This window comes from Lathyrus oleraceus, chromosome 1 (assembly GCF_024323335.1).
Source record: "Lathyrus oleraceus cultivar Zhongwan6 chromosome 1, CAAS_Psat_ZW6_1.0, whole genome shotgun sequence".
NCBI classification, from domain to species: domain Eukaryota; kingdom Viridiplantae; phylum Streptophyta; class Magnoliopsida; order Fabales; family Fabaceae; genus Lathyrus; species Lathyrus oleraceus.
The window spans coordinates 136,358,361-136,430,449 of NC_066579.1; the positions used below are offsets into that span (position 1 = coordinate 136,358,361).

The following is a 72,089-nucleotide window of genomic DNA, read 5'->3' on the forward strand; positions in this document are numbered from 1 at the left end:
AAGCTCCATTTCAAGGTGACTCAAATTTCATCCTCTCCTTTTGCTGTTTTTAGGTTATAGAACTGTAGAGATTGATGAGTAGATCACGAATATATGATTAGATTTGAGTTTGAGTGAGAATTGAGGATGTTACGTTGACTAGAAGTTTGGATCAAGAAACTTATTGTCTTCGATTTGCCAAAACTAGGAGGAATTAGGAAAATCTAATGTGAGATTTGGAACCTACGTGAAAAACCGAGTGGAACGGTGGTGGTTTGAGGAATTTCTGGAATTTTTTGTGGTGGGAGCCACCGGGAGTTCATCGAAGAAGACGACCGGAGCTATAGCTCCGGCGTCTGCGTGTGCTAGGGTTTTGGCTGATGTGTATGCCATGTGGTTCATGCGTGGATGATTGATTGGATGCGATTCCTTTGACCGAAGCCACGCGTGCATGGACCGCTAAGTGGGATGCTGAGTCATTTAATGAAACGGTGCATTTCATGTTTTGAATGTGGAGCGTTGATCTCCAGCGCGCGCCAGATCTGAGGGCTGATGATTTTTCTGAGTTTATTCAAACATTTTATTTCCCTCCATTTCCATTTGATTTCTCCATTATTTTGGTCATTTTGTAAAATTCATAAAAAATACAAAAATTGTCCAATTGAGTCCCAATTTTTTTTCATAGTTTTGTATTGATGTCTACTTTTTAATGGTGTTAAATTCATGAATTTTTGATGTCTGTATTTTTATGTGGATATTTTTGAATGAATGTGGTGCTAAATTGACCTATTGCCTACAATGCATTGTGAAATCATCAATGTTGAGCTTTTTGATCCAATTTTTTGCATAAATTACATTCATACATGACATGAATTTTTGATCACTGGTTTGGAATTTTTCTCACATGTTATCATCATTTTTGACACATAGAGAAAAATGTGACAATTTGTGTCACATTTTTGGCATTGAATTGGTGCATTTTTGTTCACATAGCATTTGCATCATTCTGGATTTGATCTTTTGCATATTAAGCATTCATGGTATAAGGAACTTATACAAAAAATCTCAAAGTCATTGCATGTATTTCTGATTTGATATGAATTTTCTAAGTTGGAAGTTCATTTTGTGCATATTTTTTGGTCATTACAGTACATAAACCAATTGAGGCACTTGATCATTGATTTGATGCTGGTCCTTTTGAGGACACTGGAGGGAGTGTTTGAATGTGTGATGTACAAAAGGATGGGTCCTGTATTGGTCATTTGGTTAGGTTTTGAGTCTTGTACATAAACTAACTTTGTTTTGTTGTTTCAGGTGGATACTCATCATTGATGATTGGGTTGTTCTCACCTTGTGAGATACAAATACTTTGAGTTCTGACCTATTTTTGTTTTGTAGGGTTTTGATTGATGTAGTAAGCTCATGAGCTTGTTTGAGTGCCAGAGCACTTATGCATTGGATTGTGTAACTGTTAGAGGGTTTCATTGCTTGTCTTCTAGTTGTATGACTGAAGTACTGACTGTTTAGTATTTGTACAGGTACCTTAGTTGATTTCTTGCTTTAGCTCTTGCTTGAGCATTGGATTGTGGTTGACACACCACTCAGGTAGTTAGCTTCTTACTCCATGTAGTCTGAAGTCCTGTTACCTTTTTGGCAGGCATTTTGCTGGCAAGTCCTCCTTCAGAGGCTCTGTTTTTGTTTGTTTAAGATTGTGCCCAAAGACCTCCAAGAAGAGGCATGTTATATTTGATAAGACCTCCAAGAGAAGAGGCATGTTATATTTGATAAGACCTCCAAGAGAAGAGGTAATTGACGGATAAAAGGGATTAGCAGCCAATCCCCCGTTATTCAGTGTGTTGTTCTTTATGCTCGCACTACGTGCTGATGCTTCTGAACATGTGCCCCGGATCTTTTATCCAGAGTCTGTCAAGTGGAAAAGGATCTCACTTTCTGGATCCCTATGCTTTATGTGTCATGAGCTCACCCTGGCCAGGGTTAAGAGCTATGAGGTCTCATCCTCATTACCATTTTGATCTGCTCACCCTGAAGTTCAATGTTAGTGGTTAAGAGCTACAGATTACCTCTTACAGTTTGGCTTGTTTGTCGAGGTTGATATGATCCCTCTTGACTAAAGCCCACCCATTGTTTGAGACTCTTGTATGGATATAGTGTGTGATGCTTGTTCACTTGTGTTGGTGTTTATTTGCTTTCCTCTTCTCATCTCCTTTTCTGTAGGAGTCGTACGATTGACTTCTGAGGAAGTTGAACGTATGGAGAGTTTGGACTTTAGTTGACTCGCTTCCAGAGTGAGTCAAGTTCTTGTTAGAGACCTCAACTTAGGGATGTTGATTGCATGACAACTATTAGGCTCAAGTCTCAGTCTCCCTATTAGTTTGTTGTTTCCCTGGTCTCTGGTTAGGAGAGAGTTTTACCCCTGGTAAGGGGAACTACGTCGCCCTGATTCTCATACCAGATGAGATACGTAGGCAGGAGGTTGTGAGCAATCTCTCCGGGCACCTTTTTTCTTTTTTTGCTGTGTTGTTTTCGTGTGTTTGTTCACCCTTTTTTTGTTGAGTCTCTGTTTGTTCACCTTTTTTGTTGTTTTTCTTTGGTGTGAGTACCCGTCTGTTCAGCGCGTGTGTGGTATGTTCATACCTTGGGATTTCTTCTGATATATTTGGGGTTCACTTGAGATGTTCGTCACTCATTCGGGGTTCACCTGTATTGACTTAGGGTTCATCTTTGGGGTCCATTCGTGACGATTGTTATTCATATTGGGGTTCATATTGGGGTTCATTTGTGACGATTGTCACTCACTTGGGGTTCATCTCGGGGTTCATTTGTGACGGTTGTCATTCATATTTGGGGATCATTTGTAATGATTGTTATCATTTGGGGTTCATCTTTGGGGGTTCATTTGTGACGATTGTTATTCGCTTGGGGTTCATATTGGGGTTCATCTCGGGGTTCATTTGTGACGATTGTTATTCACTTGGGGTTCATTTCGGGGTTCATTTATGACGGTTGTCATTCATATTGGGGTTCATCTTTGGGGTTCATTTATGACGGTTGTCATTCATATTGGGGTTTATCTCGGGGTTCATTTGTGATGATTGTTATTCATTTTGGGGTTCATCTTTGGGGTTCATTTGTGATGGTTGTCACCTCTTGGGGTTCACTTTGGGGTTCGTTTATGGTGATTGGTTATACATATTGGGGGTTTATTCTGGATATTTGGTTACTTTGTTGGGGTTCGTTCTGATAACCTTTTTCTTTGGTGTTCGCTGGTTAGCGTTTGTTATTGTTGGGAGTCGGATATAAGTCCATGTATTGGCATTCTGTTTCCTTTTGTTGGCTATTGTTGGGAGTCAGGTATAAGTCCATGTATTGGCATTTTGTTTCCTATTTGTTATTGTTAGGAGTCGGGTGTAAGTCCATGTATTGGTATTCTGTTTCCTTTTTGTTGTTGGGAGTCGGGTGTAGGTCCATGTATTGGCAGTCCGTTTCCTTTTGAGTGTTTCTTTTGACGTCTCAGCGTCTCTTTTTAGTGTCTTGTTTTGGTGTGCGTTAGCCGAGCTACGAGTGCTCTGATTCTCCTTTGGATAGAGAAGATACGTAGGCATATGACGCGATGTCTTAGCGAGCATGTCTCCCTTTCCCGAACTACGTTGACTCTGATGTTTGTTTCTGACAAACTACGTAGGCCCAGGATGCGACATCCTGCCGAGTCCACTTCCTCCATCTTCTTTCTCTCCCTCACCTGTTTATTGTTCCAGTTTGTGCAATTTCTTTGAGCAGTTTAGCAGCAACCCTTTCATTCCCTTTGAGCTATATTTGGAGCGTGGATCCCGTCAAGTACGGCGGACGTGAGGGGTGCTAACACCTTCCCCTTGCGTAACTGACTCCCGTACCTTGTAATCTATGGTCGTAATACCGTTCCTTTCCCTTTCTTAGGTTAGTCTTGCGCTCCCTTTCCGTCATAGGATGAATAGCGTCGGTGGCGGCTCTGTATTTTCTCCGCCGATTGTTTTTCGCGTTGCGACAGCTGGCGACTCTGCTGGGGAAAGAAGTTGACCTCTGGCTGGTCCATCTTCCCTAAGCGAGTCAATCCTAGCGCTCTCTAGCGTAGTTTTTAGGGTAGTTTAGGTTGCTTTTACTGCTTTATTTATTGCATTTGTGATTATTATATTGTGATTGTATATATATTTGCATATATGTTTGCATGCATCATATTATTACTGTGCTGGATTCTGGACAGGTGTGGTTCCTCTGATTTTTGGGGGTGGGTGTTCTGAGTGGGGCTAAAACCCAAAGCCCGAGTATACACCTAGGACTAACGTGGTCTCATGTTTCCTCACATGTTGGATTAACATGTTGCGACATGACATACCACACCCGGACGAGGTTCTTTTGAGAGAGCTCTTCTTAGTGGAGTTTCCACTATGGTTGGGTTATCTCTTTTGAGCTGTTGACTTCGGTGACCGTTCTTTCCCGGATCTTTGGTTTAGATGATCTTATGAGAGCTGCACAGCACACCCGAAAGGGCAAACCCGTTGAGTAACTCGTCCGATTGTCGAGACCAATTATCCACCTTAGGATGACCTTATTAGAATTCACCTGTGAGGGGAGGGGTTTGATTCCTACAAGTACAGGTTCTGTTGGTGACTCTTGGATGGTGACTTCGGTTCTATTTATAAGTTGGATTTATAGATATTTATTTCTGACACGCCGGAGTTCTGTCCGAGGTATTTATAAGCGGGTTCCGTTTATTTCGGATTCCCGGGTTAGATTTGGGTTACTTGTTCAGATGATCTTGTCGCTATCCGTTTAGTGACTTTCCGGTGATGATGGTGATGTATTCTCCGGTTCCGTTTATTTCGGATTCCCCGAGTTGGATTTATGGTTACTTAGTCCCTTGGATGGTTGTGATCAGTTCTAAGACCGGAGTCCAGTACAGTTGATGTTCAGATGTCTTGGAGGATGATATTCATGTATTGCATTCATGCATCTACATCATTCCCATTTTGCATTCACCCGCATCTAACTCATGTTTATCCATACTCAGAGTACATTCTTGATTGAGATTCTGGTTGAGAGACACCCTTGATGTCAGAATGTTATTGTCGAATTATTATCCGTCTTAATGAAACCAGGATCGAAGGACAGAATGTTCCTCATACGGATAGACATTGCATTCATGCATGAATCATAATAACTTGGCTTCTATTTTCCAGGTGTCGGTTTCTAACGTGTCTGATTATTCCAGGAATCATTGCTCACGCACGCAGAATCATCCCTCGGCATGTAGCTCGTCCGCACAGATACTTTACCAGACGCAACAAACCCAGAATGATGGACTCATCCAATGTTGACATTCTCGAGCTGAAAGAGAAGATGAGTGAGTTGATCAACGCCATGCAAGGGTTCGCCATGGAGCAGAAAGCGATCGCTGAGAAGGTGGAGAAGCTTGAGCTGGCTTGGATTGCCAATAATGGCAATAGTCAAGAGGGTAACTCCAACCATGGTCCTGGTGGTTCTAGGGGTGGTGGCGATCCCAGAAGGGAGGCAACTAATAGGGGTGTAGTCATCAACAATGTTGGTGCTCTTGGTTTTGCTGCAGGCAATGGCCCGGGACATGTTGGCAACATTTTGAAGGAAACTCAGTTTTCTCCTTTATTTGGGGTTGTGGAGGATAAAGAAGAGGATCAGTTCTCTATGCTGAATGAGCAGTTCGGTCAGTATGGTGTTCAACCGTCGAACAAAGAGATTCAGGTACTAGCAGAAAAGATCAGGGCTCTGGAAAGCCATGCCACTCCTGGGGCTATTAATATGACAAATATGGGACTGGTTGAGGGGATTGTGATCCCACAGAAGTTCAAGGTGCCCACGTTTGATAAGTACAATGGAAGTTCTTGCCCGGAAACTCATCTTCAGGCCTTTGTTCGAAAGATATTTGCCTACACTATGGATCAGAAGCTCTGGATGTACTTTTTCCAGGATAGCTTATCTGGCGGGTCTCTCGAGTGGTATACCAAGCTGAGATCGTCAAAGATAAAGAGCTGGCAGGATTTGGGGAATGCTTTCTTCAAACAATACCAATTTAATGCTGACATGGCACCAAGCCGCACCCAGTTGTAAGGTATGTCTCAAAAGCCAAACGAGGGATTTAAAGAGTATGCACAAAGGTGGAGAGAGTTGGCTGCCAGGGTTCAACCCCCATTAGTGGATCGGGAGATGTCAGATTTGTTCATGGGTACTCTTCAGTAGACTTTTGCTGAGAGGATGGTGGGATGTCCAGTTACTGGTTTTGCGGATATAGTAGTGGCTGGTGAGAGGATTGAAAGCTGGTTGAAAATGGGAAAAATACAAGGAAATGCTCAGTCGTCTGGAGTGAAGAAGTCCTTCGGAAATGGTCAGCGTAAGAAAGAGGGTGACTCGAGTGTTGTGTATGCCCAAAGAGGACATGGTAGGGATCATTACTACCAGCACACTACTGCAGTAACGATTCCTGCTGATAATCAACTCGCACAACAACAACAACAACAGCCACTTCAGCAGAGAACACAGAGGGCTGGGTACCAAGTTAGGGGAAGGATGGCAGATCGCCAGTTTGATAGGCCACCCACGACATATGCCCTTCTGTTGAAGAAGTTGAAGGATCTTGGGTTGGTACAGTTGAGGACGTTAGCTCCATTAAGACCAGATCAGAGGCCTGCAAGTTATGATGAGAACGCCAAGTGTGAGTTCCATTCTGGTGCTCCCGGGCATAATATTGAGGGTTGTAAAGCCTTTAAACATGTTGTCCAAGACTTGGTGGATTCCAAGGCCATCAATTTTGCACCATCGCCAAATGTTAATGCTAATCCCATGCCGACGCATGGTCAGATGGGGGTGAATGTAATTTCTGAGGATAAAAGTAAAATCTGGGTAACGGATGTGGATCAGTTGAGGACCCCAATGTCTGTGGGTGAAGAGACTGACAGTGACTGCAAGCTCGACTCGTGGATAAAACTGTGCGTACCAGGAATGGAGATCCAGAACTGGAAGGCCGAAAAGATCATCATTGTCACTCTGCGTGAAGAGTAATATTTCTGTTTGTCAATTCTGTTTGCATGAAAGCCATACGTTTTGCCCGAAACGTAATGGTCCATTGAAAGGGCCACCTGATGTGTTTCATTTTGCATTATTTGCATCATTAATAAACGGATGTTTTTCGCATTAAAAGCGGTGTTCTCTGTTTTTCATTTATTTTTGCAGTTTTAAAAATAATACAATAAAAACGGCAATGTTTTTTCAATTTCTTTCCTTTTAATTTGTCTCGTTCCGGCTCTAAAAGAAATGCATGAATCAACATTCATGCAGATGCGATTATTCTCCGGATCTCATTGATGACAACTCTGTTACACCCCTATATGACCTCGACAACCCGATCTATCATGCCGAAGAAGAAGGCGAAGAAGATTGTGAATTGCCAGAAGAGTTAGCCAGGTTGTTGAAACAAGAGGAGAAGGTGATTCAACCGCACGAGGAGCAAGTTGAGATTGTTAATCTGGGTTCCGAGGAGGTCAGAAAGGAAGTGAAAATTGGGGCCGCTTTGGAGACGAATGTCAAGAGCAGAATGGTAGCATTGTTGAAAGAGTATGTTGATATCTTCGCCTGGTCGTATCAAGATATGCCAGGGTTGGATACCAATATTGTTGTACACAAGTTGCCATTGAGAGAAGATTGTCCTCCAGTGAAGCAGAAGTTGCGCAGAACTCGACCCGAGATGGCCATGAAAATCAAAGAGGAGGTACAAAAGCAGTTGGATGTTGGTTTCCTAACTGTCACTAATTATCCGCCTTGGGTCGCGAACATTGTGCCAGTACCGAAGAAGGATGGAAAGGTGAGGATGTGTGTGGACTACCGGGATTTGAACAGAGCTATCCCGAAAGATGATTTCCCATTACCTCACATCGATGTGTTGGTAGATAATACAGCTCAATTCTCGGTGTTTTCCTTCATGGATGGCTTTTCTGGCTATAATCAAATTAAAATGTCGCCAGATGATATGGAGAAAACGACGTTCATCACACCATGGGGTACTTTTTGTTATAAGGTGATGCCATTCGGTCTCAAGAACGCCGGTGCCACGTATCAAAGAGCTATGGTGACCTTGTTTCATGATATGATTCATCATGAGATCGAATGTTATGTTGATGACATGATAGCAAAGTCACAAACAGAAGAGGGGCATCTGGTAGACTTGGCCAAGTTGTTTGACCGGTTGAGACAATTCAAATTGAGGTTGAATCCGAACAAGTGCACTTTTGGAGTGCGGTCTGGCAAGTTGCTGGGGTTTATTGTAAGTGAGAGGGGAATCGAGGTTGATCCTGCTAAAGTAAAAGCGATACAAGAAATTCCTGAACCGAGAACAGAAAAAGAGGTTCGTGGTTTCTTAGGTAGATTAAACTACATTTCACGATTCATATCTCATCTAACAGCCACGTGTGAACCTATATTCAAGTTGTTGAGAAAAGATCAAACGGTCAGGTGGAATGATGATTTCCAAGCGGCATTTGAAAAAATAAAAGGATATTTGCAGGAGCCTCCGATTCTAATGCCTCCTGTGGAGGGACGACCGTTAATCTTGTACTTGATAGTCCTTGAGGGGTCTATGGGGTGTGTACTGGGGGCAGCATGACGAGTCTGGTCGAAAAGAGCATGCAATTTACTACCTTAGCAAAAAGTTTACCGACTGTGAAACAAGATACTCACTGCTCTAGAAAACTTGATGTGCTTTGGCATGGGCTGCTCGCCGACTGAGACAGTATATGCTGGTTCATACCACTTTGTTGATTTCCAAGATGGATCCGATCAAGTATATATTTGAGAAACCAGCATTGACCGGACGGGTTGCGAGATGGCAAATGATTTTGACTGAATACGATATCCAGTACACTTCTCAAAAGGTAATAAAGGGGAGTGTATTGTCTGATTACCTCGCCCAACAACCCATTGAGGATTATCAACCGATGAAATTTGAGTTCCATGATGAGGACATCATGTTTCTCAAATCGAAAGATTGTGAGGAACCTATCCCGGAGGAGGGGCCTGACCCTGAGTCCGAATGGATTCTGATGTTTGATGGGGCCGTTAACATGAATGGTAGCGGAGTTGGTGCTGTTTTGGTTACGCCGAAGGGATCCCACATTCCTTTTGCTGCCCGGCCAACATTTGAATGCACCAACAATGTGGCTTAATACGAAGCTTGTATCTTGGGTGTCGAAGAGGCGATTGATTTGCGAATCAAGAACCTCATTATTTATGGAGATTCAGCTTTGGTTGTGAACCAGGTTAACGGGAAATGGTATACGCATCAATCCCACTTAATTCCATACCGGGATTATACGACGAGATTGTTGACGTTCTTCACCAAGGTGGAATTACACCATGTGCCGAGGGAAGAAAATCCTTTAGCAGATGCCTTGGCTACTCTGGCCGCTTTGATTAAAGTGCAGTGGTGGAATCAAGTTCCTAGTGTTGAGGTGGGACGGATGGATAGACCGGCTTATGTGTTTGCTGTCAAAACCGTGCCTGATGATGAAAAGCCGTGGTATTATGACATCAAGCGTTATCTGGAGACCCAAGAGTATCCTGAGGGAGCGTCTAAGAAGGACCGAAAGACTCTGAGGAGGTTGGCCATGGCGTTCTATCTTAATAAAGATGGGGTTTTGTACAAGAGGAATTTTGATTGGGTTTTGCTCAGGTGTGTCGATGACGAAGAAGCAAGCCAATTGATGAAAGAGGTGCACGAGGGATCGTTTGGTACCCACGCCAGCGGGAATGCGATGGTGAAAAAGTTGCTAAGGGCTGGATATTACTGGATGACAATGGAGGCTCAGTGTTTCAACTTCGTGCGAAAATGTCATAAATGCCAGATTTATGCTGACAAGGTGCACGTGCCTCCAAATCCGTTGAGTTTGATGTCGTCTCCGTGGCCGTTTGCTATGTGGGGCATTGATATGATCGGAAAGATCGAGCCTACGGCTTCGAATAGGCACCGGTTCATATTGGTGGCTATTGATTACTTCACCAAGTGGGTGGAAGCGGCGTCTTATGCAAACGTGACGAAACAGGTCGTGGCCAGGTTCCTGAAAAGAGACATCATTTGCAGATATGGGGTTCCCGAAAGAATCATCACTGATAATGGTTCTAATATCAACAATAAGATGATGGCAGAACTGTGCCGGGAGTTCAAAATCGAGCATCACAATTCTTCTCCTTATCGTCCAAAGATGAATGGGGCGGTTGAGGTGGCTAATAAGAATATTAAGAAGATTGTGCAAAAAATGGTCGTGACCTATAAGGATTGGCACGAGATGTTGTAGTTTGCATTGCATATGTATCGAACCTCAGTGCGTACATCTACTAGGGCAACGCCTTTCTCGCTTGTGTATGGGATGGAAGCTATGCTACCAGTTGAGGTCCAGATTCCGTCATTGAGAGTCTTGATGGATGTGAAATTGGAAGAGGTTGAATGGGTAAAGACTCGGTATGAAGAGTTAAGCCTGATTGAGGAAAAGAGGTTGGCGGCCATTTGTCATGGGCAGTTGTACCAGCAGCGAATGAAGCGTGCTTTTGACCGAAAGGTGCGACCTCGTGTGTACCATGTGGGAGATATGGTGTTGAAAAGGATCCTTCCTCCTCAGAACGATCGTCGGGGCAAGTGGACACCCAATTATGAAGGTCCATTCGTGGTCAAGAAGGTTTTCTCTGGCGGAGCCTTGTTGTTGACGACCATGGATGGTGAGGATTTTCCATCCCCTGTGAATGCGGACGCAGTTAAAAAATACTTCGTATAAGAGACCCGCTGGATGGAAAGAATAAAATAGTCCAGGCAAAAATGGGCATCCCGGCAAAAAAAAATGAAAAAGAAAAAGGTTCGGGCAAAAATTAGGGATAAAAGGAAAAAACTGTACACCCGGCAAGTCGAAAACCCCACAAGGGCGGCTTGGGCAAAAAAGGGTATCCTAGTGGACTGAAAACCCGAAAGGGCAGTCCAGGAAAAAGAGGGAGTGAAACGAACAACTGCGTCTAGCATGATCGTTTGAACTTTGGATATGACACATGGATAATCTAAAAGCAGAGATCGGTCGGAAGCGTCTTGTTTCGGAAGGCAGAAAGCACGGAGAGTCTTGAGGACATATGGGTTGTAACCGGGTTGGAACTTGATGAGATCACGGGTTCACATTGCCATTAGGATAGATTTTCCTTTTGTGTGCAATTACCTCTTTTCAGGGATTGCTTCCTGTGTACTGCTCAGTTTCGGGCCATCTTTTTCAATCAATAAAATGCATATTCAGTCAAATAATTTTGTTTTTGTTTTCATTACCGCTTTGATTGCAAAAAACATCAGTTTATTTTGATAAGAATCTTTGCATTTTGAGATGTGGGGGGTCTCTTCCAATGCATGTTTAGAGGATTGGAACCTGAAATCTTATTCGGAAGGTAGAGTGACCTGGGTGTTGAAATTTTGGCGCGCCTGGGGCACGTTTTATCTGACGATCTCTTTTGCAGGTGCTGTTGGTTATTTTCACTCACTTGCAGATAGTGGGGCGAAGCATTTCTGTTTGACAAAAGATTCCTTTGAGGTCTAAGCAGGGACGAGGAATTGAAGAATGGTGTAGAGACGGTGAAAGAATTATGACGATCCTAGGGGGTTAATCAAGAAGACTCTTCAAAGTCTGAGGACTGGAGAGTTGGCACGAATCTAAGGAGGTCGATTTTCTTGAAGTAGGGAGAAGTCGAGAATACAGGGTGATGAATCGGAAAAGACCGGATGAGTCTGGGAGCTCTCAAAAGTGGAAAGTTGACACTGTGGTTAGATGGTGAATACCAGTGTTCGACGAGTCGACGGGTGTTCCATGTCGAAAGATTCCGTACTTCCCCAGCAGGTTCGAGGTCGGTGTTTCCTCAGCAGCCAGGCCTGAAGGTTGCTGTTCCCCCGGCAGGGGTGTGCGTTGGTAGTATTTTCCCCAATTTTCTTCCCCAGCGGATCGAGTTCAGTGGAGGTCATCCCCAGTAAGGGTTACTCTTTCCTCGACATCAGTGTTATCCCAAGCAGGGTTGGAGATTGGAGCGATATCGAGTTCCTCAACATAGTTGCTCGTGCCGTCCCCTGAGGGGGATACTTTTTATGCATTCATCATTTAGAAAAGCATAGCATATTGCATAATTAATTGCATAGCATTTCCAGGGTTATGGAGCATTACGCTATAAAACTCATGCATCAGCATTGCAAGCATAAGCTAGTCTCAAGCCGTGGTTACCGTTTGAGAGTTGGTTTAGCTGGTTGGTGAAGATGTTACTCTGAGGAGTTGGGCATCATGATTTTGAATCAACAGTATCCCCCAGTAGTACGATATTGGAGGAAGAGATTTCGTCGTGCAGAGATGGAAATGAAGATTGGAGAATGTTACGCGATCAGCGCAGAAATTGGGGTCCACCAGGAGAGAAGGAAGTGCTAGGCATTTTTTGGAGAACGGGGTTCAACTGGAGATAGGGATTGGAGTTAAAGATTGTATCCGGGATGAGGTCCTCAGGATTGTCTTCTGATCATGTGTCACCTTAGACTTTGGCGAGGCCAACAGAAGTCGTTATGGGTGTCTTCAAGGGAAGAAATGCACATGTTACCTTCCTTTTGTGAAGGTGTACCCTCTGGTATGTCGCCATCAGAGTGGTGGTTGGTGTTATTTCCGGCGTTGCCGACGGAATTATCACAGGAGAATGGAGAACGGGGTTCAAATGGAGAAAAGGAGATACAGGGTGTCTTTTGGAGAATGGGGTTCACAACGACGATCGAGAGTTATCGTCAGGCGACTGGGGTTCAAATGGAGAACGGGGTTCATTGTTTGGTAGCAAGAGTGACATGAAGTTGTCGGGGTTCAAATGCGGTGATCAGGGATCATCCGTGCGCAGAAAAAATATTTGTGTAGGGGTCCAAGAAAAAAATCAGAGAAGTTTTTGGGTTCAAGAAAAGCAAAAAATAATAATTCCCAGCGGAGCGTAAATTGTTTGTTTGTTCTTGGTATTCAACCACTCTTCACCCTGATCATCTGAAAGTCGAGGTTGTCCATATCGACAGGTTCACGGTGGATTGAATAGGGGAAGCGTGTTCGTGGCTTATCTTTATTATTCCCAGCAGGTGTCGTTGGCCTGCGCGCCGCCTCAATTATCATTTTCCCTATTTCTGCCGATGCTGACAGGCATGCAGATTCCCGGTATTCGGACCGAAGTGGCGTTCAGGCCAGGTTTCCGGTATTCAGACCGAAATGGCATTCAGGACAATTTTCCGATGTTCAGATTGAAGAAGTCCCCGATATTCAGGTCGATGTAACTTGTGGCATTCATGCCAGTATTCCGGCATTCAGACCGAAGTAGCATTCAGGCCAGTTTTCCGGTATTCAAACCGAAATGGCATTCAGGCCAGGTTTCCGGTATTCAGACCGAAGTGGCATTCAGGCCAATTTTCCGATGTTCAGATCGAAGAAGTTTCCGACATTCAGGTCGAAGCAATTTGTAGCATTCAGGCCAATTTTCCGGTATCCAGACCGAAGTGGCATTTAGGCCAATTTTTCCGATGATCAGATCGAAGAAGTTCCCGACATTCAGGTCGACGCAACTTGTGGCATTCAGGCCAGGTTTCCGGTATTCAGATCGAAGTGGCATTCAGGCCAGTCTCTCGGTGTTCAGACCGATATTAATAATCTCATATCGTCTGATGCTCAGATCGGAGTCATTTCCAGTATTCAGACTGACGAGCGGCATTCAGGCCATGGTTATTTCTGTGTACCATTTATTTTGGTATCCCGGTTAACATTCTTTTTCGGTATTCATACCGACTCTCACCGTATCAGATAGATTCTTATTTCAAGACCATCGCTTTGCCGATTCTGACAGGCATTGTTACTTCACTTCACTCCAGTGCAAATTTTCAGGTTTTTATTGTATTCAATCCCTTGATACCTCGAAAGTGCGAAAGCCGCTGCTATCTTCTTTTCGGGTCTCTAGTGGATTGAATAGGGGCAGCTATAACACCTCAAAATTTGCCCTCCTCTTCTTGAGACTAGTTTGGGTCATTGCATTTCATGTTTTAGGGCTTTAGGCATTGCATTTTGCATCTCATATGAAAATGAGAAGGTCATCCTCCAAAGTCTTTTCAAAAGATGGAGAAGTTGGGTGATTCAAGCCTGAGGGTCTCTGTGAATTGATCATCAACCATCTGAGGGTATGGGTTTCAATTAGGGTTTCTTGATTCTTCAAAGGTCTTGAGCATCATCTTATCTGCAAGGATATATCACCATCACCATGGTTTTATCATCATCAAGGGTTTCAGAGTTCATCCTCAAGTTCATCTGGATTAGGGTTGTGACCTCTGGTCAACCCTAATCAATGCAATTCTTCCAACTAGGGTTTCTCAAGATGAGGTATTTTCTTGGGATGAGGATAAAATGATTATTATAAGGAGCTTACATGAGCTAGGGTTTCATTTTAAAGCAATTTCACCGAGTGGTAGAGGTTCAAGTTAATCAAGGCATTTCAAGGTCATCTGAGGACCAAAAGTCAATTGTGCAGTCAACTGAGGGCTATGAGGTGGGGAAATGAGTTGAGACACCTCAATCATGTTCAAATGGGGTCTTTTAATCATTCTAAACATCCATCTTGAAGATTCAAAGGTCATGGCAAAAGTTACTAAAAATGGAAAATGACCTATAATTCAAAGTTTCCAAATTTGGCAAGTTTTTGGTCCACTTTCAACTTGACTTGTCAATATCAAAGAAGTTTCAAATGGATTTTTGGTGAGCATGAAAGTTGTAGATACTTGTCTCCTCTTTCCAAAAAGTCCTAATTTATGTCCATGTGATGGATGGTTGAGGAGTTATGGTCATTTGATCACCAAGTGTGCATGGAAATTCAAAATGGCATAACTTTTGATGTAATGCTTCAAATTGGTTCATTCTTTTTGCAAAGAGCTTCTCATGTCCAAGGCATCTCAAAGTGACATCATTTGACTCAATTGTGCAAGAGGAATCATGGCCAAAAGTCACATTATTTCACATTTGTTCAAAGGATAATATCATGCCACAAATCAAATATCACAAAGAATCAAGGCAAGGCTTCAATTCAGCATGCTTCATAGACCATATTTCAGTGAAAATAAGCCATTGCCATGCATGAGAAAGGAATGTATGTTCATTATTTCACACATGTGCAAATTGAATAAAATCTTCACCATTCATTCTTGGCTTAAGATGCAAGCTAATTGATCTTCAAATCATGACCCTTGGTTGTTCTTAAGTGGATTGAAGCCATAACATGAGGATGAACACGTGTATTATGGGCATGTGAGCTCATTTTGGATTTTTGCAAATTGCTTCATATCTCACTAATCATGATTAGTAAATGGAAAAGAGGATTAGCATTGTCATTAGCATGAAGTATAAATAGCCAAACCCTAATCATAACTGCCATAACCACCATTCCAGATCAGAATTCAAGAAACTCTCTCAATTTTCTCTCTCTTCGAATTTGCTTTTTTCTCCACATAATTCTCAAAGATAAATGCATATTCTTGATCCTCATCCTTCACTGATCAAGAATCATCCATTGTTTGGTGCAATTCATCAAGATTTCGAGCAGTTCATGTGCATTATCATGATGATGGAATTTGAAAATTGAAGCACATTCTAGAGGTTTCAGCCATTGATTTTTGCACAAAGCTTCAAAGGAAGTTCATAGAAGTTGATCTGGAGTATCTGAGCCTGTGAGAACGCGTGTACAGAAAGCTCCATTTCAAGGTGACTCAAATTTCATCCTCTCCTTTTGCTGTTTTTAGGTTATAGAACTGTAGAGATTGATGAGTAGATCACGAATATATGATTAGATTTGAGTTTGAGTGAGAATTGAGGATGTTACATTGACTGGAAGTTTGGATCAAGAAACTTATTGTCTTCGATTTGCCAAAACTATGAGGAATTAGGAAAATCTAATGTGAGATTTGGAACCTACGTGAAAAACCGAGTGGAACGGTGGTGGTTTGAGGAATTTCTGGAAATTTTTGTGGTGGCGCCGCCGTGGGAGCCACCGGGAGTTCATCGGAGAAGACAACTGGAGCTGTTTCGGCGTTTGCGTGTGCTAGGGTTTTGGCTGATGTGTATGCCATGTGGTTCATGCGTGGATGATTGATTGGATGCGATTCCTTTAACCGAAGCCACGCGTGCATGGACCGCTGAGTGGGATGCTGAGTCGTCTAATGAAACGGTGCTTTTCATGTTTTGAATGTGGAGCGTTGATCTCCAACGCACGCCATATCTGAGGGCTGATGATTTTTCTGAGTTTATTCAAACATTTTATTTCCCTCCATTTCCATTTGATTTCTCCATTATTTTGGTCATTTTGTAAAATTCATAAAAAATACAAAAATTGTCCAATTGAGTCCCAATTTTTTTTCATAGTTTTGTATTGATGTCTACTTTTTTATGGTGTTAAATTCATGAATTTTTGATGTCTGGATTTTTATGTGGATATTTTTGAATGAATGTGGTGCTAAATTGACCTATTGCCTTCAATGCATTGTGAAATCCTCAATGTTGAGCTTTTTGATCCAATTTTTTGCATACATTACATTCATACATGACATGAATTTTTGATCACTGGTTTGGAATTTTTCTCACATGTTATCATCATTTTTGACACATAGAGAAAAATGTGACAATTTGTGTCACATTTTTGGCATTGAATTGGTGCATTTTTGTTCACATAGCATTTGCATCATTCTGGATTTGATCTTTTGCATATTGAGCATTCATGGTATAAGGAACTTATACAAAAAATTTCAAAGTCATTGCATGTATTTCTGATTTGATATGAATTTTCTAAGTTGGAAGTTCATTTTATGCATATTTTTTGGTCATTACAGTACATAAACCAATTGAGGCACTTGATCATTGATTTGATCCTGGTCCTTTTGAGGATGGGTCCTGGATTGGTCATTTGGTTAGGTTTTGAGTCTTGTACATAAACTAACTTTGTTTTGTTGTTTTAGGTGGATACTCATCATTGATGATTGGGTTGTTCTCACCATGTGAGATACAAATACTTTCAGTTCTTACCTATTTTTGTTTTTTAGGATTTTGATTGATGTAGTAAGCTCATGAGCTTGTTTGAGTGCCAGAGCACTTATGCATTGGATTGTGTAACTGTTAGAGGGTTTCATTGCTTGTCTTCTGGTTGTATGACTAAAGTACTGACTGTTTAGTCTTTGTACAGGTACCTTAGTTGCTTTCTTGCTTTAGCTCTTGCTTGAGCATTGGATTGTGGTTGACACACCACTCAGGTAGTTAGCTTCTTACTCCATGTAGTCTGAAGTCTTGTTACCTTTTTGGCAGGCATTTTGCTGGCAAGTCCTCCTTCAGAGGCTCTGTTTGTGTTTGTTTAAGATTGTGCCCAAAGACCTCCAAGAAGAGGCATGTTATATTTGATTAGACCTCTAAGAGAAGAGGAAATTGACGGATAAAAGGGATTAGCAGCCAATCCCCCGTTATTCAGTGTGTCGTTCTTTATGCTCGCACTACGTGCTGATGCTTCTGAACATGTGCCCTAGATCTTTTGTCCAGAGTCTGTCAAGTGGAAAAGGATCTCACTTTCTGGATCCCCACGCTCTCTGTGTCATGAGCTCACCCTTGCCAGGGTTAAGAGCTATGAGGTCTCATCCTCATTACCATTTTGATCTGCTCACCCTGACGTTCAATGTTAGTGGTTAAGAGCTCCAGATTACCTCTTACAGTTTGGCTTGTTTGTCGAGGTTGATATGACCCCTCTTGACTAAAGCCCACCCATTATTTGAGACTCTTGTATGGATATAGTGTGTGATGCTTGTTCACTTGTGTTGGTGTTTATTTGCTTTCCTCTTCTCATCTCCTTTTCTGTAGGAGTCGTACGATTGACTTCTGAGGAAGTTGAACGTATGGAGAGTTTGGACTTGAGTTGACTCGCTTCCAGAGTGAGTCAAGTTCTTGTTAGAGACCTCAACTTAGGGATGTTGATTGCATGACAACTATTAGGCTCGAGTCTTAGTCTCCCTATTAGTTTGTTGTTTCCCTGGTCTCTGGTTAGGAGAGAGTTTTACCCCTGGTAAGGGGAACTACATCGCCCTGATTCTCATACCAGATGAGATACGTAGGCAGGAGGTTGTGAGCAATCTCTTCGGGCACCTTTTTTCTTTTTTTGCTGTGTTGTTTTCGTGTGTTTATTCACCCTTTTTTTTGTTGAGTATCTGTTTGTTCACCTTTTTTGTTGTTTTGCTTTGGTGTGAGTATTCGTCTGTTCAGCGCGTTTGTGGTATGTTCATACCTTGGGGATTTCTTCTGTTATATTTGGGGTTCATTTGAGATGTTTGCCACTCATTCGGGGTTCACCTGTATTGACTTGGGGTTCATCTTTGGGGTCCATTTGTGACGATTGTTATTCATATTGGGGTTCATATTGGGGTTCATTTGTGACGATTGTCACTCACTTGGGGTTCATCTCGGGGTTCATTTGTGACGGTTGTCATTCATATTTGGGGATCATCTGTAATGATTGTTATCATTTGGGGTTCATCTTTGGGGGTTCATTTGTGACGATTGTTATTCGCTTGGGATACATATTGGGGTTCATCTCGGGGTTCATTTGTGACGATTGTTATTCACTTGGGGTTCATTTCGGGGTTCATTTATGACGGTTGTCATTCATATTGGGGTTCATCTTTGGGGTTCATTTATGACGGTTGTCATTCATATTGGGGTTCATCTCGGGGTTCATTTATGATGATTGTTATTCATTTTGGGGTTCATCTTTGGGGTTCATCTTTGTGACGGTTGTCACCACTTGGGGTTCACTTTGGGGTTCGTTTGTGGTGATTGGTTATACATATTGGGGGTTTATTCTGGATATTTGGTTACTTTGTTGGGGTTCGTTCTGATAACCTTTTTCTTTGGTGTTCGCTGGTTAGCGTTTGTTATTGTTGGGAGTCGGATATAAGTCCATGTATTGGCATTCTGTTTCCTTTTGTTGACTATTATTGGGAGTCAGGTATAAGTCCATGTATTGGCATTCTGTTTCCTGTTTGTTATTGTTAGGAGTCGGGTGTAAGTCCATGTATTGGCATTCTATTTCCTTTTTGTTGTTGGGAGTCGGGTGTAGGTCCATGTATTGGCAGTCCGTTTCCTTTTGAGTGTTTCTTTTGACGTCTCAGCGTCTCTTTTTAGTGTCTTGTTTCGGCGTGCGTTAGCCGAGCTACGAGTGCTCTGATTCTCCTCTAGATAGAGAAGATACGTAGGCATAGGACGCGATGTCTTAGCGAGCATGTCTCCCTTTCCCGAACTACGTTGACTCTGATGTTTGTTTCTAACAAACTACGTAGGCCCAGGATGCGACATCCTTCCGAGTCCACTTCCTCCGTCTTCTTTCTCTCCCTCACCTGTTTATTGTTCCAGTTTGTGCAATTTCTTTGAGCAGTTTACCAGAAACCCTTTCCTTCCCTTTGAGCTATCTTTTGAGCGTGGATCCCGTCGAGTATGGCGGACGTGAGGGGTGCTAACACCTTCCCCTTGCGTAACCGACTCCTGTACCTTGTAATCTCTGGTCGTAAGACCGTTCCTTTCCCTTTCTTAGGTTAGTCTTGCGCTCCCTTTCCGTCATAGGATGAATAGCGTCGGTGGCGGCTCTGTATTTTCTCCGCCGGTTGTTTTTCGCGTTGCGACACTGATGATTAGTTTGGATACTCCTTTTGATATCCTCTAGTTTGTGACTTCAAAGGTCTGAAACCTTTATTCAGGTTTTCATTCGCATATTTGTGTTGTATGACTTTGTCAATTCATCATATCCGATTATCCTTTCCTTGGGATTGGTTTATTTCGCAATTTCCTAAGGGAATTTGATGATTTTAAGGGATGCAACGATCTTGGTCATAACATCTTCAGTATTTTGCTTAGATCCCCATGCAGAGTTTTATCTCTTATATTCCTCGGCGGAGTTCATCTTCAGATATCGAAGATCCCTCGTTCTCAGAAGTTTTGGATTCTGAGCAGTATTTTGGTTTTGTCCTCTGCAAGGTTGTCTCCCATTTGATATGGTGTTGACCTAAAATTCCCCTCAGAGTTGACAATTTGGATCCTCGGCATATCTTTTCTCTTTCCCCAGCCAGGGTGGAGTTATTCAGAGCTAGATGACTTATTTTCATCCCTAGCGTTTTCTCTAGTTGGTGTTTCCATCTTGTTGAAATTAGCCGAGTGTTGAAGCAATGATTCAAATATGTGATATTTGTATCCTTGGTGTTGTTTTGTCAGCATAATTATAATAATGTACATACATATTCATACATAAAACATAACATCAAATATTTCATTATGCATTTTATTGCATTTGATTCCCTTATTTTGATCCCCTGCTATAGTGATATTATTTTCCCATGTAGGTTTGGTGTGTTTGTCCTCCTTCAACTGTAGAGTGTCAGTCCCCTTTAGGCAGAAGGAGTTTAACATTTCCCATTCCCCACCGATTTATTTCCTCGTGGATGATTATTATTTCAGTTTCCTCCCCAGTTAATTATTTGGATGGATCCACTCCCCTTGAGTTAGATCCTCTTTGGGTTGAGTCTTTGTTAGATCGTTTCTTTATAGTTTTTACTTAGATAGATATTTTGGTCCCCTGAAAGTTTCTTACCCAGTAACTGGTAATATTCTTCTCGATTTTTGAGTACCTTACTTTTGCCCAATACCCGGAAAAATGTAATATACTTATGTTGTTTTCCCCAGTGAATTCATTTTCACGTCTCCCCAGGTAGTCTATCCTTGATATGTTCATCTTAACCGGTGACAGATATTCTTCCTTCTTTGGTTTTCTACCCAGTAAAAAGGTAGTTGTAATCCCTACTTTTATTCCCCCAGAGAGTTTATCCTTGATATGTTCACTTGAACCGGTGACATATTTTCTCTTCTTCGTGGTTTTCTACCCAATAATTGGTAGATATAAATCATACTTCCCCCCCAGAGTTAATCCTTGATATGTTCACTCTAACCAGTGACAGATTCTCTCTATTTTCGCGGTATTCTACCCAGTAACCGGTAGTTGTAATTCCTACTTTCCCCTGCTGAGTTTATCCTTGATATGTTCATCCTAACCAGTGACAAATATTCTCTCTTTGGTATTCTTTCCAGTAACTGATAGATATAATTCCTATTTCTCCCCGACAGTTTATCCTTAATATGTTTACCCTAACCGGTAATGGATATTCTTCCTCTTTCCCAGGCAGTCTATCCTTGATATGTTTATCATAACCAATGACGGATATTCTTCCTTTGAGTTTATCCTTGATATGTTCACTTTAATAAGTGACAGATACTCTCTTTTTGGTCTTCTACCCAGTAACCAGTAGTTATAAATCCTATTTGAGTTTTCTCCCCAGTAGGTTATTCTTACCCAGTACCCGGTAATGAATACACCTCTTTTTCCTCAGCGAGTCATGCTTGATATGTTTACCCTAACCGGTAATGGATGACCCTCTGTTAGAGTATATTATCTTTCTAGCCAGTAACCGGTAATAGACAATATATCTCTTGTACTCCTGTATTGAAGTTCATTCTTCCCTAGTTGAGTTTGAGTGCACGTTTCCTCAGTAGAATCATCTTTTCCTATTTAATTCGAGTATTTCAGCTTTGTTCTGATCTACCCACTTCTCCTGCAAATTTTCCTGGTTCCCTAGACCGAGTCTTTCCATTGATTTATTTTCATGGGAATTCCCCTTGTGTCTCCAACAGTTTTCAAGTCATAGCCTAGTCTACGTGCAACTTTTATCCCTAGAGTCTTTGTCTCCCTAGTGAGTTTTCCTTATGGAATACATTATGCTCCTATGGACTTTCAGTCTCTCCGGATTTTTTTCCTTTGTGGTAATTTATTCCCTACAAAGATTGTTTTTACATACATATCATATGCATCATGAGGTCTCTTAGGGACTAAAATTTGTCTATATATGTTGTTATATAAGTTCATTCTACTGAGTTGATATGAAGATTTTAACCTTCACATCCTCTGTTAGAATGTCCTTAAATAGGGGCAGTTGTAAGACCCCAATTTTAACCCTAAGATCCCTCATGCTATCTCATCATATGCATTGGATTTGGGATCACACCTTGGAATCCTCCTTACCCCTTGTCCATTAGGTTTGCATTGGGAGAGATCACCAAGCATATTTGATTGTATCATACTTTGTTTTTCATTATTTACTAACCAAAATACCAAAAATATGTCAATATATAGTTTACTTCTTTTGTAGGTAGTGTTTGTGTTCACCTATGCTCCATCAAGCTCACATCTAGGGTTTGAGACCCTCAATGCAAGGAGACTAATCAATAGATGGTTCACATCGACTCTAGACACCATATATGGATCCCCATGACCTTTACATATCATTTTGATCAAGAATTCATCAAGAGTTTGAAGCTTGTTTGCCTTGGAAGCCCTAATTCATCTAGGTATCTTATGTGACTTCCTCAGCAAGTTTCTTCACCATTTGATCAAATATTTCAATTTATAATTCATCATACATCATCTTATACATATATTATCCTTCATGAGTCCCAAAGATCAAGATAACTTCAAGTTTGCAAGTTGGTTCAAAGAGGATGACCAAAGAAAGTCAACTGGTCAAAACTGAGGTTCCCTAGACCCTATCTCCTATAATTTTTCTCATATGAAAATGATTCCAAAATAAAAGTTACTCCTTATGATATTCCAAATAAATTTCATGTTATCATCAAGAGCTATTTTTTCTTGGAAAGTCATTTTTTATGGTGAAATATTATAGGTCATTTTGTTTGTGCCCTAGTTAGGAGGTCAACTTCCAAGAACCATAATTGTTGGTGTAAGCCCTAGAGGCCAATACTTTTGGTACTTGTATCGAACTATTTATTAATAATAAAATTCTTTTTCTTTATTATGTTTATTTAATAAAGTCCCTAGAATAGCTAGTCTGTTTAATGTATCAAGTGTGACTTAATCATGAGATCCCATTAAACATAAGGACACTATTCTTAAAGTATCCGTAGTCGAGCTTTATTGTGTAGTGGGATAACATTAAAGCATTAAGACTATTATATATATAGACTGATGATCACATCTCATGGATCATGGATAAGGAGTTATCAAGTCTTAAACATAAGTATGAATATTAAGAGTAATATTTATACCTGATTGACCCGCTATGAGAATACTATATAGAATGTTATGCTAAGTGTCGTAAGTTATTCTCATGGTGATAATGGTGTATACCACCCTTTGACCTGAAACCAATATGTACCCTAGATGTAGAGTCGAGTACCTTATTGCTGATCAAACATTGTCAGTAACTGAATGACCATAAAGACAGTTGATGGGTACTCCACGAAGCAATGTGAGGGACATGAGTGACCTAGATGGAATTTGTGCATCCTATGTAACAGGATAAATGTCTATGGGCCCAATATTGAACCGGACAAGGATGACATGGTCTATGCCTTGTGTTCAATATAGACATAAGGGTAAAATGGTAATTATACACATAAGTATTATTACAAAAGGATTTGTCAGATCACATGACATTTTCGTGTCTTGGGTAGCAGTGATGTGTTGCTAGATAGCGCTCACTATCTATTATGTTAAATACGTGATTTCATATAATTTCCAATGTCGCGAAAACCTATAGGGTCACACACAAAATGACGGATTGATGAGAGATAAAGTAACTAAGGAACACCGTAAGGTACGGTGCACTTAAGTGAATTGTAGAACATCGTAAGATACGGTGTACTTAAGTAGAATACGAAATATGGTAAGGTACCACACGCTTAAGTGATTTTGGCATATTATAAGATATGGGCCACATACACTTAAGTGGGCATTTTAGCTTTCAGTCCACACAAGTGGTTCTATAAATAGAACCCTTGTGCAGAAGCATTTGTGCAGTTGCAATTCTGTTTCTCTCTTTCTCTCTCTCACTCAAAGTCTTCATTCGTAGCAGCTAGCACTGAGATTGAAGGAATCCGTTCGTGTGGACCGAGTAGAGGCGTTGTCACCATTCAACTTTCGTGATCGCTTCATAGATTTGCATCAAAGGTTTCAATCGCCACAAGAGGTAACGATTCTATCACTGATCATGCCCATTCGTAAGGATCACTAAAGGAGATTTTTTTTTAAATTCCGCTGCATTTTGGATCGTTTTTCTCCTTCAATAAATTGCTCAATTTTTAAAATATGAAGGCCATAAAAGTTTCATGATCAATTTCAATATGTCCTATCCAACTTTTATTATTTTAGAAATGTCAAATTCAACTTGCAAAGGCATGTGCCAAGAGGAAACATTATAGGTCATTTTGGGCCATTACCATTGAATAAGCAATTTTCATCAACTTCTAAAATGCATAATTCCCTCATGAAAAATCCAAATGGGGTCAAACTTTTGACCAAATTGAATAAGAATGAAAGAGATACAACTTTAATGAAGGAGCTGTTTCCATTTGAAGCACATAGCAAAAGTTATTCAAGGTGGAAGAAGTGGTCATTTGACTTGGTACTTAGAAAAATTTCAAATATATTTGATTTCTCAAACTTACACCTCAAAATTCATCATGATCAAAGCTTCAAATGGAAAAGTGTTAAACATAAAGGTTGTTCCCCATGATGTCACCTTTCCAAAAAGTCTAAGATCACTTCATTTGGACAAGATTTGAAGGACTTGCGCATGGGTTGTTTACAAGGCTTCATTTGGTAAGATCTATGTTCAAAATTCATTTCCATAATGCATGACCATGTGATATCATTTCAGGTTGATTAGCATAGAATGTTGGATCATTTGGCATCATGAATTGGGCCTTGTACAGGCCCATGCATCCATGCAAGCAAACTTGCTAATTTTGGCAAAAAATGAAAGTGTGTGAAAAGCAACTTGCTATGCTATATATACATGGCCTTGGTGATCAGAATGGGGATCTCTGCTTGCCCAAGCTTTAAACCATTGCATCCCTAACCTCCATTAAAGGATAAATTTGAATATTTCATTTGAAATCGAGTTTTAAATCTCCTTCTATTTTGAGATTGAAACTCCAAGAATCTGAGCCTCTCTTTGATCCATTTCACTTCCTGCAAGCTTCTAGAGTCAAGCCAAGCCAAATTGGAAGCAAGATCAAGCTGAATTGAAGCTTCCTGAAGGTGAAATTTCAGAAATTTCTCTTCTTCGATTCTCCCTCATTTCTCAATTATTTTGATTAATTTTTGGTTTGCTGAAGTCCAACCAATGTAGGCAACAAAATTGAGTTGCTTTGAGATCAAATTGAAGCAACTCAGATCATGAATCTCAAATTTCGAATCCATGTATCTTTCAATATACTTGGAATTGGAAGAAATGGAGGTCAGATTCGTGCTCCTGAGCATTTTTTCTTTAAAACCATATCCTCACTTTTCATTTTCGTGGTGGTTTGTGGTGGACTAGTCCGGTGAGGTCCACCGGAGAAGAAGACCGGAGCTAGGGCTCCGGTGGTGCGTTGGCGCCCTCCCAACCATTTAATCATGCTTAAATGTTATAATCAGGGCCTTTGATTTGTTTGACTCTATTTACAGCGCATTGACCTTGGTGCATTGTGTTCCCCATGCGCATGGTCATCAAATCTGCCACCTCAATTAATGAGGGAGATCTGATGGCCCTTGTTTGTTTTTTGTATTTTCTGAAATTTCATTTGATAGCCTTATATTATTTAATTCATAGAAATTTCATTCTTAATCCAAAAAAAATTCACCAAAAATCTTTAAATATGTTTCTCTTCCATATTCTGAATTAAAATTATGTTTTGGATTAATTTTGGTATTTTTCATGAATTAAATGTTTTTGTGCATATTTTTAATTGTTTAAAAATACTTCTGACTTACCAAAAATTATGAATTTTTTTGTCTAAGGTCCTTTGACCTTGTTTGACCTAAGATAAATCCCTTGGCCATTTATTTGGTGTTTTGAAGGGATTTGAGGTTTTATCCAAATTAATTTGCATTTTTATTCATTTTTAAATTTATTTTTAATTGATTAAATGTTTAAAATTATGTTGAGTCATTTTTATGGTCTTGTGATGTTTGAATTTCTGTTTGGCCTTGGTCATGGTTGATTTAACTTTTGTTTGATCAAAACCATTGGACTTAGGGGATTGATGAAATGTACATTTCATCTCCCAAAATAAATGAATGGTTTTGATCAGATGGAATTCCTCTCATGGTCAATTTGTGTTTCTATTTCCCCCTCTCTCTTCATCTCCATTCCCATTCATCCCCATTTTCCTCATTTGACCAATAAAATCTCTAATGTCTAAATGCTAATGGATTCATCAATGACCTTGTGTCAGATGAATCAATACAAGTATGATTGAGATAGGTCCCTCCCATTTTCTTTTAGTGTGTGGTATATTTTAGGAGTTTGTTTCTTTGTACCAAGTATCTAACATGCATTAACACCTATATTTTTATTGTCCGACCTTAGATAGTTGTGACTTCTACATAAGTCCAATTACGATTGCTTAACATAGATCTAAATTTGACTCTCAAGGCATAACATTCTAGTAAGTGAGATTGTAAGTCTCCCATTATTCATGGCATTGTGTGGAGACTTGACCTTTTTTCCTTTCATGGGAGCTAGTGGCATACTTATTGAATTATCCAAGTTGGAGCCCTTCTCATGGAAGATGTCTTGGTTCAAGGCTTCATACTTGTGAATGAATGGTTGAGTGTTCTCCAAAGAATGACTTAATCAATTAAAACTCAACACTAATATTTGACTAACCTTTGACTAACTCTTATTAATATTGCTTTACTTTCAAGTCATTTACTTTATGCAATTTAAATTTTAGTCCTTTATCATTCATTGTCATTTACATCTCATATAACTTGTTTATGTTTCAAGCCATTTTCACTTTGCTCATTTGAGCCATATCTTGTGATTGTATATATTGTTTGTTTGCTTTTGTTTTTTTTTTGTAGTCTTAGGACCTTAAAACATTTAATAACAAGAAAAATCGTAAAAAAAACATTTGGTGGACTGTTGGAACTTGATCTGAACTTTTGGACTTAGAATTAGGCAGCCCTCCCTATGCTAAAGGACTTGACCAATGCCAACATCTGAGACTGAGTTATCATTAAATGTGCCCTCATCTGATGCAAGACCTTGAGTGTCCTTGATTCATTTGTTACTCTGTCTTTGTGCTTAATTGTTATTTTGATTATTATTATTGTCTATGTTTGATGTTTTGTTCTGAGTTGACCAAGGAATATTTCATCTGATACATTGGAAGATAATGAAGACTGCTAGCTACTGGAGTGCTTGCTTGGATGTGGATATCTTTATTTGATGCCTTGATCTTCATGATGTCTGGATATTGCTCATTGCTTGTTGCTTCTTGCTTGATTAAAGTCCAAAGGAAAATGAGTTTCTATATGACATTCTTGTCTGTTGAATTGCATCCCATTGGTCAGATCTTTTCAACTCTTAACTTTTAATTTTTGCCTAGGGTAGTCTCTTCATCTCCTCCCACATATTTACTTTCAAAATCTCTCCCTCTTTTCAAAAACTTTCTTTGTTTGTGAATTCAAACTTAGACATGTTTTAATGATTAGAAACTTTGGCCTTATGCCATTGAAATTTGAACTTCTTTTCTTTAATCAAACTTGTAAGTAAACTTAACCATATTGACTTAAATTTAAAAAGACAAAAAGAACTAACAACCCCATTTAAATTTTTGTCCTTTTGTGCCCTTTTCTTATTAAACTTTTGATTAAAAGCAATTCACCAACTTCTTTTAAATTTTTACCACAAACTACGGCGTTTTGATCCCTCATTTTTATGTTGGTACATAGGCAGAAGACTGAAGGTCTTGTTAAACACAAAAATATAATCAATGAATTATTTTCTCCTCCCCACACTCTATTTTATCAAACATCTTTTAAACACAAAAACACACACAAATCTCTGGCATTTTATTAGTTTTCATTTGAAGAGTTTCTTATTACATCATCATCATGGATTGAAATGCAAGAAAATATCAAGTGTGCAAAAGGTGTGCAAATGTGGCGACCTAATTTGCAAGTATGCCCTACTTTTGGTCCAAGCTCCATAACTTCTTCAATTTTTATCCAAATGCCGTGTTTCTTTGATCCAAATGTGCCTTTTGGGATCCTCTATAACTTTGATTCAAGGTTTAAACATTAATCATCCATTAAGGACCTCATTTGTACAAAGGACCAAGTTGCCAAAATAGGCCAAAGCCTTGCCATGACCCCTACTTTCTACCCTTTCCATTTTCACCTCAATTATCCTTTTGACCTCATTCCTTTTGAATTATGTTAAGATTATGACAAAGATCATTTGGCCCAAGTTTGGCTCAAAATGCATGAGGGAATTAAAAGTTATGGCATCATGAACATTGAACCTCAATATGACCTAGCATGTTGCAAGGTACTTAACCATTTGCCTAGTCCATTTTTCAGGTCACGACCTCAACTTCACAATCCCACAACTTTCACCTATAATCTACTCTTGGGTTGATTCTTTTTGTATCTTATTATACTCCATTAAGTGGACATTTGGCTTAAAGAAAATCACAAAATGCATGAGTGGATTGAATTTGTCCTAAGCTTGAACTTGGTGATCCAACTCTGTTTTGGTCCATGACCTATAATGTTGAAACTTGCATAAAACACTTTGGGAACACTTTTCACACGTGCAAACCAATTACCCATGACTAAACGCATCTGAAGACAACTTGAAACGACCTGAAAAACTCCAAATGCACGAGTTTTGCTTCAAACTTTCACACGCTCAGGATCTGAAAAGTTCCCATTCAATTCACATAAATTCGAGCCAATTCCACACATGTTTGGATTCTATTCCATTCCCTATAAATAGTGGAAGCTATTTCATTCATTTTCAAGCTTTGAAATCCAAAGAAACCCTGCCACCATTGAAGCCCGATACCTCCCAAAACCAATTACTCTCTTTTTCGATTCGAGTTATTTTCCTTCCAATTCTCTGCCTAGAATCCTTCATCAACATCCTCTAAAGGTGTTTGACGCTTTTATTTGGTTTGAATCCTTCTACAAACTTTCTTTCGGATCCACCATTGTTGACTTCTGATGCTTCAATCGAGAAGGTAGACACGAGTTACCATTTCAAGCAAACAAGATACTATTCTCTTCGTGAGGTTCCACTGATCAAAAGCTCTAACCTATTTGTCATTTATTTTTGATATTAACTATTTAATTTTACTTTGAAGAACTAGGGCTCTTCAATTTTATGGGCAAATTATCCCTGCTCAGAGCAAATCAATTGCTCTGATGCAGGGAGGCATGAACGATGAAGTGCTTCACATCTGAATCCATGTTTGATTCATGTTAAAAACACGAGTTCATGATGTTGCAAAATCAACCACACGGAGGTTGAAGATGAAGTCATGGATGCGCTTCAGAGGGAAATTTTAATCCTCTATCCAATCAGCGCGCGCCAACTAACCTAGTTGTTGCATTCAAATTATTTTAATTTCTTTTATTTTCATATTATTTCATTTTCTTCTAAAATTCATTAAAAATAGTTCCCTTGTTATTTTTTTTATCCATTTTTTTCCGTTATTCCATAAAAATATTTTCTACCTCATGCCATTTTTTGCATTTTTTTAAAGTTATTTTGGCATTTATTTCGTATTTTCTTTTATTTTTGATTTAATTTTCTTTTTGTATTTTTATTTTAATCATTTTTAAAATCTTTTTTACCCCAACTTTTGAGGTCAAACTTCTCATTTTTTTATTGACCTTCCATATTTTTATTAGACTTTTATTTCATGCTTTGACCTCTCTTTGAGATTTTTTATTTTCTTTTTTCTTTTTTTAATCAATATTAAATCATTTTTAATTCATTTTTTGTCGATCCCTTGTTATTTTGAGTTGCCTTGATTGCTTGATTGATGTGTTCTTCCTCATCTCAAATCATTGATAGATGGACTTGAGGTTGAGCAATCTTCTTTGATCCAAAACTGTTGATAGATGATTGTGAATCATCTTCAATACTTTGCATCAATGATATGTTAACTCTCGATGCACCATATTTTGAGTCCTTTGATTTGAGGATAGAATGATCCCATGTAATTGGCTTGATTTTCTCTTTCACTTATTCCATCTTCATCTCATTCCTTTTCTTTGCTCATTTTGTGACATTGGAGTTTGAGATTAACTTTGTGTTAATTCTCTAATTTGTCTGACACATACATTGTCATTGTCCCGATATCATTAACTAACCACTAACCTTTAACATTAATCTGGCTCTTTACCTTATTTCCATTTACTCTATTGTCATTTAATTCAAGTCATTTAAGTTTATTTCATTTACTTAATTCACTTTAATGTCATGTTTCACTATCATCATATCACTTCATCTTACCATATTCATTTGTTGCTCTTATCTTCTTTGGTTATTTGCTTATTAATCTGAATGAATCAAAACATGATAAAGTAACTTGGACCTAATCCTAATCCTATGCTTGATCTGAAGTATTGAAGACCTTTTGGACTTTGACTTAGGATTTATGCCCTTTGCTTGACTTGGAGTGATCTTGGACCCTGAGACCTTGTGGACACTTTGGCTTTTTTTTTGTTCAACCTTTGGTTTGTGTGTTAGTCTCATTTGTTTTATGACTATTAACTCTTGTATTAATATACTTAGGATTAGCACACTCATACACACACATGGCTTTCTCTTGGGCTACCTAACAACGAGACCTAAGACAATACACTTTGAACCCACATGACTTTCTCTTGGGCTACCTAACAATGAGACCCTAGGATAACTTTGTATGTTCATGCATCTTTGTTTGTTCATTAATCCTATTCTCCTGATTTGGCTTGATCGAATTCACATTTTATCTATTAAATCCCTTTCACCTATTACATTTAGCTTTGTCCTTGTCAAGTGACCATAAGTCCCTTGGTCACTTGATAGGACTTGCCTCGGTCACTTTGAAGTATCAACCTCTCAACAAGTTCAAGCCCCCTAGTGGATTACAGTTTCCATCAGCAGTCATTCATCTGACTCATCTTCACTATCATCTTTGGGACCCTGCTCCAACAACTTGTCAGTCATTGACTAGGCTTGTTTTCCATGAGCCTTAAGCAATAGAGAATGATGATAGGAGATCTTCCCCACACTTGTCTAGAATATCTCTAAGTACGGGACTGATGTCCCAATTTCTCATAGTATTTGTATCTATTGATAAAATTCACATTTGATCTATTAAATCCCTTTCACCTATTACATTTCCCTTTGTCCTTGTCAAGTGACCATAAGTCCCTTGGTCACTTGATATGACTTGCCTCTGTCACTTTGAAGCATCAGCCTCTCAACAAGTTCAAGCCCCCTAGTGGATTACAGTTTCCATCAACAGTCATTCATCTGACTCATCTTCACTATCACCTTTGGGACCCTGCTCCAACAACTTGACAGTCATTGACTAGGCTTGCTTGCCATGAGCCTTAAGCAATAGAGAATTATGATAGGGGATCTTCCCTACACCTGTCTATAATATCTCTGAGTACGGGACGAATGGCCCAATTTCTCATAGTATTTGTATCTATTCATAGACTTTAGTGCAATTCTAGTTAGTTCACTATCAAGTCTGCCTCTGGCCCTTGTGGCTCCTCTCTTCAGATCTTTTTGCTTTAAACACCATTGCAATCTTTTCCTTTTAGGGTTTACACCTTTCATCATTATTCTCTGGGTTGACACCTTGATTGTTATCCCCACTCTTTTCCTTTTTAGGGTTGACACTTCTATGGTTATTCCCTGGGTTGACACCTTTATGGTTATTCCATCATGTTGGTTTAAATACCCTTACAATTTCCTTTTAGAGTTGACACCTTATTGGTTATTCCCTGGGTTTACGCCTTTATGGTTATTCCCCTTTTTTGGTTTAAACACCTTTCCTTTACTATGTTAGACCTAGTGCTTTGGTAAAACCCTTGTCATGTGAGTCTCCAACTTTGATAAGTTCCTGCTTTCCTTCCTTATCATGTTAGATCCAGTGCTTTAGTAAGACCCTTGTCATGTCAGTCTCTGACTTTGAAAAGTTTCCTTTCTGTTGGTTTAAACACCATTGCAATTATTTTTATTTTGGGACATACCTTTATGGTTAACCCCCATCCTTTCTTTTGGTTTAAACACCATCCCCTAATCTTATCTTTTTCTCAGTCTTTGTCCTCCGAACTACGAAACTCTTACTTTCTCATTGCACTATAAGTATACGTAGGCACAATGATGTGAATCCTTGGCGAGCACTTTTATTTCTCCCCCAATTCTCTCTATGGTTCTCCAAACTACGAGGCTCTGACTTTCTCATTGGACTATGAGAATACGTAGGCATGAGAGCCCCAATCCTCCTCGAGCACCCTTTTTTCTAACCCTTTTCTATTTTGTAGGTACATGAAGATAGCAACACCCATCCAAGCAAGAGCATTTAAGATGGTTCTCATGGAGTACCATGTATATGAAGGGTACTAATACCTCCCCCTTGCATAACCAATTTCCTTACCTATTTCTCTGTGTTTCTTTTTCCCCTTGGGTTTTCTCGATGTTTTCTCTTCCCTCTTTTGGGATAAATAAAGTCCGGTGGCGACTCTGTTGTACCTCCGAGTGTGCGATGCATTCAGTGGACATATTTTAGTTAGATTCACTTGGGGGTGGCCGGTTTCACATTTTCCAATGAATTCACGTTTCCGACGAGTTCTTCCTTTTTCTTAGTCATCTTTTTGTTACTATGTTATTTTTGCTTTATTTGGTGTGTTTGTATGTATATGGCATTGTGTTTAAAATATAAGTTGTTATGTGGTGGTATTTGTCATTGAAGAAGATGAAAGTGACGATTAAGATAGTGTGCATGTGGTGGTTTATGTGATGGAAGGAGGGAGAAGATGACGATGATAAAGATTTTTTAAAAAAAGATATACGGAGAGAGAGAGAGAGAGAGAGAGAGAGAGAGAGAGAGAGAGAGAGAGAGAGAGAGAGAGAGAGAGAGAGAGAGAGAGAGAGAGAGAGAGAGAGAGAGAGAGAGAGAGAGAGAGAGAGAGAGAGAGAGAGGTATTTGTGACTATTTCTTGGCTTTTTGGAACTGATTTGTTGTGTCCTTTTTCATCGTGTTTTGTGACTGTATTTATAGTTGAATCCTAGAGACCAATGTATTTATAATTGAATCTTAGAGACCAAATATGAACATAATTGGAGATTGAATCAAATAATACATGATAAAATCTAAATAATCAAAGACTAAATCAAATATTTGATTTTTGTATGATTTGATCTGATATGATCCTTGCCATAATCAAATATAGTTTCCATAAAATTGGGATTCTATTTATATAACAAATATACTTTTGTGATTTTTTATGACTAAAATGAAAAATCGAAATAAATGGATATCAAATATTTTGTTGTGATTTTTTATGACTAAAATAAAAAATCTAAATATATGACTAACAAATATATTGTGTTTTTTATGACAAAAATGAAAACTCAAAATAAATGACTAAAAATAAATATTTTTGTGATTTTTTTTATGATTAACAAAATAAATGACTAAAAAAGTTATTTTTGTGACTTTTTATGATTAACAAAATAAGTGACTAAAACAAATACTTTTTTTTTTCAAATATTTTTGTGATTTTTAATAATTAACAAAATAAATGACTAAGACAAATATTCTTTTCTTTGAATTTTTAAAAGTGAAAAATCATAAAAAAAAATATTTCGTTAAAAATGAATAGAATCAATATCATATTCACATATTTTTATTATTTTTTATTTTGTCAAATAAATACTAAATAAAATATAAAGTAATATTTTTTAAAATAAAAGAAACAAATAAAAATAAGGGTACTGCTAACTTATGCTAATGCATAAGTTAAGAGATAAATATAGTAAAAATTTATTGAAAATTGTGCTTTGAATTTAATACAAGTTTATAAGTAATGATTTTATTACTTTTTTTCAATACAATTTTTTTATTAATAGATTTTTTAACATGTGCCTCAAGGACACAAGTTAGTATTACCCTAAAAATAAAGGCAAAATGAACACAAAACAAATTTGTTTAAAATAAAGAAATAAAACTAAATAAATGCAAAAATGAAAAGGTTTTAAAAAGTCAGACAAAATTAGGGTACGAAACTAAAGTAGAAGATTCCTCTAATTGGTTTATGAAAAATATTAGGAGAAAATTGTGAACCGGTATTCTCACATCTCTTTCTGGGACGATTTGTGGGTTGACATTATGCCCATAAAATAACAATTTCCTAGACTTTTAAGTATTTCTAGACAACTTGATCGTACTGTCGTCGAGGTTGGGGTTTGGGAGGGTGGAACCTTTATTTGGCACCTTTGGTAAAAAAAGATCTCTTTTTTTCTATGTGATGAAGTTAGTTAGAAATGTCCTCATTGTCATTTAGGGAGTGACTCCCACTCAAAAGCATGGTAGTTGGCGGTGGAGACGGTGGAAACATGCCAGAGATGCCATGTTTTTGTCAACCTCTACTTACACGTACGACTACTATCTAAAGATGACAAGTTATTATAACCGACCTAATATATATATATATATATATATATATATATATATATATATATATATATATATATATATATATATATATATATATATATACTAATTTGAGTTTTGTATGTTAACCTTACAGGTCAACCCATTCTTCCAAACACCTATCGTTGCGATCCACATCTATCGTTTAACGATCAATTCTGATTCCCGTTCGAAACACCTTTAATTATAATTTATATTTTTCATCCCTAAAATTACATTTAAAGGAGAAATAAAGAAAATTGTATTTTTTATAGTCATTTATTAATATAAGTAATATTGTTAATACATTTTTGTAACTTCAACTATGTAAAAAAAAAAGATTATTTGTTAAAAAAGTAATATTACAATTTCTAATACATTAAATACATAACTTTTAATAGTTTTTTTAAAGAATTATTATATAACATTGTTAGACATTTGTTAGTTTTCTCCAACAAACCAATTTATTGTAAGTCAAAATCAAACAAAAGAAATATTAAAAACAAATATATAGATATTAGAATTTAATGTTAAATATTAAAATTTTAAACTTTTAGGTGCATTTTCAAATGTGGGCAATTTATAATAACTACTAAAGTCATACTTACAAATTTTAAAAATCAATAATTTATATTTTTTATCATTAAAAACAAAAAACTTTTAATATTAAAAAAGAAATACATGATTTTCAAACACAATATTAGTATCATACTACTCCATAATAAGAAAAAATAAAGAGAAATCAAATTAAATATAATTTACATTTCATTTTATCTTAAAAAATATGCATTTAAAAAAAAACAAAAAAAAACAAAGTTTATGTCTATTTTTTTATTATTTGTTATAAGAAAAATGAAGATTTTTTTCTTATAACCGTTAAGTATTAGCAATATTTTTAACCTATATGATCTAGAAGTACATATTCCCAAGACACTGTTTAATAATTTCCTTTATGGTTTTTATCAACCTAAGTTGATTGAATCACACCCTCTTTGTAATTTTACAACCAAAGTTAAAGTGTTGTTTCACACTATAAATCCACACACTCTCTCTTCTCAAATCTATGTTCTCTTCTCTCCACTTCCACCTTTGACCACTGTCCAACAACACACTCTCTCTCTCTCTCTCTCACCAACTCAAAACACAACTCCTAAAATTTTCAAGCAAAGGAAGTGTTTTTTTTCTTTTTTCCTTTCACTAATGTTGTCAAACCAAAAAAACAACAGTGGCAAAGGTTGCATCAGATCTCCTTAAAATGGTCAAAAAATCCACACATTACATTCACTTCATCACTTCTTGACCACCCTTTTATAAAAATCCAATTTTTATAAAAATTAACACCTACCCTTTTATCCAAATCCAGTTTTTTTTGAACCTTTTCATCGAAAGACAGTGTTTTTCATTTGTTCTAATGGCTGAAGCTTCTGATGTGAAAGCTTCATTGCCTGAAGCAGAGAAGAAGAAGGAACAAAGTTTACCCTTTTATCAGCTTTTCTCATTTGCTGATAAATATGATTGGATTCTTATGATCTCTGGAAGTATTGGTGCCATCATTCATGGCTCTTCTATGCCTGTTTTTTTTCTTCTGTTTGGTCAAATGGTTAACGGTTTTGGTAAGAACCAAATGGATTTGAAGAAAATGACTGATGAAGTTTCCAAGGTTAACATTATTCAAAATTCTCAAAACACTAATCTTTCTCTCAGATCTGTGTTTTTAAATTACTAACTTTTTTTGTTCTTCTTATGATCATCATTGCAGTATGCACTTTACTTTGTGTACCTTGGCCTTGTTGTTTGTATATCATCTTATGCAGGTATGTTTTTTTCTTTTTTTTTCTTCACATGTATCATCATCATGTAAGATTAATTATTGTATGGTTCACATTTTTTGTCACACATTAATAATTAAACTACTAAGAATAGTCTTTAAAAAAATAATAATTATTTTTTGTTAATTTTTGCAGAGATTGCATGTTGGATGTATACTGGGGAGAGACAAGTTAGCACCTTGAGGAAGAAGTATTTAGAGGCAGTTCTAAAACAAGATGTTGGTTTCTTTGATACAGATGCAAGAACTGGAGATATAGTTTTCAGTGTCTCAACTGATACACTATTAGTCCAAGATGCTATAAGTGAGAAGGTGCTTAATTTGACCCTTACATTTTTATATGTTTTTTTGTTGGGTTAAATATGGTTTAAGGTTGTTTTAATATAGTACTATTTTTTGAAGTTTAGTCACTTCTTTAAATTTTGCCTTCTGTGGTAGTTGGTATCTATTAGAGAGTGGTCCCCCATATGATCATAGCTCATTGTGGCGCATGTTAGCAAGACAGTTATTAACGTGCGCCTTGGGGGGTTGATGACATTATTAGTTTCCTCTTTTTCTCCATAAAGAATTGTGTAGTAGTATACTATATAATCGTCGGATGCGGCATAGAAGTCGACGCGTGGCAGAAACTAGATACACATTTGAGATTTAATGTGTCACGGGATTAAGACATCTGATACGACACTAACACTAGATACGAGACTGACTCATGTCTACGTGTTACGAACTCATACGAGACTTACTCGCATTTGAAAGTTAAAGTGTATTACGACATCAGAACATCTGATACGACATTGACACTGGAGAGATTTAAAGTGTGTTACTATATCATGACATCTTGACATCTGGGACGGCACTGACACTAGATATGAGACTGACTCAGATGTTCGCATGACGGACACCAGATACACATTTGAGATTTAAAGTGTACTACGACATCATGACATCTGATACGACACTAGCACTAGATACATTACTCGCATTGACAATTGACACGTGTCGTACACCATGCATACTTGAAATCTAAAATGTTCTAAAATGCTACATTGATTTGTATTGGTTGGTTGAATATTTTTTTGTGTTTGTTTGTTTGGTTATAGGTTGGGAATTTCATACATTATCTATCAACTTTTCTAGCCGGACTTGTGGTTGGTTTTGTGTCAGCGTGGAGATTAGCACTTCTTAGTGTTGCCGTGATTCCGGGAATTGCTTTTGCTGGTGGTTTATATGCCTATACACTCACCGGACTTACATCGAAGAGTCGCGAATCATATGCGAATGCTGGAATAATTGCTGAACAGGTAAAATCTAAATTCATTGTTGAATCTTGAAGAACATCATGTGAATGAATGAACATGTTTCTTTATATGGAAAGTAACACAAAAAATTGCTCATTAAAAAAAAGCATGTCTAGGAAAAAGCTCTTTTGTCCTTTTTACTTTTCTGAATACAAGCAGCGCATGGCGATTTTTATGAATTAGTGACATAAGTTCAAAGAATGTTTAACTTTAATTGATGTAATTTAATGTGCAATACTCATAAAGTTCGTAGTTTCTTTCTTTTTTGAGTAAAGTAAATAATCAAAAAGCATGATAATGATGATTATTGATGATGATAGATGTGTATGTTGCTTTAATGCCAACTTATTGTTTTGAAAATTGACACGATTAAAAATAAGTTACCGATTAATGTAGGGAACTAATGAATCGATCTTCATTGTTATTTGCTATGTGTTCAGGCGATTGCTCAAGTTCGAACGGTTTACTCTTATGTTGGTGAGAGTAAGGCGTTGAATTCTTATTCCGATGCAATTCAAAACACTTTGAAGCTTGGATACAAGGCAGGAATGGCCAAAGGCTTAGGCTTAGGTTGCACATACGGTATAGCTTGCATGTCGTGGGCGCTAGTTTTTTGGTATGCCGGTGTTTTTATCAGGAACGGACAAACCGATGGAGGCAAGGCATTCACAGCTATTTTCTCGGCCATTGTCGGTGGAATGTGAGTGCAATTTGATTTTTACGAGTTTATCATTTTAATATAATAAGAGTATAATCACTTGTTTTAATAGAACATGTTGATTACCATGACGCTGATGAATGAATATCTATCATTTTCGATATAATAAGAATGTTCCTTTGATTGTGACATGTTGTTTATTTGCTTCGATAGGAGTTTGGGTCAGTCGTTTTCGAACTTAGGCGCTTTTAGCAAAGGCAAAGCAGCCGGATACAAATTGATGGAAATCATTAAGCAGAGACCAACCATTGTCGAAGATCAATTGGAAGGAAAGTGCTTAGCCGAGGTTAATGGAAACATTGAATTTAAGGATGTTAGCTTTAGCTATCCGTCAAGACCGGACGTGATGATTTTTCGGAATTTCTCGATCTTTTTTCCTGCCGGTAAAACCGTTGCGGTTGTTGGTGGTAGTGGATCCGGAAAGAGTACCGTTGTTTCCTTAATTGAAAGGTTCTATGATCCTAATGAAGGTACAAAATTCACTCTTTTGAAGATTTTGAAGTTTTTATTATTTTCGGCGAACAATTATGTTGATCTTTCGGAACGGGCTATGCAGGTCAGGTTCTTCTTGATAATGTGGACATTAAGACGCTACAACTAAAATGGTTACGCGATCAAATCGGTTTGGTGAATCAAGAGCCTGCATTATTTGCAACTACCATTCTCGAAAACATACTCTACGGAAAATCCGATGCAACAATAGACGAAGTCGAAGCCGCAACTTCTGCTGCAAATGCTCATAGCTTCATTACATTGCTTCCTAATGGCTACAACACTCAGGTTGGTAGTAGTTTCAGAACATAACAAATTTTTACTTTTTTCGTCTTCGAATCGGTCATTTAATTGTAAATAACGCTAACTGATTTTTTATCAGGTTGGAGAGCGAGGAGTTCAATTATCCGGGGGACAAAAGCAAAGGATTGCAATTGCGAGGGCTATGTTGAAAAATCCGAAGATCCTTCTCTTAGACGAAGCAACTAGTGCTCTTGACGCGGGATCCGAAAGCATTGTTCAAGAGGCGCTAGACCGTCTCATGGTTGGTAGAACAACAGTCGTCGTTGCTCATCGATTATCAACCATTAGAAACGTGGACACCATTGCAGTTATTCAACAAGGAGTAGTCGTCGAGACAGGAACACACGAAGAACTTTTTGCCAAGGGAGGAACCTACGCCTCTCTAATTCGATTCCAAGAAATGGTTGGAAATAGAGACTTCTCAAACCCTTCAACTCGCCGGAACCGCTCTTCGCGGTTAAGCCATTCGCTTTCAACAAAGTCTTTAAGCTTAAGGTCAGGAAGCTTGAGAAACTTGAGCTACCAATACAGCACCGGAGCCGACGGCCGAATCGAGATGATCTCAAATGCCGAAACCGATAAGAAGAATCCAGCTCCAGACGGATACTTCTTCCGGTTACTCAAGATGAACGCACCCGAATGGCCTTACTCGATAATGGGCGCCGTTGGATCGATTCTTTCTGGATTCATCGGTCCAACTTTTGCTATTGTTATGAGCAACATGATTGAAGTCTTTTACTATAGTAACTATGCATCCATGGAGAAGAAAACTAAAGAATATGTTTTCATATACATCGGTGCCGGAATCTATGCCGTCGGTGCTTACTTGATTCAACATTACTTTTTTAGTATCATGGGAGAAAATCTCACCACAAGGGTCAGAAGAATGATGCTTGCAGGTATGCTACATTGATCTTCGATCTTCCGACATTTTTGAAAAATAATCGACTTAAGTTTTGAATTTATGTTATTTTTCGTAGCGATTTTGAGGAATGAAGTTGGATGGTTCGACGAGGAGGAGCACAACTCGAGTCTTGTTGCGGCTCGCCTTGCCACGGATGCGGCTGATGTGAAGTCAGCCATTGCTGAGAGGATATCAGTCATTTTGCAAAACATGACCTCTCTTCTCACTTCTTTCATTGTTGCTTTCATAGTTGAATGGAGGGTTTCTTTGCTCATCCTTGGAACTTTCCCTCTTCTTGTTCTAGCAAATTTTGCTCAGGTAAATCTCACCCCAAACTTTGCATAACCTTAGCTGTGTCCGATCAATTGATCGGACATAGTGATCAATTGATCGGACTGCTTATGTTTTGACATTCATACAATGTCAAAACGTGAACGGTCCGATCATGATCAGATATTAATCTAGAAACTCAAATAAAAAAATATTTTTTTGTTTATTTTATTTTATAAATGACATGTGTTGACCCTAAAGAGTAGATAGGGTAACTCTAAATTTTAACATTAGAGATTCTTACTTTATTACAAGCATTTGATACCTTTAGTAACACTTTCCCTTTTACAGTGTAAGAATCTAACTTCACAAAAGAAACTGTCATTAAACGACAAAACCTAAAACAACTAAGACCTACCCTAGTTTGAAGGGTGCACGTGCTTCCTTCCACTTCTCTGCCTTAAGTTCAGTAATAAAATATACAAATATTTTAGAATATTAAAACCACATTAATTGCACTCAAATATTTATTTATTTATTCATTAAATATAGTAGTAGTACTAGTATAAGAGAGAGAAAAAAGAACTTCATTGCTATTGATGAAAGAAGAATAAAAAATATTTTTAGACTAAATTTGTTAAGAGTATTTTTGGGGTATTGTGAACTGAAATTCATGTGTATAGAGGAAACTTCATTATATAATTTTTTATTATATATATTCTAGTATTAAATATATTTCATAAAATCTTAAACCTTTTAATTTGTCTAGGAATTTGAACTTTTTTTTTGTTGTTGTTGTTACCCGTGATCTTTTCATTCTTTTTCAGGTCTTGTTAATTTGTCTAGACATGTGACCTCTATTTTTATATATATATATATATATATATATATATATATATATATATATATATATATATATATATATATATATATATATATATATAATATTTTTTGGTTTTTATAAGGTACTATTATTGTTGTTTTAACCAATGGAGATTTGGACTGTGCACGTGAGATCATGTGGGACTTTTCTTCACTTACACATGCCTCACATATTTTTTAATACTAATAATAATAATCAAAGTTTTTTTTGGATATACTAGTATTAGTTTATGTAACTTTTGGCTACTGTGTAAGAATTTACCTTTTATTTTTAATATAAAAATATCAGTTACTTTTGGCTTACTTTATAAAGTATTTTTTTTGCCTCTATATTATATTTCTATTTTTTTTTTCAACTAGTGATTTTTTAATCAAAGAATATAATTTTTTAACTTTTAGTATTAATCACTTAAAAATTTGTCTTTGTAAAGGGGTAGAGTCCTACGATTTACGCATGCTATAGACACAGAAGAAAAATAATTGATTGGTAAGTAAAGGATGTACCTTCCAATTAATATATCAAAGCCTTTAATGCAGTTGGTGGTGTCCTTATTTTATCAACAATCTGTCCCCTATATAGGACCCACCCTTTTACTCATTTCCTTCAACCTTATCCTAAAAAAAAAATAATAAATCAATTAAATTAGTCTCGTCCAGACAATTCAGTTGGTAGTTGTGGCAGAGACATCTGATTGCAGCTGAGACAATTCAGTTGGTAGTTGTGGCAGAGACATCTGATTGCAGCTGAGACAATTCAGTTGGTAGCAGCGGCACAAGCTCGCGATATCTTACCATTAAATTATCCGTCAAAAATAAAACCAATTACATTGTTTTGTTTATTGTGTAGATTTACTTGTGATATATTTGCTTACCAATAATTTTGATTAGAGTTTAGAAATTTCGTTGAAGAGTTTATTTAGAATGTTATGCTTTTGATTAAGTGCTAACAATGAGTTTTGTTTTGTGTTTGTGTTTCGATTTTACAGCAACTATCTCTCAAAGGGTTCGCCGGAGACACTGCGAAGGCGCATGCGAAGACAAGCATGATTGCAGGAGAAGGAGTAAGCAACATCAGAACAGTTGCCGCATTCAATGCTCAAAACAAGATGCTGTCCATCTTTTGCCACGAGTTACGTGTTCCGCAGAGCCAGAGTCTGCGTCGAAGTTTGACATCGGGGCTCTTGTTCGGTTTGTCTCAGTTAGCCCTTTACGCGTCAGAAGCTCTCATTCTATGGTATGGTGCACATTTAGTGAGCAAAGGCCTATCGACGTTTTCTAAAGTCATCAAGGTGTTTGTTGTCTTGGTGATCACGGCGAATTCTGTAGCGGAAACGGTTAGTCTTGCTCCGGAGATTATCCGCGGTGGTGAAGCTGTTGGTTCGGTTTTCTCAATTCTTGACCGGTCAACTCGAATTGACCCTGATGATCCTGATGCTGAAATGGTTGAATCGGTTCGTGGAGAGATTGAGCTTAGACATGTTGATTTCGCGTATCCTTCTAGGCCGGATGTGATGGTGTTCAAAGATTTCAGCCTTAGAATCCGCGCAGGTCAGAGTCAAGCTCTTGTTGGGGCGAGTGGTTCCGGGAAGAGTTCTGTTATTGCATTGATAGAACGATTCTATGACCCATTTGTCGGTAAAGTAATGATTGATGGAAAGGACATTAGGAAGTTGAATTTAAAGTCTTTGAGGCTTAAAATCGGTTTAGTCCAACAAGAACCCGCATTGTTCGCGTCCAGCATTTTCGACAACATTGCATACGGCAAAGAAGGCGCAACAGAAGCCGAGGTTATCGAAGCGGCTCGTGCAGCCAATGTGCACGGATTTGTAAGTGGTTTACCCGAAGGTTACAAGACACCGGTCGGCGAACGGGGCGTTCAACTCTCTGGCGGTCAAAAGCAAAGGATCGCCATTGCAAGAGCTGTTTTAAAGGATCCCGCAATACTTTTACTCGACGAGGCGACAAGTGCACTCGACGCAGAATCCGAATGCGTTCTACAGGAAGCCTTAGAGAGGCTAATGAGGGGTCGAACCACCGTGCTCGTGGCTCATCGTTTGTCAACCATTCGAGGCGTCGATTGCATTGGCGTCGTGCAAGACGGACGCATTGTTGAACAAGGCAGTCATTCTGAACTCATAAGCAGACCAGAAGGAGCTTATTCTAGACTCTTGCAGCTTCAACATCATCACATATGAGAGTGAGAAATAAGAGAAAATTTTAAATTCTTAAAATATGATTATGATAATGATAATGACTTTTGTGAGTTGATAATTATGTTTGGTCCCATTAACCTCATGCTTTGATTTTTTTCTTCTTTTTTAGATGTAGATATGTGTTCTAAAATGAGGTTTGTACCTTGAGAACAAAAGTACTCTATTTTTCAATAGAGTATCAAGTATTATATATTATTATCAATTATTAAGGTGCATAAGCATGTTATCTATCTGTTTTCGTTTTAGCTTTTCTTGTACTTTACTATTAATATAATTTAGTTCCAACAATTGCATGTTGTCTTGTTTTTGCCTTTTTCTTCATGCATGTGTGTTTGTCACATGATTTTATTTTATTTTGAGTTAAAGATAAACTCAACTTTTTTCTTTGAGGGTCCCTAGCAATGCTTATATCTATTTTTAACAATAAAGTAGGACCGTATAACCGAATATGCGACATCTCAGTTATTCATCTTTAACAAGGGAAATTTCAGTTTTTAGACTTCAGAGATAAAATAAGTTGAGATAGATGGTGTGAGTTATTATTGGTAATGAAGGATGGGTGAAATATTTTTTTTATAATATGGCTTTTAAGGCTTTAAAATGAACCACTTCAAGGGAACTTTATCACATGAAACTTGAGTAGTAGTTAGACTGAGAAACGGATATCTCCGTCCTGGTTAGGTCCATTGTAGAAAAGCTCGAAAACATGTAGTTGAGTGGAAGGAATATGTTGACGGTGTGGGTCTTAAACTTTTAAACTTTGGTTTGTCCCAAAAAAAATAAGGCATAGTGCGTAAAAATGTAAGTCTTAGAAGGTGCGAGTGTAAAATCTTAGTTTGTTACACGAAGAAATGTTGGCTAGTTTGTTACACGAAGAAATGTTGGCAAAGCGGATATATTTAACGGATCGGAGATGTTTTGCAATCCCTATTAACCTTCACTGAAAAGGATACAACATACATATAAGTACTTGGTCTACAAGAAAACTATTGAAAGAAAAGTTAAAAGAGAGCATGGCCCCCATTAGGGTCCTAAACAAATTTGCAGTTCCAATGCAATGTCAGTGTAATAATATAAAAGGAAATTTGTGTTTGAGAAGAAGAGAAAATGATAGGTGAGGAAAATAGATGTCATGTTTTTGGGTATAGAAACAAGATTTTCAAAGACATTTGGCTCTTGCTAGGATTGATGCATCACATCATTGAGCCTCAATTATGTATGTCTGCATGAATTTTGTAAAAATATATTTCAAGATGATTTTGCTATGCTACAACCCTATGGCTAAGACTTTTTATATATAAAGACAAAAAATATTCAATTATTTGAGATAAATTGTAATAATAGACTGTGTTATCAAATGGCACCGCATACATGAAGATTTTCGAATTTACCATATGATAAATATCGATTTTTCCTCTATAATGACGGTTGAAAACAGCTGGTATGACATGATTTTGGTTCTCCGCTATGGATAAACACAGATCAGGTTAAGGTTAAGAAAAAAAAGCAAGACTATTATTTTTAATCATATGATCACATAAAGTGAAGTCTCTAAGGTAAAAATGTAATTTGATAGAGTTGAAGAGAAATGAATCTAGTGATAGATTTTTGAAAGTGAAGAATCTAACTAAGTTATGTACTATGCTGTTGTGTAAGTGGCTAAATGGTCCACAAACTGTCTTGGATAGAGTACAACTTTGTTGTTTCTATTTTAGTGGACTTGGAAATAACTTTCATATGTTGCTTTCACTATATCAAATTACTTTCTTTTATACCTTCATTTTTTAAAATACACATAGCTTAATCAATTGGTTAGTATATAACATAACATATTACTAACATGTTTACTAGGTCAGACCGTCCAATCAAGATCGAACGGTTCTGATTTAAAAATAGATAATTTTAAGAAAATTAAAATTATTTTGTATAAGTCGTAGGATCAAGATCAAATCATTCGTATCATTTTATCAGTGTGAATGCGTGAAAACCCTGACGGTAGGGATTCAAATTCTAACCTAAATCTTTATCTAATGGCCATATTTGAATGGAAAATATTAATTCTTGTAGATCAAATGGTGCAGAATGACTGAATTTTCTGAGTAAAAATGGGTCCTACACATGTTGAAGTTAGATTCTTACAAGGTACATATGTACAGAAAACTTGAATCAGCTTTGTGACACAGTAGTGACTAGTGAGTCTTTTATTCAAACATTTTTGACCATAATTCTGAAAACTTTCAGAATCCAATAGTCCATGATCCAGCTAGCTCCACCATATCACATTGTCACATACATTGTTTTGATAATTGTAATTCTGAATATTTATAGTATTTATGGCAGTGCATGATGATATACTAAGAAACATTATAATAAAAATCATAACAAACAATTACTGTTTTTTCTGGTAAATATAATGCATTGGATTCACTGACTTCAATTTGACTTATTCAGAGATAAGATTATAAGGAAGGGACCCTTTTTTTGTCAGTTCCTTATGACATCAACCTTGGTAATTTTTCTGAACACCCATTTCATCTTACCACACTTAATCTGACAAACTATAAACTATTAAGTACGGACACAAACACCGAACACAGACACCGATAGAAATATCAGAAAAGACACATATAAGAATATAGATATCGGATATGACACTAATATTGACAGGTTAATACTGATAATAATTTTAAAAAATGAATGAATGTAACTACAAATGTTTGTGTTATGTCGATGTCTGATACTTGCAAGTTTTTTTCTAGAAGTATCGGTGTTGCAGAGATCATTCCGTCTTGATGAATTAGGGCCAGTTTGTTTTAGCTTTAAAAAAATGGATTTTTTCTTTATATTTTTGAAAATAGATTCTACAAAAATATTTTTCAAAATATTACAAGTATTTCTAAATTTGTTTTTTATAAATTAAAAGATTGAATTATTCATTCTATAACATAAATATACATTATTGAAGATCAAAACATAGTCAAAATCACAATTTTTTCAAAAAATTGTATTTAAAAATGATTTTTATGAAAAGCTATTTGAAATAGCTTCAAAATTAAGTGATTTTTTAAAAATTTGATATCCAAAAAAAGTTTCGATAAAATGATGAAGTACCTAAAATAACATTTTAAGAATAACTATTCAAACCAAATTTTCATTTAAGCTTTTATGAAAAGTTTCTTTGTAAATTTTTTTTACACTAAAATATGTAACACTATAAAAATCATTTTAAAAAAAAGCCAAAACAAACGGGCACTTAGTCTATTAAAAAAAATTGAAATGTGATACAAGATTCTTCCTATCACTTACCCCAAAAAGAGGGTAAAGAAGTGTGTGCAGATGTAGCCCATTTCTATTTTAGTTAAAACAGCATCTGTTCAATGGTCAACACATATTAATGACCATTCCGTGGTGATGATGGAAGAGACATATCATTGATAAGCCTCATAAATAGCTTTCATGTTCAAAGTTCAAACAACTTTTTTTGAGTAATAATTATTTGATGAAACATGAATTGGAAGTCACATTTGTGGACATGAAAAGAGTAAGAATACATGTGAATTACTAAAAATCCATACACAAGAGAGCAAGATAACTCATGTTGAATCAATCACTTTTATGTTAATAGATTGTCTAATTTTGATTTGTTACAATTTGTCATGTTATTAATTGGAAAAAACATCTTGATGGTGATGCATGTGATTTATGTGTCTGCTTCAATGTTCCAACTTTCATTCTTCTGTTTAATTATTTGATTGCTGAATACTTTTCAATTATTTTTTTATATATAATGGAGTAATAGGTTTTGTTAAGGGTTTGATACTTTATTCTTCAAAGGAGATATTGATAAGTTAGGCCTTCATAGGATTCTAATGGTCTAAATAACTTATGGGTTGGGCTTTATTTGGTGTTTAAATGATCCCAATTTGTTGAAAATTCAACTTTACACTCCATTTATATTTAGGTGGTAGCTCATTAGACCTTAAATATTTCTCTCAAATTCCATAAATGTTTGAAATATCTTTGTCCGAATGTTACATTTTGGATACACCCTGTACCATTTTGTTCATATGATATTACTCAAAAAAATAACTAAAATAGTGTGCCTGAAAGTTAACATTTAGATACTATTTTATGCAGAAAAAATCGCAATATATGTGAAAAAAATGGTAAAGTTCTCATATTACTACAAAAATTGTTGCGAAATAATAATCCGTAGAAAATACTGAAAATCTTGATGTGCAAAAGATAATTTTAGACACGTCGTGTTCTATTTTGAACGTCTTATAATATTACAAGCGAAACATTGCGCATGTATATTCACAGGAAATGTAAATAATTAGCAAAACCTTTAAAATTTGTTGTGAAAACTTCAGGGTGTGTCCGAAAGCTAACTTCTGAACGTGGCGAAGATCATTTTTTTTTTATTTTCATATAGTTTTGGAGAAATATATAGGGTGTATTCAACATCTTGTATATCTATATCCCAAACATTATAAGACCTACAAATATATTTTATTTTAACAAATTAAATTTCTTCCCCCCATAAAATATCTAGTGCAAATATTTAAAGAACCAGTACTATTTTTAATAAATAACTTAATTTTAAATTTTGTATTTGTTTTTATTCTGTACTGGAATAGAGATGGGCTAATATGTTGAAGACGACCAGCGTGAAGATGTTTTCGGCATGTTGGCGTCGACTTTATAGTAATTGAAGAGAGTGTCTGCAAAAAAAGTTAGCACTCTGACGCTCAAGTCAGTAAGAGATTGAGGTATAACTTTGCAAATGTGTAATGAATGGCATCTGGTTGTGACTGAGGATCACACTTATATATGAGGTGCGATTATAAGTGTCTTTGAGTTGTTCGATGTGGAGTTCGGGTTGTCGTTGGATGAAGATCAACATCTTTGATCAAATGGGAGACATGCTTTTGTGCGCCAACATGTGATGCAAGTATACCTGTACGGGTTAGTGATGAACTCTTAAAGACAATTTTCCTATGTGGATTAAGACAGTCTTAACGGGCCTTTGGCCAACTTCAAACAATTTCCCCCTGAGTCCTTGTTGTTATTCATGGAGCGAGGATTATTGTCATCTAGTAAGGTTGGTCCTTACACCCATTGACAATGCATTTTATGGAAATGGTACTCTTTGATGGCTATACTTAATGGAAGTAGTTAACACAGGCAACCTACACATTAAATGCACTTAGTGCGTATGAAACATTTCTACGATAAAAGTCCCCATGTGTCCCACACGCGTAGGGAAAAAAGTCGTGGCGCATAGACCCATTCAAGTGTACTTAATTGCAGTTACAAAATCAACACACCATCTAAACCGTTGGATTTAATCTTTGATCTTCTAGTAAATCATGATTGATGAAGTTGACACCTAACTTGCATATAAAGCGAGACTTCATATTTTGTTTTTACTTTTCAATTTCTACTTTGCTTCAAGAGTGTTATCTGAAAGGATTCTCACAAATTTTTCGCCTGCTTCATCTTTATTGCAGGAGGTTTTTGAATTTATGTTGTTTTACTTGATCAATTTGCATCTCTGTTCGATTTCTTCAAGGAACCCACATTATACTGAAGGTATTTACTTTTTTCTTCCTTTGTTCATTTCTAAATTTTCATTTGCGATTGCAAAACAAGAACCTAGGAAACCAAATATAGGAATTCCCTTTGTAGAGTCTAGTGATGTCGTTTCTTCCATTGAACCAATAATGATCAATCCTAGTGATAAATATCCTTATTACACGCATTTTAATATATAATAGGTCGGGGTAGGATTCACCTTTGGAGAAATTAAATTGACTAACCCCATTATTGTGCATAACATCTTTGATGACCCAATATACAGAAGGTTACTATGTGTTTAAAGTGCCAATTAAAGCGTAAGTTTATAGTTAACAAAGTGAGATGATGGTTGGAGGATTGTCCCTTCTGAACTGCCTTTGGTAAGTTAGGCGTACGTAAAAGCATCGTCCAACCGGTGCGAATACAAGAAAATCTATCCTACATTGACCTTTTTCTTACACTTCTTCAATGTTTTGAGGAAGTCTACTAACACTGACTATCCTCAGAGGTTGACCTCTCTAAAACATGGTCATTAAATATTTGAAGTGTACATGGAATATTTTATGATTTTCAATAATAAGTTCTTCTTTGTTTTTCCTTTCAACCCCGTGACACATGAGATACTCTGCAAAATACCAACAAGTGCAATTATGAATGAAAGAGAGGGGAACATGTCTTAGAAGGGCATGCAGATAGCTTGGAGGCCTCTCTCTTAGATAATTACTTTGAGTCCTAGATGAGTAGGCCAAATGATCTTTTAAATTGCCATAATGAGAGGATAATTTTCCCAAGTGGTGGTTGCAGAGCCATTTTTCTCAGCTTTCAGGAATATATATCGACAAGAAAGTTCACTAATATGTCGGGGAACTGTTGATGAAGAAACTATTTCTAGAGTCCGTATGTTATTTTGAATGTGAGGTGGATGTTTATTCTAGTATTATCGTCTAAAGACATCACCCAAAATGTCATGGAGATTAACAATGTCACAGAAAAAAAATATGCCATGGAGGATAATGTTGTGACCATAAAGGATGGGGTTTCACCCATGCATTGGCCATAAAGGTCAAGGTGGTTAGCGAACCATCTCAGAGCACTTCTTCAAAGTCACAATGTGGTTATATATGTTGTGTAAGTACCATGCAGGTAACACTATGGTTTTGATGATGACAATCGTGGCAACAACTGTTAATTATGTTGATGACAATTTTCAAGTGCATATGACATATGTAAATAAGGTTTTGATCATGACATATCTTCAAATGGTTTTTGATGATGACATCCAATCAAAGAAGAAACATCTATACCCTCATCAGTAAAAGACATCAATTTTAATGTTAGACATTGGTGAGTCAAGGAAAGGAACTTAAATACTTGAATTTATGGTCTTGAAGATTAAAGGATTAAAGGCCTGAAAGTGTGAAGGCTCTCATAGTCCCGTGCTTAGGATATTTCCTAGTCTTGATCACTCTTGGCTTTCAATCGAGAGGTTCTCATCTCTAGGGTGAGGACCATGTAGACAATGAGGGTTTCTCTCCTCCTAATTATTGCTAGCTTTGAACTCAAAATTTAATGCTTGTGTAATCAGTAAGTTTCCAGGTCCTTCCAAGATTACTCCCATGCCGCCGCCCTTCATGTTTGAGGCACTATCCACTGATAATGTCCACTCTAGGGGTGCCTCTTCATCCGCAGGTAAGCTAAATTCTGCCACAAAATCTGCCAGCATTTAGGATTTGATGCTTCCTCCCGGGATGTATTTGATATCATACTTTGAGAGTTCTACCGCCCAGAATACCATTCTCCCCACCAGATTTGGTTTTTTCAGGACCCATCGAACAAGAAAATTGGTTTTAACGAGGACATTTTGTCCTGGAAATAGGGCCTCAACTTTCTCGCTATGACGATGACAACCAACACTAGCTTCTCAATTTTATGATATTGTGTTTTGACACCACTAAACACCTTGCTTACTAAATATACATGCCTTTTTGTCTTATTCGTCTACCCGACGAGTACTGAGCTCATTGCCTAGTCTGTAACTGAGAGGTAGGGGAGTAGTAGAGATTCTTCTCTTGGGCGAGTGAAAATTGACGACGGTGTGAGGAAGGGATTATAGCTTCGAGAAATACTCCTCTCATTATGTGATCCATCAAAACTTATTTCTTCTTCAGGACAACAAAGAAAAGGAAAGTCTTGTCGCCCCCACATGAGAGGAAACGAGATAGAGCAGCGAGGTGACATGTAAGCTATTGCATTTCCTTGATGTTAGCAGGGATTCTCATATCGATAACAGACTGACATTTATCTAGATTGTCTTTAATGTCTCTCTTTGTCAGCATGTACCCCGAGAACTTCTCGGTTTGAACCCCGAAAGAATGCTTGGCGGGATTCAATCGCATGTTATATTTACTGGGTGACTCCAGAACATCCTCTAAGTCTGCAACATGGTTGCTCCCTTTGGTAGGTTTTATTATCATTTTATCCACATAGACCTCTAGGTCCCTCCTTATCTGGTGGGAGAACACAATGTCCATGAGTTAGTGGTAGATGACACCATCATTCTTGTGGCCTAAGGGCATGATAATGTAGTAGTAGCTTCCATGATTCGACATGAAGGCCATCTTATGGTTGTCTAAGGGATCCATTCAAATTTTATTTTACCCTAAGTAGGTATCCATGAAACCCAATGTATGATAACATGATGGCCCATCAATCAGTCAATCAATGTCTAGCAAAGGATACTGGTCATTAGGACAGGCGATATTTATGTCGGTGAGGTCCACTCACATCCACCACTTGTTCGCTGCTTTCCTCACTAACACCATGTTGGATAACCATGTAGGATATTTTATTTTCATGATGAACCTGACATAGATTGACTACTTCCTCGTAAATGTAACTATGTTCTCCTCGCTAACTTTCTGCTTCATCTGTGCCAATGGCTTTGCAGAAGGGTTTACAAAAAGGGGATGGAAGACCACTTTAGTGTCTATCTCTGACATGTCAAAGGGAGCCCTAACAAACAAGTCATAATTTCTAATGAGTTGGTAGACTAGTTCATGCTCTTCTTATTTGGTAAGCAAAGTGACTATATTAGCCACATGATGGGCTGAAGAGACTATCTCGACTTCCTTCAAGTTCTCAGCGGGTGTGAGTTTGTCATTGTCAGCAATCAATATGGGATCCCAACAATCGATGTTTGGGGATTGTAACACCCCGAATTTTATTCTTTTAATAATTTGTTTTTTTTTTGTGTTTGGATGATTTTCTTTATTTTAGTGTTATTATTATTTAAAAAAATATTGGAATTAAGTAGAAGTTTAGAAACTTGATAAGTTAGTGGGAGAAAGGAGTTGGAAAGAAAGTCTAATAATAATAATAATAATAATAATAATAATAATAACAATAATAATAATAATAATAATAATAAAAGGGAATTAAATAAGAATCTAGGAAAATTAGAAAAGAAATAAAATTAAAAATTGAAGAAAAATAAATAAATAGGAAATTAGAGAATAAAAATGAGGGTTAGTGAGAGATAAGAAAAAAAAAGAGAGAGGAAAAACACGTATTTCTGAGAGAAAAGGAAAACAAGAGGAAAATCCTAGTACTATAAAAGTCATCTTTGTTTTCAAAAACTCTAGAAAACTCGCATCTCATCAAGAGGATAGCGATATAAGTGGAGTAAGGAAGGAACTCCACCTTTGTTGAGGGCTTCACAAAATTTCTGCACTAATAAGGTATGAGGGATTTTTCTATAACTTTGGTATTGTAGAGTTTTGCATGGCGAGGTTTCCCTTGAACCCTGAATTATATGAGTTCCATGTGAATTTCCCTACAAGATGATTGTTCATAAACCCTAGGTTATGAATCTCTCTCATTCAATAGATAAGTTATGGTTATGTTAATAAATTTGTATATCATTCTTATGATTATGTTAGAACGAATGAATTCATGTTTATGTTGATGAAATGGATTTATTTTGATGTTTGAGTTGTGTTTAAGTGATGCCAAATTGATACCAGAATGTGTTTTGTACTATGTGTAAGACCCCAATTTTGACCCTAAGATCCCTCATGCAATTTCATCATAAGCATTAGCATAGGGATTATACCTTTGCATCCTCCTTACCCCTCCTTCATTGGGTTTGTTTTGGGAGAGATCACCAAGCACTATATGATTGTGTCATACTTATATATTACCATTTTTACTAACCAAAATACCAAAAATATGTCTTTGCATTTGCCTAACTCTTTTGTAGGTAGGGCATGATCTCCATTGATCTATCAAGTTCATATATAGGGTTTAAGACCCTCATGACAAAGAGCACAACCATGAATTGATCCAAGAATGGTTATGATCATCATATATGAGATCCATTGATTCCTACATGTTATATTGATCAAGTTTTCTTCAAGAGTTTGAGGGTGATTTGCCTTGAAAACCCTAGTTTGACTAGGTATCTTGAGTAACTTCTCCAACAATCTATCTTACCATTTGATCATATCTCTCAAGGGACACTTTAAAATTCATCCTCTTATGCATATATGATCTACCATGAGCCAATAAATTCTAAAGAATTGAAGGTTAGCAAGTTGATTGATGGTGGTTGGCCAAATGAATTCATCTGATCAAAACTGGGTCTCCCTAGACCCTATCTCCTACAATTTACACCATATGCAAATTATTCCAAGATCAAAGTTACTCTAAACTACATTTCAAACAACTTTCATGTTGAAACCTAGAGCTAGTTTTGCTTGGAAAATCATTTTCTATGTGGAAATATTATAGGTCATTTTGTCTAAACCCTAATTTGAAAGTCAACTTCCCAAGGCCATAACTTGCTCAATTTTTATGAGATGAAAGATTTCCAAGTTACACAATCAAATTCAAGATATCTACTTCAACTTTGATGTTTGGAGTGAGAGCTAATTAAACTTTTATGAGCATGTGATATGAGGTTACATTATAGGTCATTTTTGACCTATACCATTGAACAAGTGATTTTTCCAAACTTAAAAAATGCATAACTCTATCATTCCAAATCCAAATGACATGAAATTGGTGACCATTTTTAAGTCTTTGAAATATCTACAACTTTGATGAAGACACTTTTCTCATTTGGAGCTCACATAAAAAGTTAAGCAAGGTGGAATATTGAGATGTATGGCTTGACACTTAGAATTTTTTTTAACATGTTGAAATTTCCAAACTTCCACCTGAAAACTCTCCATGTTCCAAGCTCCAAATGAAAAAGTGTTGAACATCAAACTTGTTCCCCTTGATCCAAGCTTTCTAAAGAACCCAAGTTCATGCATTTTGGATGCGGTTTGCTAGGTCTGCGCATGGCTTTAACAGGGCTACATAATTGGAAAGAATCAAACTTCAAAACTTCAGTTCACTTTGCCTTGCCAATTAAGCTTCCATTCATACTTCATTTGGATTGATTTTGGACCTTTTTGCATTGCATCATGGGCCTGCACATGCCCATGCACTCGTGCCACCAACATTGCTAAATTTGGACAAAATTTGAAGTGTGCAAATATCATTAATCCATGCTATAAATACATGACCTTTGTTCTCATTTGAATCACACCTTGCGCGTCAGCTTTGCCCCCCATTGAAACCCTCTCATTCCAAAGGGAAACCTGATAAATTTCAATTTGAAATTTGAGTTTGAATCTCAACTGTTGGAGATTCAAAAAACTCCAGGATCCAAAGCCTTGCAACCTCATCAATCACTTCCTGCTAGCTACTCAAGTGTGATCAGATCGTGTTTGGAGCAAGCAATATCAAGAACTGTACAACATTGAAGATAATTTTCAGAAAACTTTATCTCTTCGATTCTCTCTTAATTCTACTCAATTCTATTGGATCTTTGGTTGTCTAAAGTCCTACCAATGTAGGAAAGAAGATTGAGTTACTTAGAGGTCAAATCGAAGCAACTTAGTTGACACACCTCAAAATTCAACTCCTCATATCTTTCTATATATGTGGAGTTGGTTAAAATTGAGGTCAGATTCGTGCTCTACGCCATTTTGTCTTTCAGATCATGTCCTTCTTTTTCATTTTCTTGATGGTGATGAGTGAACCAGTCCGGCCAGGGTTACCGGAGAAGATGACCGGCCTTTGGACTCCGGGGATGCGCTGGAAGTGTTCAGAGCCATTGATCTGTTTTAAAATGTTTTAATCTCACGCGTTGGTTCTGATTACCATCCCTGTGGCGCATTGACTTAAGTCCACGGTGGAAAGCGCGCTGAGGACCACTTGATCTGCCACCTCAATTAATGAGGGAGATCAAGTGGTCCACGTTTTTTTGCTATTTTTTGATTTTCTTTTATTCCTTTTATTTTCTTTAATTCATATTAATTTTAATATTGATCCAAAAAATATGAGAGTTTCACCAAAAAATTTCAAATAATTTCCTCTTTCATATTCTGAATTAAAATTATTTTTTGGATCATTATTAATATTTTTCATGATTTAATTGATTTTTTGATTATTTTTAATTGTTTAAAAATACTTTTAAGACCTTAAAAATTCTGAAATTTTTTCTCCAAGGTCCTTTGACCTTGTTTGACCTATGATAAATCTTATGGCCATTACTTTGATGTTTTGATGAGGTTTAAGGAATTTGACAAACCATATTTAATTTAAATGCCTTATTTTAGTATTTTTAATTTGAATAAATGCCAAATAATTTTGTTGACCGATTGTGATGACTTGTTTGAGTTTGACTCTTGTTGTTGGGCATTGGTCAAAGTCGATTTGACTTTGTCAAGTTAATATCATTGGATTTATGGGATTGATGGAATGTACATTCCATCTCCCAAAATGAATGGATGATATTAATTTGGTAAAAATCCTCTTTTGACCAATTTGAGTTTTGATCTATTCCCCTCCCTCTTCATCTCATTCCCTTTCTTTATGCATCCATTTCATTTGGTCTATGATAGCTCAAAGTCCTAAAGCTAGTTGATTGAAAAATCAACATAAGTATGGATGAGATTAGACCACCTCTTTTGCATATTCTTTTTGTGTGTGGTATGTTTCATGAGCATAGTCCATTATACTATGTCTCTAACATGCATTAAAACCAAAATTCTATTGCCCGACCTCAAATAGTTGTGACTTCTACATAAGTCCAATTACGATTGCTTAACATAGCGCTAAATTTGTGACACAAAAGGCATACCATTCTAGTTAATGAGATTGTAAGTCTCCCCTCTTTCATGGTATTATGTGGAAACTTGGCCTTTTTTCCTTCCTTTGGAAGATGTCTTGGCTCAAGGATCCATGCTTGTGATAAGTGGGTTCAGTGTTCTCCAAAGAATGTCTTAAAAATGAAAAGCAAAAGCAAAACAATACTAACTTCTAACCCATTAACAACTAACTTTTAATTTCAAGCCATTTACTTTAATGTCATTTAATTTTATCCTTTATTCATTTGCCATTATTCATACCATTCTAATTGTTTATGTTAATGTAATTTCCATTTTGTCCACTTGGACCATATTGTGTGATATATCTTGTTTGTGTATACTTTGCTTGTTTGTGTGGTTTTTGACCATTAATGTACATAATAACAACAAAAATCCTAAAAAACTTTTATGTGGACAGTTGGCTTGATCTTGGACAAATGGACTTAGAACTTAGGCAACATTCCTATGCTAAAGGACTTGGCCGATGCCACCTTTTTGTGAAACCAAGTGCTTGCAATTTGAAACTTCATCTGATACATCATTCAACATCCCTTTGAGTTCATCTGCAACATGATTATTGTGAAGCTGTTATTTTGAACCTGTGACTTGTAGAATTCATCTGTTACATGGGCTAATTTGAAGAAGATCATGGAGTGGCTAAAGCTTGGATGTGGCTATCTTTATTTGATGTCTTTGCTCTTCAAGATAATATCATTGTGCATTTGTGAGTTGTTTGATTTTAAAAGTCCAAGGGAATTCTGGGTTTCTATTGACATTCTTGTCTATTGGTTTACTACCCATTTGGTCAGATATTTTCAACTCTTAACTTTTAATTTTGTGCATAGGATTAGTCTCTTCATCTTCTCCCCATTTCTTTAATTTCAAAAACTCTCCCTCCCTTTTCAAAATCTTCTTTAATTGAACTTATTTTATTCTAAACTTTGACCACTTTGTAAAAAGATAGAAACTTTGGCCTTATGCCATTGCATTTTCAAACTTCTTTTCTTAAATAAAATTTGCAAATAAACTTAACTATACTTGACTTAAAATTTCAAAAATCCAAAAAGAACTAACTCATTCAAACCATTTTTAGGCATTCGTGCCTTTCAAACTTAATTTTTATTAAAAGCAATACATCCATTTTGAAATTTGTATCATGAACTACGAGGTTTTGATCCCTCATTTTTATGTTGGTACGTAGGCACAAGTCCGAAGGTCTTGTCAAACACAAAAATATAATTAATGAATTCAGCCGGGCCGAGGGTTTGAAGAACGGAAGATTCTTCAACAAAGGGGCTGGAATCGGAGGTCTAGCAACAACGATCGAAGATCTTGATTCATCTTGAATCAAGGAGCAAGGATAGGAAGCATCATTCAACACATTGGAAGTTCTGTTGTTTACATGCTTTGCAATCCTTGTATAAACGATTAAATTTCACAGGTGATATCTAATTAATCATCTCAATTCTATTTTTAGAATTGAGGGCAGACGTACCCCGAAGCGAGGACGGCGGGGGAACTGCCTCATCAAATCTCTGTCTTCTTTAATTTTCTGCATAAGTGCTTTTCAGCTTAAAAATTAAGTGATTTTAGTTTAAGCAATTTTACCAAACGTTGATATAAGTTGAGTAAGAAACTAAAACTGCTGTTTGAATACAAAGTACAATAGTATATTGTACTAGATAAATTTGAATTACTTACTCAACTCAAATATCTCTTGGAGTGTATGCACACCAAGTGTTTGTGAATTTGCATAAGCCAAAGTTGTCTTAAGTTTGCATTCAGTTTAACTTGGTATTTTGGATCATTGGAACTAGGCTTGCTAGTTAGTGAAATACATCAATTGAGTGTGCAAATAGTGTAGTGATTTGTATTTCATTTTATCTCTAATCCATTAGCTTAACGCATATCCGGTTTTCCAATAACGGTTCGTTTTAGACTAAAATTTTCCTCGGCTGCTTCCGCACTTAAAACAATTTTTAAAACCAATTTTCTTTTAAATTGGTAGCGCCGACTCAAGTTTTTAATTGGGATCTATTCAACCCCCCCTTCTAGATCCGTGCCATAGTCTAACAAGTGGTATCAGAGCCTAGTTCACTCCGTGCTTCAAAATACAACTTTGATAGAAAATGGCTAACGAACCTAAAGGGGCTTACAATAGAGCTCCCGTTTTCAATGGTGAAAATTATAGTTATTGGAAAGACTGTATGCGGGTGCACATAAATTCCATAGATAGAAAAATATGGAATGTTATTCTCAATGGTCCAATTCAAATAACCATGACCAATGAGAACAACGAAGTGGTGCCTAAGCCCGAAGCACAATGGACCGATGATGATGAAAAGAAATACAATTATGATTGGAAAGCCAAAAATATCCTAATCTCCTCATTAGGCGTAGATGAATACTATCGTGTATCCCATTGTCCTACTGCTAAGGCTATGTGGGATTCACTACAAATTGGCCATGAGGGGACGAATGATGTTAAATTGGCTAGAATCAATACACTAACACAAGAGTTTGATCTCTTCTTCATGGAGCAAGGGGAAACCATTGCTGACATGCAAAAGAGATTCACTCATCTCATCAATCGATTACATTCACTTGGTAGGCCTGTTTCCAATGATATTGCTACTAATAAGATCTTAAGATGTCTTAACAGGGAATGGCAGCCGAAAGTGACCGCCATAAAAGAGGCAAATGATCTTACCACATTGGACTTGACAACATTGTTCGGTAAACTACAAGAGCACGAACAAGTTCTCTTAAGCCTGGAACAACACGAAAAGAAAGATAAGAAAGACAAAGCAAAGGTGAGTGAAAAGAAATCAATAGCTCTAAAGACTTCCTCCTCAAAGTCTCAAGCAAAAGAGCAAAGTGATTATTCATCGAGTGACGAAGAAGAAGAGGACAAGAGTGAAGATATGGGGCTGTTCGTCAAACGCTACAACCGTTACGTGAGAAAGAACGGCATCCAACATTCCGAGAAGAACTTGGTAAACTTCCGGAAGCAATCTAGGTTCTCTAAAAATGATGACTCAAAAGGAAAAACAACTAGAGGGTCGTGCTATAAGTGTGGAAAGCCGGGTCACTACAAACCGGACTGTCCGATGAACAAAAAGACAAAAGAAAAAGATTCATACAAATCACCCAAGAAACCATCAAAGCCAAGGAGAGCATACATAGCTTGGGAAAGCGATAGCGACTCCTCCGATGATGAAAGTTCTAGTGATGAAGATGAAAATGCAAATCTATGTCTTTCTGCTCATCAAAAGAACAAAAAGAAACAGGTACGACATGCTAAATATGAAAAATCCTCTAGTATGTCTCATCATGAATTGCAAACTTCTTTTGATACTTTACACTATGAAGCGAAAGAGGCCTTTAAAAGGCTTGCCTCAAATAAGAAATTTTTTTCTCATTTGGAACATAAAATTCAAGAATCCGAACGGAAACTTGAGGCACTTAAAGCTTCTATAGTGGAAAGCACAAAAACAAGTTATGAGGACCTTAAAAGTAGAATGATGAACTTTGGGTGTGATACTTGTTACATTTGGCAAGGTGAAGTAAGAAACCTAAAAGCCAAACTTGACAAGGCTCTTGAGCCCAAGATTACTTTTGCTATCGACAAATCAAATTTTCGAAAAAGTATGGTTAATCCATATCAAAAATATAAATATGTTATAAAGGATGAAGATAGCAAAAGCAATCCAAATGTAAATTTCTCTTGTCTCTATTGTTGCAAGAAAGGCCATTCCATTGCTAAATGTAGATTTAGGAGGTTTTTAGTTCCTAAAGGCATTTATCAATGGATGCCCAAATGCAACCATTTCGTTCCTCACCACTCAGGACCCAATAAGCAATTGGGTACCTTCTCTTGTTAATTATCTTGTCACAGGTACAATGCCTCGAGACTACCGAGAGAAGATGGGTTCTCGACAGTGGATGCTCAAGGCACATGTCAGGTGACATATCTCTCTTCATTGACTTTGTGGCTAAGAAGAAGGGATATGTAACTCATGGTGACAACAACCGTGGAGCAATACTTGGGAAAGGTAGTGTAGGTAATCCCTCCTCTACTACTATTTCTGATGTTTTGCTTGTCGAAGGTCTTAAACACAATCTACTTAGCATCAGTCAATTATGTGACAAAGGATACAATGTATCGTTTTCAAAAGATTGTTGCAAAATTGTACATAATGATGATAAGAAGAGTATGTTTAATGGTCTTCGTGTGAACAATGTCTATATGCTTGACTTAAATGAAGTATCGTTAACAAGTGACAAAAGCCTTGTAACAATGAGTGAAGATTCATGGTTATGGCATAGGCGTTTAGCACATGTTAACTTTGACTTACTTAACAAAGTAGTCTCAAAAGATCTAGTCCTAGGTCTCCCCAAAATTAAGTTCACCAAGGATCACCTTTGTGATGCTTGTCAAAAAGGGAAGCAAACGAGGATCTCTTTTAAATCCAAAAATATCGTTTCAACAACGAGACCTTTCGAGCTTCTCCATATGGATTTATTTGGGCCATCTAGGATTAAAAGTCTAGGAGGAAACTATTACGGTTTCGTAATAGTGGACGACTTTTCTCGATTTTGTTGGACTATTTTCTTAGTAAGTAAGAGTGACACATTCGCCGCCTTTGAACGATTTGCTAAGCTTTCCCAAAATAAACTAAATACAAACATTGTTGCAATTAGAAGCGATCATGGAGGTGAGTTTGAAAATCACTTATTTGAAGAATATTGCGGTAACCATGGTATTGATCATAACTTCTCCGCTCCACGTACTCCTCAACAAAATGGGGTTGTGGAGCGTAAAAATCGAATTTTGGAAGAATTGGGAAGAACAATGATCAATGAAAGTGGCTTACCGAAATATTTTTGGGCTGACGCCATTAGTACGGCTTGTTACGTTCTGAATAGGGTGCTCATTCGCCCATTCTAAACAAAACACTGTATGAACTGTTAAAAGGGCGAAAGCCAAATGTTTCTCACTTACATGTCTTTGGTTGCAAATGTTTTGTATTGAACAATGGAAAGGAAAACTTAGGGAAATTCGATTCCAAGGCCGACGAAGGTATCTTCCTCGGATACTCTCAATCTAGCAAAGCATATAGAATATACAACAAACGATTACTTACTGTAGAAGAGTCTGTACATGTCACTTTTGATGAATCCAATCCGAGAAACGTCGGAAAGGGTAGTGTTTTTCATGGTGCAGGTACATCTACCGAAGACATACTCAAAGGTGGCGAGCCGGGGATTGATCAACCCGACATAGTCAAAATTGAGGAGGACAAAGATGTTCACCATAAGGAAACCGAGGTAGTTCATCCGCCTTCAAACGATGATCTCCCTCAAGCTTGGAAGTCTTCCAAAGACCATCCAATCGACAACATTCTCGGGGACATCTCAAAGGGTGTAACAACTCGATCTAAGCTAAGTAATTTCTGTTATCACTTCGCTTTCGTTTCGCAGATGGAACCTAAAAACCCTAAAGAAGCCCTACTCGATGAACACTGGTTTTTATCAATGCAGGAGGAACTTAATCAGTTCACCAGAAATGAGGTTTGGGACCTTGTCCCTCCTCCGCGAGATCATCGAGTGATCGGCACCCGATGGGTGTTTAGGAACAAGCTGGACGAAAACGGGGTAATAACCCGTAATAAGGCGAGTTTAGTCGCGCAAGGGTATAACCAAGAGGAAGGCATCGACTATGAGGAAACTTATGCACCGGTTGCCCGACTCGAGGCTATACGCCTTCTCCTTGCTTTCGCTTGTGCGAAAGACTTTAAGCTATTCCAAATGGATGTCAAGAGTGCGTTCCTTAACGGTCACATAAATGAAGAGGTTTATGTCGCACAACCTCCGGGTTTCGAATCCCATGAGTATCCTGATCATGTTTATAAACTAAAAAGAGCTTTGTATGGCCTCAAACAAGCTCCTAGAGCTTGGTATAAGCGACTAAGCAAATTCTTACTCGATCAAAAATACTCAAGAGGAAAGGTTGACACAACCCTCTTCATTAAACGTCAAGGAAAGCACTTGATATTAGTGCAAATTTATGTAGATGATATCATATTTGGATCTACTAACATGAATCTTGTGAGAGAGTTTTCTGACCTTATGCAGGGCAAATTCGAGATGAGTATGATGGGGGAGCTCACATACTTTCTCGGTCTGCAAGTTAAACAGCTCAAAGAAGGAACTTTCGTGAGCCAGACAAAGTACTGTTTGGACCTTATCAAGAGATTTGACATGGCAAAAGCTAAGGCCATAGACACCCCCATGCCTACGTGTACCAACTTGAACAAAGATGAAGACGGTAAGGAAGTAGATGTAAAACGGTATAGAGGTATGATTGGTTCACTCCTTTATCTTACTGCTTCTCGTCCCGATATTATGTTTAGCGTATGCATGTGTGCAAGATATCAATCATGTCCCAAGGAATCCCATTTAAAAGCCGTCAAACGAATACTTCGATACCTATCCGGTACTCTGAAGTATGGACTGTGGTATTCCAAAGGTAATGATTGTTCTTTGGTAGGTTTTTCCGATTCCGACTTTGCCGGTTGCAAATCGGATAGGAAGAGTACCAGTGGCACTTGTCACTTATTTTCAAACTCTTTGGTCAGTTGGCATAGCAAGAAACAGGTTTCTGTTGCTTTGTCAACCGCCGAAGCGGAATACGTTGCCGCCGGTAGTTGTTGTGCCCAAATCCTATGGATTAAGCAACAACTATTGGATTTTAACCTCAAACTTGAACGTATTCCCATTTTTTTGTGACAATACAAGTGCCATTAACCTAACCAAGAATCCTGTGCTACATTCTCGCACCAAACATATCGAAATTCGACACCACTTTCTTCGGGATCATGTAGAGAAAGGTGACATTGTGTTTGAACATGTCAATACTGAAAATCAACTAGCGGACATTTTCACAAAGCCGCTAGCCACTGAACCTTTCTTTCATATCCGCCGAGAACTTGGCATTCTCGATATTTCGGAACGGGCACTATAATCTGCTGTTTTACCTTATTCCATATAAGACTTCAATCTTGTACTTCTAACAAATCTATGTTGTTGTAAGCACAAGTCTACCGTTCACTAAGTCACTCCGGCATTGAGGTGATACTGTTCCTCTCTTTCTCTCTCTGCAAAGTCTCATGACTAAAATAGTTATATCTCAAAATGATGTTGCTTATATATATATATATATATATATATATATATATATATATATATATATATATATATATATATATATATATATATATATATATATATATATATATATATATATATATATATATATATATATATATATATATATATATATGATATCTCTATGTGGATGTTTATTGCTGTATGAATTGTTAATTATGCATCAAACCTGTCATTGCATGTGCCAAATAGTGAAAAATTGAAATTTGGACTGTATGAGTCGACCGCAGCAGGGCTATGGTCGACGCACGATTAAATAATTTTTGCATTTTCTCAAAAATCAAACAGTATGCGTCGACGCATACAGGGGTATGGTCGACGCATCGCTCGAAAATTTCGTTTCTCTGCAGAAAAATTTAAATCGTTTTTCATGCATTCCCATTCAAAAATCATCATTAAGTGTGCATTTACATTCCATCACCTTTCAAACTACCCACTACTTTGTAACTTGCATCTACCTAGTGGCTATTGTTCCTTGATCTTCCATCTTCCCAAAACCCTAACCTTTCCACTATAAATAGGGAGAAACCTCTCTCTAGCAGAATCACTCTCAAAACCCTCCTTAAACCTTCTCTCTATACCCAAACACTTAGTTTCAAACCTGCTCAAATGGCTTCCGCATCACGCAGACCTTCCGGCAAAAGATCCCGAGAATCATCCGCCGCATCTCTTCCCATATCTGCTGTATCACTCGTTCCACCCGCTCGCGTCGAAGCCTTCAACAAAGACATCGACAAACAAGGAGTTGTGCAACAACATGCGTTCTACAAACTTACTGCTGAACACATGCACCTCGCTCAAATCATGGCTCTGCTGCAGCATCAAGGCTTCATCAACTTCTTGGAGTGCAACACTAAATACAGTGAAGACCTTGTCCGAGTGTTCTACGCCGGTCTTCATGACAACTTTCGCGGGCACAAGTTTTCCTCCAGAATTGGTCCGACAAAGGTATCGCTTAAATCAAATATCTGGAACCAATATTTTGATATGTCTGTGGATGATGCTGAAAATCCTCTACCAGAGGTAACTGACTCTCACCATATAGATGGCTACGAGTTTAAGAGTGCATTGAATGACATGCTGAAACGGCCATATCCTGATGAGTTTGTGAACAGTGACGCGTTCCCACGAACTGTCACTGCCGGCAAGCTGAAAGCCGGAGAAAGGATTCTTCAGTGGATTGTCTCCCGCATCCTGCGACCCAAGAAGGGCGGTCTCTCTAGAGTCGAACAGGCCGAGGTTCATCTGATTTACATTCTGAAAAATAAGAAGAAAATCAACTGGCCGTACTACATTGCCAGTAGAATGTATAATCTACGGGATTCCGGACGAGGAACGGCTCTTGCCTACGGATCCTTCATTCAAGAAGTCCTTACAGCAGCCAACGTTAATCATCCGTCTTTCCCATACACTTCCATCTCATCTGACAAAGAGTTTAGCACAAAAACTATGTCTATGATGGGATATCTTTGGTGCAATGAGCGGAGAACGTATAAGTTTGTTAGAAGAGGAAATGTTCCTGCAGATGATGACAGTGATGAAAGCGAAGAACAAGAAGATGAAGAAGAAAATGAAGAAGAAGAAGCCAGGCACGATTTTGATCACAATGGTGGAGAAGATAGTCTTCCACCCATTGACACTCATGACTACTCCGACTCCGTTTGGGTTCAGCAGTCGCATACAACTGAAGAAGATGTTCCACGCTGGGGTGACTGGCAACATACGGGCTGGTCAACTCAACGTCAATTTTACCAGCCGTATCACCAAGAGGATGAAGAATCTCCTCCGTCCCCTCCACAGCAAGCAGAATCTTCAGAACTGTTGGATATGATGCGCAATATGCAGATCGCTCAACAGTCCTTCATGCAAGCTCAAGATGAGCGCTATGCTCATATTAACGAGCAACTTCAAGCCCAAAATGAGCGTCTCGACACCTTCTCTACAAGCATGATTGACCGATTTGCAGCCTTTTCGACGTCATTTGAACTTCAGGAAAGGTCGATCGACGAGAGTCTCAAGCATCTGAACGGTGTCACCGAATACTTATTATCTCTGGCTGACCCTTACAAAAACCCGGGCATTTGTTATCATCCAGGACACTGCCACTAGGACATAGACATTCATATGCATTTTGTAGTTTGATTGTTATTTTGAATGTATTTAGCTCTCTGCCTTAATTGTTCTTAATCAATGCATATTGCTCAGAAATGACATTGGTGTGTTTTTTATTATCTGTTTATGATTATTTCCTGTGAAATTTCCTTGTTATCTTGAATATTCACTCTGTCTCTCTTTTTGATGTTGTCAAAGGGGGAGAAAAGTGTACAAAGCAGGCAGCCAAAAATGCCCACAACTAACAGTCGCTTTCTGCAGATAGCCTTAGATTACAAAAGAAAGGGGGAGTGTGCAAAATGTGTCAATATCGCATGCTGTTTGTCACGTTGATTTATACAGGTTGTCATCATTAAAAAGGGGGAGTATGTAAAGACAAAGCGTCAGACAACATACGATCGCAAGTTTCGATGATGACAAAAGACCATCATGCACGTCTACAAACAAATGCAACACATTACCCATCATATCCTTTTCTACGTTTGTCTAAACCTATTATAATGATTAAAAACATATGTGGACAAAGTGTGATCATGACGAAATGCATGAAAATCACAAAACACAGATTTATGCAGATTTGAAGGCCTTGAGTCGACCATAGGGGTCAGCTCAAAGCACACGAGTCAGCGCAAAACTCAGCTAACCTGGAGATTGGTCAGCGCATGCTTCCTTGCGTCGACCATAAGGGTCGGCGCATACCTCACGGGTTAGCGCATAAATGCCTTGAGTCGACCAGAGGTCAGCGCATGGCACAATGATGCTATCCTGGGTCAGCGCATGGAACCATGGGTCGACCATAGGGGTCGGCGCATCTCTCACGGCTCAGCGCACGCCGACCTATGGTCGACCGCTCGTGCGTAGACTCAGTTTTCTGAGTTCTTTCCACTGTTTGAAAGTCTGATAATTTTGGTTGGTTTGTCAGTTACTATATATAGAAGTCAAAACACTTTTATTAACCAACATTTGTCAATTTGAGTTCAAGTGTTCAAGGAAACAAGAAAGAGTGAAAAAGGTGTCCAAGACTCATCATCTTCATCTTCAACATTTCACAACACTTCATCTGCAAACAATTACTTTTGATGTGGTTCGTGATCGATTAAAGGTGATAAGGTTCGAAGCTGTGATCGAAGAATCCAGTTCGGGTTGAAGCTTGTGGCAGGTTCTTTCTTGAATAAAACCGTTAGGGTTTTGTCCTCCAATACGGGTTTGTGTTTGGGGGTTTTTGGACGAATCGTTCTTCAATATTCAGCCGAGCGAAGGTGATTGAGAAGAGGAAGTCTTCATCAGTCTAGTAGCGGATTCGGTGGCATTGAAGTGAAGGATTCGGGTTCGACTCGTTGTGTTTGAGATCAGCCGGGCCGAGGGTTTGAAGAACGGAAGATTCTTCAACAAAGGGGCTGGAATCGGAGGTCTAGCAACAACGATCGAAGATCTTGATTCATCTTGAATCAAGGAGCAAGGATAGGAAGCATCATTCAACATATTGGAAGTTCTGTTGTTTACATGCTTTGCAATCCTTGTATAAACGATTAAATTTCACAGGTGATATCTAATTAATCATCTCAATTCTATTTTTAGAATTGAGGGCAGACGTACCCCGAAGCGAGGACGGCGGGGGAACTGCCTCATCAAATCTCTGTCTTCTTTAATTTTCTGCATAAGTGCTTTTCAGCTTAAAAATTAAGTGATTTTAGTTTAAGTAATTTTACTAAACGTTGATATAAGTTGAGTAAGAAACTAAAACTGCTGTTTGAATACAAAGTACAATAGTATATTGTACTAGATAAATTTGAATTACTTACTCAACTCAAATATCTCTTGGAGTGTATGCACACCAAGTGTTTGTGAATTTGCATAAGCCAAAGTTATCTTAAGTTTGCATTCAGTTTAACTTGGTATTTTGGATCATTGGAACTAGGCTTGCTAGTTAGTGAAATACATCAATTGAGTGTGCAAATAGTGTAGTGATTTGTATTTCATTTTATCTCTAATCCATTAGCTTAACGCATATCCGGTTTTCCAATAACGGTTCGTTTTAGACTAAAATTTTCCTCGGCTGCTTCCGCACTTAAAACAATTTTTAAAACCAATTTTCTTTTAAATTGGTAGCGCCGACTCAAGTTTTTAATTGGGATCTATTCAACCCTCCCCTTCTAGATCCGTGTCATAGTCTAACAACAAGTGCATCTCATAAGCATCCATCTATATGTTATATGTATATGTGTGAAATATGATTTGTAACACCCAAATTTAAAATTTTGTTATTTATTTATATAATTTATGAACTTTGGTGAGTTTATTTAATTATTGTGTGAATGTAATTAATTTAATTTAGAGAAAATAAAATAAAATAGAAGTATTAGATGAAGGAAGGACGATTTAGGGATTAGAGAGGACTTGAGGGTAAGCTAGTAATTACGAAAGTAAGTTGAGGGACTAATGAGGGAAAACATAATTAAGAGGATTATTATTATTAGACAAAGGGAAAATTTGAATAAGAAAATTCAGCTGCATCGTATATCAAAAGTGGGGAGAAAGGATAAAGAGTGTTATGACAAGAAGAGGCAAGAGGAAAGGTGATCAAAGGAGGAGAGTGAAGGTTCCAATTCAACTTTTTTGCAAGGAATCTAACGTAAGTGTGGGTAGTGGTTTTCAATTTTGGTTGACATTAGGGAATGGTAGATTTAGGGTTTTAGTATTTTGATTGATGATGAATCTTTGTGGATGAGACTGATATTGGTGAAAACCTTATTGATAATATTAGACATATATGTCGTATTGTCAAATTTAATGATAATTGATAATGCTACAGTTGTGTGTGATTCATTGTTGATGTATGTCATGTATTATGTTAAAAACGATATGAACCAATGATTGAAAATGATGAAATTGATGTTATAGTTTAGTAGGATTGTTGATCCATGATTACATGAAGAAATAGATGGGATTGAATGATTTTGTTGATTCCAATATGTTATTGTTTACCTAGAAAATCGGTAAACAACCGTTGATCTTCCAAATTTCTAAATTTGGTTACTCGCAGGATCAATCAGATTGATCCTAGGACATGTGCTAAATGTTTTAAAAATGTGGTAGTAACGAATACTCAAGACTAAGCGCCAAATCAGAGTTTAAAAAAACACTAACAACAAAGGATGAGTTGAATGAAAGAAATCTTAAATCAATGTTTGAAACTAATTAAAAAGAGTGAAGTAAATGACAGAAATCATAAAGGATTTAGAAATGACAAAGTAAATGTTGCAAGTATAGGAATCTTAAGACTGTAAAGTAAGTGTCGAATGTAGGGAAAGAACGAAGAAATCTTAAAACTACAAATGACAAAGTAAAATGAAGGTGTTTGAAAAGAAGAAGTGAGGAAGTATATTTCTGGAAAAAGTAAAGACAAATTTATATTGCTTTGAAATAACTAACAATGGTGTAGACAATGTACATTCTGTGCTTTACAATTCTTCTTCACACGAATACTTAGTAAATTTACAGATTTTGTACATAATTTGACACACACTTTTCTAACACTAAGACCCTATATTTATACTGGATCTAGATAATCATTTTGATGGTTCTTTAATCACGTCGAGACACATGGCGCCTTGCATGTGCGCATTCATTCACCATGCTCCACGTGTGCTCTCACGGTTTTTGACGAAGGTGAAATTCCCTCCCTTATTTAAATTTTCAATCTTTGAGCGAAAACCGTTTTCAACCGCTTCTCCAAAGAACCACTCTGAAGTCTCAGATGTAAACTTGATCTTTATCCACCTAGCCAAGTTGACCCACTTTCAGCTGGTCGAATACTACTTCTTGGTCGAAACCAGCTGTGCATATTTTCTTTCCAATTTTGGTAATTCTTGATGGGCGTCAAAAATATGAGGTAACAAATTTCCCCCCAAAAATGTCATTTTTGAGACGTGTGAGAAAAAGACATTTTTGGGGACTTTACTTCGACGCCTTAATAACTCTGATACTGTGCCAAGTGTCTCAATGTTGGTAAAACTTTCAATTCCTTCAACTTGTCTAGTGACGTCAGAGTCATCATTGCCTTTTTCCTACCCACATCTTTTCAGCCCACAACAAAATCTTTTTTGCTTATCACGTTTCCTAGCCTCTAGGAAATCATGGGCTACAGTATTAATTATCATCTCCATTACGCTGCCCAAGGGAGACATGTGTCCCACTAACTAGTCCACCATTAATGTTGATTTGAAACATTTTGTCTTCCAAGCATGCCTATAAAACCCAATTACTTACCCATTTCACACTTTTCTCACGTTTTCTGAATCTCCAAGCATTCAAGCTCTCATTTCTTCAAATACTTTTTTAACTAAACCCAGATTTCTTTCAAACCCTAACAATGGCCACCTCAAACAAAGCCCTTAGGGGAACATGAGTCTCTATCAAAACCACCACCAATAGGCCTAAAGCTCCAAAAAAGATCTCCGAACTTCCTCCATTCGCTACGCTACCTGCTCCACTCGTAGTCGGCAACCGTCAATACATACCAGGGCCTCAGACAGAAGAACAACACAGAATTTACGCTTCTCAGGTACTTATTCATGTTTCTGTCTCTGAAAAAACTTATGCATTATCTGGGCCTTTAACTGAGTTAGATGCTGACGCCAACAAACTTAGAGAATTTTTTCCCTCTTACCACAAATGCAAACCTATAGGGCAGGTTAGAAACCCTAGAACTACCTCCACTGAAAACTCTCAAGTTGGGGATACTGTAGATCTGAGGTTTATGAATAATGGTTTTAGAGCCTTTCGTGCTATCCCAACTTTTAAAGATCCCACTGATTACTTAAATTGGTTAACCAAAGTAGAGAAACAAAAAGCCCAGGCTTGGAAAGATATAGGAATATATGGCCTAATTATGCTGTCAAAACTGAATTTAGATTACTTCACTCCCATGTTGATTTCCTCGCTGTACTTCTGGGACAATACACATTATACCTTCCATCTTCCTTGCTAAATGGTCGCACCAACTCTCTTCGACATGGCCGCTATCATAGGGTTGAAACCCACTGGACATACCTATGATCCTGATATCGATTCTATGGATACTATTGCCTTTTCGACCACTAGAGTAGCGTATTCAACACACATTGCACATTACCATGATAAAGATACTAATGTTGTCTCCGACGTGGAACACATATCTTTTTTGGCTTTGTGGTTGTCACACTTCGTGTTTTGTTCAAAATCCCTACAAGTTGCCAAAAAATATCTTACTCTGGCCAACCAACTGCACGCGGGGCACGATATCTGCCTAAGTGAGATGATCCTGGCAAGCCTTTACGAATCCTTGAGCGATGAAGTGGCTCAACTAAAGAATTTGGGGGATAAAGGGAACCTTATTTTGTCTGGCCCTTTTTGGTTACTACAACTTTGGCTCAATGCCACTTTCGAGGCCAGCCTGCCGAACAAGGGCCTCGTCAACGAGGATGCTGAGGGAATCCAGAACAGAAGGGTCGAAGGCCCAAGATTAGCTCAACTAACTCCTAGAGATGAAGGACAAGCTCTTCAACCAACCTTCATGAGTTATATCATGATGTTTATTAAGTGTCATGTCTTCTCTTCGAGCATGGCCCCATTCGCACTTAGGAAAATTGGCCCCAAGTGGTTTACTAAGACGTTCCCCTCTCCATCTAAGAAACAAGAGACAAAATCCTTGCTGATTTGGGAAGCCTTTTTGACTCCCATGCCATCTTTATGACTAGATCTGTCAAAGTACAACTTCCATGGTCCCAATTCAACATAGTTCAATGCGTTGGCGTCAATGTAGTGATCGACTATTAAGTCCGCTACCACTTGTCCTTTAACAACTCTTAATGGCATGTATGTTAAAGAGAATTCAGATAATGCTAATGCCCATTTCCCAATTCGACTATGCAAAATTGGTTTGGATAACATATGTTTAATAATGTCATAATGAGATGAAACATACACATCAACAAGTTTGATATAATGTTTCAATTTTGTACATGAGAAATATAAGCATAAACATAATTTTTTGATCATGCTATACCTAGTTTCTGCATCATTTAAAACTCTACTGAGGTAGTAAATGCCTCTTTCGACACCATTATCATCCTCTTGGGCTAACATGCTCCCTAAGGTTTTGTCAGATGCAGATATATACAATCTTATACTTTTATTTCTGCAAGGTGGTGTTAAGATTGGTGGATGGCTCAAATATACTTTAATCTTATTGAACGCTTCTTGTTAAGCCTGCCCCCATTCAAACACTTCCTTGTTGAGTCGAAGCAAAGGCGAGAATGCTTGCGTCTTCCCACTAAGGTTTGAGATGAATCTCCTTAGGAAATTGATCTTGCCCAACAGCGACTACAAACCTTTCTTCGTCGA

General features: G+C 37.5%; 1 protein-coding gene across 1 annotated transcript; it reads left to right on the forward strand.

Moving 5' to 3' along the window:
- The first annotated feature begins 35,695 nt into the window (after nucleotides 1–35,695).
- On the forward strand, nucleotides 35,696–43,814 carry LOC127122302 (ABC transporter B family member 19). Its single transcript, XM_051052663.1, has 10 exons — nucleotides 35,696–36,336; nucleotides 36,436–36,490; nucleotides 36,641–36,816; nucleotides 37,605–37,805; nucleotides 38,243–38,502; nucleotides 38,674–38,990; nucleotides 39,077–39,300; nucleotides 39,395–40,214; nucleotides 40,296–40,537; nucleotides 42,358–43,814. Exons 1-10 carry the CDS (start codon nucleotides 36,088–36,090, stop codon nucleotides 43,564–43,566), a joined length of 3,753 nt encoding a protein of 1,250 aa, XP_050908620.1. The 5' UTR covers nucleotides 35,696–36,087; the 3' UTR covers nucleotides 43,567–43,814.
- The last annotated feature ends 28,275 nt before the right edge of the window (nucleotides 43,815–72,089 follow it).

Coding starts and splice junctions, on each gene's coding strand:
- LOC127122302 (XM_051052663.1), top strand. CDS start 36,088: ATGGCTGAAGCTTCTGATGTGAAAGCTTCATTGCCTGAAGCAGAGAAG. Junction 38,503..38,673: donor TCGGCCATTGTCGGTGGAAT/GTGAGTGCAATT, acceptor TTGCTTCGATAG/GAGTTTGGGTCAGTCGTTTT. Junction 40,215..40,295: donor CAGAAGAATGATGCTTGCAG/GTATGCTACATT, acceptor TATTTTTCGTAG/CGATTTTGAGGAATGAAGTT.